At 47.5% G+C, this 70,463-nt stretch overlaps 3 protein-coding genes across 4 annotated transcripts in view; 1 reads left to right on the plus strand and 2 right to left on the minus strand.

The window, feature by feature from the left end:
• Window positions 1–19,156: 19,156 nt before the first annotated feature.
• Window positions 19,157–24,970, plus strand: CCDC68 (coiled-coil domain containing 68). The gene is made up of 11 exons (XM_035310531.1): window positions 19,157–19,273; window positions 19,863–20,003; window positions 21,305–21,448; window positions 21,909–22,034; window positions 22,308–22,436; window positions 22,861–22,943; window positions 23,294–23,399; window positions 24,104–24,187; window positions 24,374–24,450; window positions 24,707–24,834; window positions 24,868–24,970. The coding sequence occupies exons 3-10, from the start codon at window positions 21,386–21,388 to the stop codon at window positions 24,771–24,773; spliced, it is 735 nt and encodes a 244-aa protein (XP_035166422.1). The 5' UTR covers window positions 19,157–19,273; window positions 19,863–20,003; window positions 21,305–21,385; the 3' UTR covers window positions 24,774–24,834; window positions 24,868–24,970.
• A 6,332-nt stretch (window positions 24,971–31,302) lies between these two features.
• On the minus strand, window positions 31,303–47,116 carry RAB27B (RAB27B, member RAS oncogene family). Of its 2 annotated transcripts, none has more exons than XM_035310529.1 (6): window positions 47,019–47,116; window positions 38,844–39,015; window positions 36,187–36,272; window positions 34,420–34,523; window positions 33,173–33,296; window positions 31,303–31,831 (listed from the first exon to the last, which is right to left on the minus strand). In XM_035310529.1, the coding sequence occupies exons 2-6, from the start codon at window positions 38,994–38,996 to the stop codon at window positions 31,642–31,644; spliced, it is 657 nt and encodes a 218-aa protein (XP_035166420.1). In that variant the 5' UTR covers window positions 38,997–39,015; window positions 47,019–47,116; the 3' UTR covers window positions 31,303–31,641. The 2 variants fall into 2 exon arrangements, with proteins under 2 accessions (XP_035166420.1, XP_035166421.1); XM_035310530.1 differs by lacking the exon at window positions 47,019–47,116 and adding an exon at window positions 39,331–39,443.
• A 21,681-nt stretch (window positions 47,117–68,797) lies between these two features.
• The window catches only part of DYNAP (dynactin associated protein), an 11,614-nt gene continuing 9,948 nt past the window's right edge, over window positions 68,798–70,463 (minus strand). Inside the window, exons 9-10 of the mRNA XM_035310011.1 lie at window positions 69,717–69,866; window positions 68,798–69,426 (exon numbers count right to left, since the gene is read on the minus strand). Of these exons, the coding sequence (XP_035165902.1) occupies window positions 69,313–69,426; window positions 69,717–69,866 (264 nt within the window). The 3' untranslated portion in view covers window positions 68,798–69,312. The remainder of the gene's footprint in view (window positions 69,427–69,716; window positions 69,867–70,463) is intronic.

Below are 70,463 nucleotides of genomic sequence, written 5' to 3' on the forward strand. Positions count from 1 at the left end.
CAACATGCCCAGCAGGCAGGCTGGCAGCCCGGGGCACCAGGGCTCTGGGGAACCTGGGTGTGATGTCCCAGAAAAGGGCCAGCTTGCAGTGCTCGTGCGTGCCTCCATCACCCTGGTCCCATCCTCAGCCTTCGATGGGTTAGACATGGGAAAATGTGTTGGCGCCCTAACCGTGCCTGACAGCGTGGCCCAGGGTGCCTGTTTCGGTCTCCCATTGTGCAAAAATAGTGCTTCTATTTTGGGGTCGAGCCATCTGCTCACCTTGTTTCTGTTAGGCGGGGAATTAATCACAGGCCATCTTCGTTACTGGAAACAGAACCCGCCTAATGGTTTTATTATCAGAACCTGTTTCTAAAGGGTGTCCCGTCCCTGTCTGATGCAGAGAGCTAATTGCAAAAGCTGGTTTCGATTAACTTGAAAGGTATTGTGACATCCAGCTTTGAACATCTGGAATGAAAAATGGGATTTCTGTTAGAAAGGAACTGCCCGAGACAGCTAACCAGGCGGTAGGAATACATTATTTCGTTAAAAAGCTATGCCCGTGGAAACGAAACATTCACTCTCAGGGCGTGTGCTGATCCTCGCACTGAGCGCCCCTCACCTCCTTCTGTGTTTGTGTTCCAGCACTCCGAGGGAAAAGGACCGTGGGGTTTATACGGATGGATACTGCAGGGCAAAAAGAAGGGACCCTACTGCTAATTAAGGATCTGGGCTGCGGGAGGACGAGGTTTCTGGGGCAAAAGGGTGGCTGTAGGGGCTGGGGTGGCTGTGGGGTGGTGGTGGCCCTGCCTGCAGGTCAGCAGTGTCCCGGGGCTGTGCCGGGCAAAACCTACAGGGATGAGCCGACAGAGCTGTCGAAAGCAAAACCACAGAAACGACCGAAGAAAAGGCTTGTGACACCCACGAGGAAGGAAACGGGGAAGAAAAAGAACTCCCCGCCCCCCCCCCAAAATATGTTGGAAATGACAAAAATGAGAGCATCAAAGGGCACCCTTCAGGCAAGGGGAGAGCTTCCTTCCTTCTCTTTGGGGTGAGGGAGTGTGCCGCCGTTGTTTCCCCCTTGGGCAGCCGTCCCACTGCAGGGGACTGGTGCTCCTCCAGGGAGCCATCATCCTGCCCAGAGATCCCCAGGTCCTCTGGCCCACCACGGTGGCAGCAGGACAGAGAAGTGGCCCTAAAAGCAACCCAAAGGCTTCGAGCCTACCCCGAGCCCTCCCTGCATCCAGGAGCAGAGTTTGCGGGAGGAGCGCGCCCTGGGTGAGCGCCACAGGTAGTTTGCAGTCACCAGTTTGGCTTTTTTTTTTTTTTTTTTTTTTTTTCCCACTCCTGGGAGAGCTAATTACAAAGGATTTAATTAAGATCTCTCGCTCACTAATGTTCCAGCAGTTCAGCAAGTTTGGGTTCGCTCAGCAGGTTGCAGAGGTTTTATTCTCCCCCTTATCCCCCCATTAACTCAGCCCGTGCCAGCACTGTTTGCTTACCCCCCCCCTTTGCGGCACAGTGCAAAGTATCCTGGAGCAGCAGATCCCGGGACACCTTGTCAGAAGGGACCAGGAAGATTAAAAAAAAACAGGTGAGAAGGGAAAGGGGCTGGGGAAAAGCTGGAACCAGTTCCCCGGGTATCAGCACAACAGACTTCTCCGCCTGGGGCAAAGAGAACTCTGAGCACTAAGACCCTGGAAAGTGGAGGAAAAAAAAGCCATCACAAGTGACTGAGAAAAGAGAGGAAATGTATTTTTAGTCCTTTTAGAAATCTGGTTTGGTTTTGTTTTGAATTAGCTTTAAAAAAAAGATCTGCTTTGGGTTTGGTTAACGACTTAAGTTCAGCGCGGAGCTCTTGTGCAACGTGCCAGGCCTCGCGTCCCCAGCCCGGAGGTGGCAGCGCCGCTGCTGCAGGGCAGTGGGCTGCCGGGAGACATCCTGTGTCCCCCCGGGGGGCAGCTGGGGACACTGAGGTCCCCCCCGGCTGCTGGGGACCCTGAGCAACCCCAGGGCTGTCCCCCAGGTGCAATAAAAGCCAAGGCACCTGCCAGCAGTGCTGGGGAGCCTGCCCTACGAGGGGAGACCAGGCAGCAGGGGGTCTTGTCCTGCCCTCCGTCGGGTTTTGTTGCTCACATCGGCTTTTCTCCTTGTGGTTCACCGCTTTAACAGTGAGCAGGCCTATTTCTACGTCTATTAGATCAGCGGTGCCTGCTCCCACAGCTGGCTGTCAAGCGAAAACGAACGCATGAATCATGAAAAGCGGTCTCGCAGGAGACCATAGGCCAATGGTATTTTATTGTGATTTAATGAAAAACGAAAGCCCCGCCAGCACGTGGCACGGGTCTCTCTTCACGGCGATTGATTACGGGCTCTGCCCTCGGTGATGTGCTGTGCTGGGGCCGGGGTGGCTCAGCCACCTGCAGCAGTGTCCCCACGGGGACAGCGGGGTCTGGTCAGCGTCCTCGGGGACACGGGGCGAGGGACAGGTGCCCGGCAAAGGTACCAAAACCTCTTGGACACCAGGTTGGTAGGTCAGCACTTAAATATACTGCATTTGCCCCAATGCCTCACATCTGCTCTGGATTTCAGTGTTGTCTGCATGTTCCTTAGCAGAGCATCACATTTGCAAATAAAGACAAAAATATTTTGAGTCACCTCTCACCTGGGGACCATTTGTGTCTGCCCGAGGGGCAGAGGTGGGTGCCGCCAGGAGGTGAGCCCGTGCCCCGGGGACAGGGATTTATTTCCAGCTGAAACAAACCCAAAGCATCCCACAGTGTCGGTGCTGCTAGATAATCTCAAAGAAGAGCAATACGCTGTGAAAGGGTGGCGAGGGAGTTGCTAAACACAATAACCACGCAGCAGGAAAAAGAGATGTTTAGGGAGTCACCTGCAGCCTTGATTGAAAAATCCAAGTTACATTAAATTTTTTCCTATTTAATTATCTCACAGATAATATCACTTAGATTGAGTTTCATATCTGAGCAAATTAGTTGTGCCACCATTATTAAAACCTACTTAGGAAACTCAATCAGCGAAAACTACCACTTGGAGGCTTAGCACGTGCTAGGAACCGAACTGGAGAGGTGGTGCTTTGGTTTTTTCAAATGAGCTAAAGTATCTTTATGATGTAGATAAATGTGGTATGGGTGAATCCAAATTAACACCGCTTCAGAAATCGCTTTTCCATTTAGCATTGCTCCTCAAAGTTGGGAAAACTTGGAAAATATTGTGCAGTTGGTCCTGGCCAGGCTTCAGCCCGTGGGAGCTGGCTCTCAGCTGCTGACACCCTGGTGGGACAGAGGTAAATGGAAATCCATGGAGCACTTGCACAGGGTTCACGGGCTCTCTTCTGTGGGACTGACATCTGAGTGACAGAAACTGGCTCTTTTTCTGTCCCTCTGATTTTCCCCCAGGGGTTAGAACCACAGAATATCCCCAGCTGGAAGAAACCCATCAAGTCTGCCTCGTGGGTCCCCAAAGGACCACCCAAAAAATCAGACCGTGTGTTTGAGAGTGTGAAAATGCAGAAGAACGTTATGAAAAAATATAAAAATTCTTCTCCAACGTTTAACAAGTCATTTTATACATATGTATACGTGCACCCGCTCACTGCCAGCCCCGCAGCAACCCTCGGCACAGTGTCAGCTTGGTGCAAGAGAGGGCTCAGCTAGGTCTTAATTTTGGTGCAGCTGTGGGCTGAGCTACACATTCATTTTGTTCTGTATTTTTAAATCACTTTTTTTATGCTCCAACCAGATTTTCTTTATTTCTCTTTCTGTTTTTCTTTTTTTTTTTTTTTTTGTATTTTTTTCTTGTGTTTCCAAAATGCAATTAAAATTACAGCTGCACCGTCTATCATGAGCCCTTGACAAATCTTTCACCTTAAGGCTTCCTGCTTTCATTTTCATCCGTTAATGTCTCATTCACAAGGTGAATTGTAGCATCGAGCTCGATAACTCGATGTACTGTAGGCTCTTCAACCTCCTCTTAATTGCAAACTCCTCTGATGCTTCACAGCTTTATGTATCTCACACCTTCTTCGTATCTACTTCTCAGTCATCTTCAAAAATAAAGTATCCCAGATTAGAGGCTTTTTTTACTAAATCTCTTCTGCTGAAGTATTTCAGGTTTAGCTGTAGGCTCGGGATGCGGACCCCATTGTAGGAGGACCCCGTGCCATGGGAAATGAGGCGTGGGCAGGGGGAGGGAGGGGTGTGCCTCTGCTGGGCAGCCTCTGTTGGGGGTCTAACGGGGGCTTTGTAGGATGTCAGCCCTAGATAATGCCAATAACGAGTCCTCTGCTTAGACTTGTCCATGGCAAGCCCATGGGACGGGCTGTCCTCCCCAGAAAAGTGGCATGGTGGCTCCAAGAAATGGGGAGCATCCCACCTCCACATCTCATGACTAGAATTTTTAAATCCAAACAAAACTGGAACTTATTATTATTATTTTTTTTTAATTCTGAACAAAAAAATATACACATAGGCTTCTATGCTACTCCATATTTTTAGCGTTGAGATACCCACATTAACTTTTTAGCTGACACAGGAAAATGCCCTTTCAAAGTACTGAAGATTTAGATAACCCCGTCAGATTTTTATGTCATCCATTCTGTACAAAACAAGTGCTATTTACAGGAATACTTCTCCATGTAATTACACAATTATTAAAAACATAGGAGTGAAGTAGGAGCTTTTATCAAGTCATTCAAATTAGAGCTGTTTCATTCTAATCACTATCTACTTGAATACGTATCGCTTGGATGAAACTGTAAAAAGCTCTTTAAATATATTTTTCTTTAAAATTTAATTACTGGGAACTTCTTCAGAGAATAATGATTGTGGATCATAATTAGGATCTTTGTTTCTGTTTGTATTTAGACTGAAAGGTATAAAGACGAGGAGAAAAAAAGAGAGAAATTGCAGATCCAACATTTGGAAAAGGGGCTGTCAGGGGGGGAATGGAATATTAACAAGCCAGATCCAGCATTACAAAGCAGAAAGATGGTGCTATAATTTGATAGACTTATTAAGCCCTTCGTTTCTGGTGTTAAGAAAGCTGTGTTGTAGTCTTCTGTAAATGTGAGATACTAATTGCATTCTGTTTCCATACAATGCATTTATGTGCATTAACTTTGTTTAAACAACGATGATGCATTTGCAACTTCAGCACTGACAACTGGAGTTTGCCCTCCGTGTGATGGTTCTAGAGCCCAGAAACGGGGAGAAGTGATGTAAACGTTTTCCATCACGTAGAACAAAGTAAATCACCCATTTTTTTTCCAAGGATTGTGACAATGGATGGAAGCAAAGTAGGAAAGTGAAGGCAGTGCTGATGGGGGCAGGATGAGGCATGCTTACCGGGACGGTTCCAGAAGATAAAACAACAACGAGTAAAAGAAAAAAAGTATTGTTCTAAAAAACACTAATGAAAGAAGGAGACTAGAGTCTGAAAATTCTGCTGTGAAATCCATTCCCTCACACGTACACAGAGATCGTGAGAACTGCTCTCCGAAGGACACAGACTGATAGCAACCTTAAAATTGAAACCAAAATGCAAGTGATATCAATTACTGACAGTTTTGTTTGTTAAAGCTTCCTCTTTATTAATGATTTTAACTCAGCTGAGAGATGGCTTTGTTTACGAGAGAATACACTTGGAGCTGATGGGATCCTCTCCAGATGGGGAAGGAAGGATGAGGCGAGCGAAGGGCACGGGCACGGCTCTCCCTGCTTGCCCAGAGGGGTGCACGGCAGTCTTACAGCCCTAGTCCATGAGTTCAGAGCTCCTTTCATCTGCTGGAGGCCACGGCTCCATCTCTTTAGATGGGGAATGAGAGCAACAAGGATTTATTTTTGAATAGCCCCTGCTCCCTCTGAGTAGGTGCTTCGAATCATTTCCCTTAGCTGCCCAGGGAGTGGCGGCAGCGATAAACAAAGCTCACAGAGCTCATCCGATTTTGCAAATACGTTCGCTGCCTGCTTCCAAGGCCTGCTACCAGCAGGAACCCGACTGCCCGAAGCGTCGTGGCAGGACCAAGAGTGATCACCTCTCCCATTCCCTTGAAGGGCTTCACCTGCTTCCCCTGCCGCAAGTGGGGCCTGACATGGCAGCGGGGGGCGAGGGCAGAGAGCAAGGCCGCGCTTCTCCTGAAAACCCCTCAGGGGCTGGGCTGGGGGCACCTCCTGCACCCAGGGAGCTGACACACGGGGATGCAGGGTCACACACGATGCCAAAATACCGAACCAAACGCTCGGAGCCAAGCTGCAGCAGTCACACCGCCCTCAGAGCAACGTCTTCAGGCCCTGGGGGCTGAGGGCCTTGAGGGCAAGGTCCTCCTGGGCAGGTGTCCCCAGCATCTCCTTCTGTCCCTCCACACAAGACAAGCATGTGGCTGTGTCCGAGGGTCACGGCTTGCTGCCAGGTGTCCCCACACAGTCACCGTCCCTCCTCTTCCTTCGTTTTCCATTGACATCCCTTTACTGCCACGCTGACTGCCGAGGCTGAATACGGGATACCGCTATTTTTTGGTGCGATATTGCAAAACTCTGGTTCTTTTTTTGAGGTGGTACATTGAGGAAAAACACCCCAAAGCTGTTAGCTGTACATTTTTCTTCTAGAGATGAATCATAGGCAATTAACAGAAACAATTCTAATTAACTGACATAATTAAAAAACTAATAATGTTTAACATTATTGTTTTATACAATGACATTAGCTTTAACAGCCTAGCAACACATCAAGGCTTCATTTGCATAGTCACTGAGTATATTATTTATTCTTGGTTTCTTTGGTAACCAAATTGACAATAAGAAGTGCAATGTGAATTCCTAAATTGTTTTGCCATATAGCTTCATAATTTATGCCATTGGCAGTAATTGTAATGTCTGTATAATTTCCTTTTAATTATCAACTAATGAAATTTACATTCATTGGGGTAAAAAACAAATATTCACATTCGACTTCCAATCACCTGTCCAAAATTCCAATCAATTTGCCCGTGTTTGCTGTGCCTAATGTTTATTTATATTTTTGAATGTCAAAATGCGCAAGAAGTGCTGAAACCTCTTTGGCTGTTGGTGGCTGGAGGAATCGTGATTGCTCTGTCTGCCTCCGCTGGGCTCTCCTTCCTCCCAGATTTCCAGAGATGATCCTTTCCAAAAAGAAGACGGAAGACGTGGACCTTATCTCACTAAACTCTACGGATTGAAAGTGGAATTAATTCCGTAAACTTTAATTGCAGAATAATCTCTGTGTGTTCCCTTATCTCTTGATTTATTACAGACATTTATTTCTAGTTTGAAAATTTCTCATCAGTTTCCCAGGGAATTAATTTAGTTTTTCAAAAAGACAAAGAAAAAGGAAAAAAAATAAGGGAGGGTTGGGGGAAGAAAATGATTTCTAAATTCAAATTGTGAGGCTAATTACAATAATTATTTCATGAAATATAGAAACTTTATCTATATGAGCATAGTCGTTTTGCTAAGAAAACAATGCACAAATCTTAATGGAATGCAACTTCTGAACAAGACAACACTTTTTGGATTATTGCATTTTAAGCAGAAATGCTTGGGAAAGCCAAATTGTCCCCAAAATGTGCTCCTTGGGTGCAGGCAGGGCTCTCCCAGTGTGCTCAGGGTCTCAGGGTGCCCCTGGTCGGGGTGTCCCCACGGGGGGCAGCGCCGCCGCACCTCGGCGAGCGGCCTCCGCCACGACTGAGCAATGAAGTCCATATCCTCAATTACCTTTAAGTGATTCCAATACAGATTTGATGTGAATCCACATGAGACAAATTAAAACAATTAATGGACAATCTGGGCCAGTCCTTGAAGGGAAGTGCTTATTGTTTGCGTCTGGGTTTTTCTTTTCCATCAAGTATGCCTCCTGCACATAGAACCTATTAGCTCCTTTTTGATTAGAAAAAAAAAAAAAAGAAAAAGGAATCATAATAATAATAACTGCTAATATGCTGAATTTCTTGAGGGAGAAAGGCATCGCTATTTGGAGGGCTTGTTTCCCAGCAAAGTTCAGCGTGTCTCCTCGGAGAGGAGCCACCTGGGTGCCTACAGGGTGATGGAGCATCTCTGCTTGGGAAGAGGAGGTCTCACCCAGACATCCTTAGCTTTTAGCTACTGGAAAACGGCTGAGCTGGAAAATAGGGAGCTGCCCTCCCTGCCCCGCTGCCTGCTGAATTCCCCCTGTGGCTCAGCGGGGTCGGGTCTGGGCCTCGGGGATGCCAGCAGGCTCGCGGGGGGCTCATGGAGCACACAGTCCTTAAAATCAAAGGGATGGGATGCTCCTAAGAAATGAGCATCTGTGCTCAGGCTCATTTTACTCAGCAAGCGGCAATTGTGATCTGGGTTTGGGTCCACTGAACAGCATTTCTATAGCAGTTGAAAATTCATTTCATTTCATTATCTGAACTGTTCAAGCACCCCACTTTGGATCAGAGAAATCTTTCTAAACCTGCAGGAAACTCATTTACCCCTGCTGAGGCTCCAGCTTCTGTTCTTGTATTAAGGTAGCGTTGTCTTCCCTAGGAGTTCTGGCAGGCACACACACAAGATTTGTTCTGAGGAGGGAAGGAACATTTGCTGAAATCCGGGGTGGAAAGGAGCAGCATTATTACTCTTCCCTGCTTTATTTAGGTCTGTTTCAAGGCTACTTTACTAATCTCTCATCTGTTACAAATACAGTTCTTGATACATTAGAAAGGAGAGAGCTGCCTTTGAGGTGTCGCGATGTAGAACAAAGAAAAGACCGTCTACCCTCGGAGATTTTACTAATGAAGAAACTTGCAGTATCATTAAGTTGAAAAGAGGGGGAAAAAAAGGCAGTAATCAAAGTGGGATGTTTTCAGATTAGGGACTAATGCATGAGAGCAGGCACCTTCCCCTTCCCAGCACAGCAGTACTGGCTGATCCGCACTGCAAAACTCGACCCCGTTTCCTGATTACGATTCAAATACCCGAGAAGTTTATCGAAATCAATACGTTTAGTCCAGAAACGCACCAATAAAAATTAATCCGAAACCAGATTGTCTGTATTCATCATACTGAGCTTCCACAAGCACAGAATAAATGCAGGGTGTGTAACAGATCTCCACGTGCTTGTGCCCTGCGACACCTGCAGCAACTCCTCTGTGCCCCGAGAGATGCTGTGCGCTTTTATCGGCCCCGTAAGCTTTTGGCATCAAATTAATGACCTGCATTGATCTGAAGTGGCCGTTCCTGCACACATGGAACAAGTGACTGAATGCAATCAGGGCACGCTGATTCACACCCTCACGCTGCAGCCTTGCCGGTGCTGCTTTAGGCTTTTCTTGGCACATTTCTGAGGTCTCTTGCTTCACCTGAGCAATACGTGGAAGGAATCTGTTGCCTATCACAGTGTTATCCTGTCACATTTGGTTTTGAGGAAGGGCAACTCTTCTGGAGTTCCTCTTAAAAAAATAAAAATAGAAATGTAGAAAAAAAAAAAAAAAACACAGAGAAGGAATGCGAAATGAGCTTTTTATTTGTTTGTTTCTTTGGTGAGAATCTGCAAAGCAAAACTCTTTGATTTTCAGGCCATCAGATTTTCAGGCCTGCTCGACCACACAGGTGGCTTTGGTTTTTACAAATCTGGGCTGTGTCTACCCCCCGGCAGGAGAGCCCTGCGCTGGGTGACAGAGCTGGGTGACAGAGCTGGGTGGCAGCGCTAGGTGGCACTGCCTGCCCACTGCTCCACCCGCACCTCCTGCATCTCCCGCACCTCCTGCGCCTCCTGCATCACCCTCACCCCCTGCATCACCCTCATCCCCTGTGTCACCCACATCCCCTGCGTCACCCTCATCCCGTGTCACCCTCACCTTCTGCATCACCCTCATCCCCTGCATTACCCACAGCGCTTGCTCTCTGCCATGCTGCACATGTGTAACACTGGGATGTTGCACTGGAACACCACATACTATAAATTAATATAGGAAATGGTACTAATAATATAATGGTACTAATAATTAGTACCATAATAATGGTACTATACCGCTGCGTATATATAACCCTATAACTCAGATGTATATTTATCCAAAGACGTTATCTTTTGTTGAGAGGGGTCCCCCATCCCCAGGTAAGCATGCACATGCCCCTGAGTGCTGAAAAGCTGCCTGAAATTGTCCTCTTCCTGAAGAAAGACAGCAAATAGAGCAAAGCTCTCCCCTCGGCTGCTCTTCTCTTGCCTCTCAGTGCTCACCTCCTGCTTGCACAAGCACAAGCCTGGTACCAGCCGGGTGGCTGGGGAGCAGGGCAGCAGCTCCAGCAGCTTCTCAACTTGTCAGGCTTTGAAACAGCACCGGCTCATTGAGCTCCGAGTGCTTAATTAACAACCTCCAGGATTAAATTCTCAATCTTCTTCCTCTGCCTTTGCAAACAAGGAAAAAAAAATAATAAATCTCTTCGCAGTTCCCTGGGAAGCGAGGTGATGGATGGGGCAATCTCGGAGTCTCAGAGCTTCCCCCACAGGAAGTCGAAGAGAGTTAAAAGTCCTTCTAACAGGCAAAAACTTCCTAGCAAAGTAAAAACCGGGATCGTATTCAGTTAAAAGCTGATGGATTTAAAATGAATTAACTGCATTGAATTCAATGGCAGCAAATGCAGCCATGTAACTTGTAAAATTCACATCCCCATCGAAGTGAAGCTCCTAGGATGTCCTGAGCACAGGTGGGTCCTGAGCCCAGGTGGGTCCTGAGCACAGGTGGGTCCTGGTTTCTCCTGCCCTTCATGGTGGGCCCATCCTTACGTTCCTGATCAGTAGGAAAACCAAGGAGAACAAATCCTGCTGGCACATCCACCCTGGCAGGATGTGGCCCTGTGGTGCTGTGCAGGCCGAGCATTGAACACCGCTGGGGCTTCTCCCAGCCGGCCAGGAGGATTTCATCGTGTTGTGTCCGCGGCGCCGTGCCCAGGAGATAAAATCTGGGTCCGTAAAGAGCCGTGAGCAGCGCTATCACTGCACGAGCGCCGAACTGAATGGAGGTGGCACTTCTTCAAGCCGGTTAGTACAGAAACCCCAGACTTATCATTTTTTCAATACGTTTCTTTCCAAGCCTGGTTTTTCTGAGGAGTAGAATAATTCTAATTTAGCTGCTGTAACCTGGGGCTCCGTTTGCAGGCACCAGATTGTTTATCAAAACCAAGCCCCGGAGCAGCAGCTGTAGGACGGGGAGAAGGAGATTGACGGGGATAGCAGACCAGTGCTGGGGGAAGCAGGGGAACAGAAGGGACCGTAATGACTACCTCCAAACACAAGTGATCGATGCGCTGAACCCGAGCAAGGCAGCGCTGAGTGATTGGTTTGGGAGGCTTCATTATTCATGTGTGTGTTGCGAGAAGAGACGCCTTCGGAGAGAAACTCCGATTATAATGGACTTTGCAGAATTAAATCTCCAAGAGCTATTCTGTTTTGAAATTTGGTGTGTCTGTGCTCCCGCTGCATGGCAGGGGTGGCTTGTGTGAGCAATGCTGCAGACCCTGAGCTGGTGCTCGTGGCCCTAAATCTACAGCAAAGCTCCCACCCCATTAACACCAGCAGCAAAGTGCCTGCTGAGACTGGGGACGTGGCAGTGGCATCACAGCAGGTATCAGCAACCCAGCACCAGCATCCCATGTGCAGACCTGCGGACCTGCAGCACCGCACCCCATGGGACCCCAGACCCCATGGGACCCCGGGTAGTGCCGTCAACCCCGTGCCATGAGCCAGAGGCACTGCATGGAGAGACGCTGAGGTTTCCCACTTGGGGAGCCGATCCTCACACTCGTGTCTAGATGGCTTCAGAGGTGTCAAACTGACATGTTCGTACACATGTCGTTTCCACTCTCTACTGCAACCCTATCAAAATAAATGGAAGTACTATAAAAACACGCCGAAATTAGATTTTTAAACAGCTTTTCGCTGCGCTTTGCAAGGTTTCTGAGTAGCGTTCTCATTTTCCATCTGACATTTGCTGGCACAGTTTTTTCCTGGCATGAGAGCCCTGAACGTAATGCCAAGGTATGAAAGGCAAATCAGTTCAGAGCAGCAAAAAGATGGTGACAGGCGAGCCGCCACACAAGGAATAACGTCAGTGATGGTGGTTAAACACAGTAGTTCTCAAACTGTGGACTTCAGCGAACCTGCCAGGGACAAGGAGGGTGAGCAGGGGTCCAGACCTGTCGTGGTCATGTTGCTTTTGCAGTGTTTTTGGGTGAGCACTTGGTGAAACAATTGCTTGAAAAACAGTGGGAAAAGTTGGTTGCTGGAGAGATGAAGTGCCATAAGTACTCGGTGGGATCTCCCGTGTCCCTGGTCCCAAGGAAATATCGTGATCCAGGTGGGTGCTGTAGGAGTGCAGGTCTGTGAGACAAGGGCCGTGCCGTTACAGCGACGGTTTCCTCCTCCCGAAACCAAAACTGCCGCATCCACACAGCAGCGCTCCTAAACCCATCTGTACACAGCAGCTGCAGCCCCAGAAAGCTCTTGCAGGCACACTTTTCAGACACTGAATAATGCTCGGATAACTGGGATTTTCCCTGTGATGCAAGGCCAGGAAATGCCTGAAGGCTGAGCTATGAAAAGAATGAGATGTCTCATCTGACTGCTGCTCTGAGAAACGCAGGTAAGGGAATATCGATGGGTCGCTTATCTTCTTCACGTAGGCAAGAAAATGCATCTTGCATAGTCTTCCTCAGCACCAGACCATGGAAAAGAAATTATTATTTCATGTATGAAGGCAATACCATCCCCTAGCATCACAGGAACTTCCCACGGAATGAAGGGAGCCTTCACCTTTGGATGCTTAGGATGCTGGACCAGGATCCATTTTCCACCAGTAAAATGCTAAAAAAAAAGAGATCTTTCAGGACAGCGGTGCCCATGAGCATCAGCCTCGGGTCCGTACTGACATGGCAAAGGGCCGGTGCTTTAACTTTTGACCAAAAGCAATATTAATGGCTTAAGGTGCGTGCATTAACCATTCTCTCCATAATCCAGTGTTGTCTTCAACATATCGGGGTTTCTCCCCCTCACGCCCCCGTTTCACTCACCACAGGGCTGGTGTCCCAGGCTGTACATGTGGAAGCCCAAACACTGTTAAGGCCAACCTCTGGCAGTGCAAACTAGTACAAAAAGGAGTCTCTGAGGGCTATATCCAGGCGACCTAGTTCAGGAACTATGGGCTGCGTGGCACAGAGATCAGGGTGGAGGGGAGTGAGTCATGGTTTCCAGACCTCACTTCCCTCATCACCAGGCACAGAAAACGTCACTCTCACTGTCCCCATCACCGTCACCGTGCTGATCAGCAGCCCCCAGGCCCACCCCTGCCCCGAGGAGCGACAGGGACGATTTCAGGATGCAGTAGGATAATAACCCAGGACTGCCACAGCAGGGGGGGCGACTCTGGAGGGACTCTTTAGTACCAGCAGAGCGTATAAATCCTGTCAGCAACCACCCCCAATTATAACGCCAGAGAAGTGGGTTTTACAGGGAGAGAGATTTTTTAGAGGAAATGATTTATTCAGGCAAAAATAAATAAATAAATAAATAATAATAATAATAAATACACACTCTTTGGTTCACAAGCTCTTCTGTACACATGAAATGGAAGGAACACGTTTCAAGCTTTAGTTTCTATTTAATTAACTCCAATTAGCTAGACCAGGCGCAAATATTTATTTCCTTTGCACATAACAAATATTGCGAGAGGACCTATTTAGTCAGGAGTAAGCAGGCATTGCCTAGTCTTGGTTAAACGCTCTTAAAATGTCTCTATAAACTAGGGGAAGAGTGAGGGCTTCGTTTTCCTGCTAATGTTATGTTTTCAGCACAGGCGAGATAAGAAGAACCCTTTTTCTTCTTGCCCAAACTACTCATGCAACAAAACTCTTATCTTAAAAAGACATTGACAGGAACAGCTAACACACTGCATAATTAAAGCAATAAATTAATTACCAGGCTTCCCTGGTGACTATTAAACACTTGAGGCAAAAGAGCTGTCTTTTGCTCCTTGTTGCAGGGTTACTGCTGTTTGGTTTGAACGTTAGCTTCAACATCTAAGTTAGGGAACTTTCGCTGGTGCGGGCACAAAACACTTCCTATCTGTAGCCACCGCTGAAGCAGTGTCACTAACAGGTAACCTGATGGCTGTGACGTCCTGCCACACACCCTGAAGTTTTTGGGTCATCTCGGTGTGATCTCAGGCCAGCCTCGCTCACAGCACCCTCCTTGGGGTGCTCAGCACCTCTGCTGGGACACACGGACAGCGTGCTGGGACACACGGGCATTGTGTTGGGACACACAGGCATCGTGTCGGGACACACGGGCATCGTGTCGGGACACACGGTGTGTTGACATCTCGTCGAGATGGCTCGAACACACCTTGGCTGCGTGCAAGCGCAGGGTGATTCCCGGCAGGCAGCAGACAGATGACTCACGGCTTTTGCTGAGCTGCCGGGCCTGTCAGAGCCAGAACGTAATCTGACATTCTTATCTAGAAATCCCAGCATTAAAGCTTTGTTTGAATAACTTCTTACGGTGTTTGTCTGCGGAAAGTGGTTCAAAAGCCATCAATAAAAGGCTGTTTTTGCAGGGTGAGCTCGGCTTGAAGGAATTTGGGATCTTTATTAAAATTTCTAAGTCCTCATCTTTAATCTTCCTCAACTTTGGCATGAAGGCTGGCTTTGGGTAAGGTATCTGGGGAGCAGGCGGTGCAGGAGCTGCGAGCAGCCAGGGGCAAGGTGAGCTATGGGGCCGAGCATCAGTGGGGGCAGCACAGGGACCGCCGGCCACGCACTGTGACCAGAAAAACCTGAGTGGGATCGGATGGGTTTCCAGCGAGGAATGCACTTTGCCTCGCTAATCAGCGATCCTCCCACCGGGGAAATTGCTGACTGAGTGCTCACTGTGTCTGATGGCAAACCTGTGGTTACACCCACGGGGTACACGGGCAGGAGCGGCCGGAGCTGGGATGAGGAGCGGACAGCATTTCCACGGGCAGCTCAGGAGCCAGCTCCACAAAATGGCATTTCTGCAGAGCAGCACTGCGGGCACTTGTGCTCGCAGCAGTGCCTTTTACTTTTACTTTTTTTGGTTGGAAATGAAAGGAAGCATTCACCTTGCTCGGGATACCTGGTCCCACATGCGCCCCGCTGCAGCGCAGGCTCCCGCATCTCACCATGGCATCTCTTGCTGTCCACTCCTGTCCTTGCAAGCTGCTAGGATAACTTGTCCCACATTTTCTAAAACATCGTTTTAGTTCCCTGCATGCAATTTGTATAATTTGTGCTCCTTTCTGGGTCTCTCCTATTTAAAAGCTTCTGAAAATGCAGAAGTGAAGCACAGGAGCGAGCTCGGCATTGCACGCTTCGCCCCGGTCCGTACATTTGGTGTTACGCACACCTTTGTGAAGACAAATCCTCATCACAACTGTCATCAGTTTCTGTTTCACATCACATGCCTAACAGGCCACTGTTCTGTAAAATGAGATTTTTGCTGAACAAAGAGCCACTCTGTCTCCTTTTCCCTGGAGGAACGGGGGTCACCGTGACCGAAGCACCCTCGCAGGTAGCATCACACTGCAATTTTCTGGAGAGCACTTGGGACACAGGTGCAAAAGTTCAGCAAAGGCAAGGGCTTTCCCTGGACCCCAGCACTGGTGTTCTGCTAAATCTGTCCCCCTGTCCAATGTTGCCACAGCTTAGACACAAAAATGTGACATTTTTGGTACTTTCTGAATGAAAGAGCCATCGTACTTCCAGAGAATGAGTGATGCAGCTGCATTACTGGTCGTGTTTTCAGTAGAGAAATAAAAATAAGTAATTCTCTTTCAGAGATATAAATAAAGTTTCTTTCCATATTATTCAACAGGCTTTGCTCCAGACCTCAAAATTTGCAAATAAGCTTAATGCTTTACTCATCAAAGCACACAATGGAAGTTTGGTGGGAAAACCCATAGTGACATTATAATTTTCTCCACTCTCTTTTTAATGGGTTTGTGGACATAACTGTGTTTTTATGGAGGTAAAACTTAGATATTTGATTAATAACAGTAAGAGGATGAGTAACTGAATAAGCTTCAGGGGTTGGAAGACCTTCCCGTCATAGGCTCAGCTCCCTGCACATCCCATAGAAACCTGTGGCTGAATCAAAACAGGATGCAGCAGGGAGGAATGATGAATCCCAGGGCAAGTCCGAATCGCTAACCTAAATTACCATGGCTCATCAGCCTCCCCTGCCACGTGGGTGCTACACGTGTTGAGGACTGGTTAATCTCTTAGTCCAAATTGATCACTGGTTTGAGAGACCCAGCCTACCTCTTGCATTTGGGCAGGAATCCGCACTGCCTACTGAAATATTGCTGTGTCGGTGCGAGGGGCTGGTGCTGAAGGTGCACAAGGTTTTATGGAGCACTGCGGCACGCTGATAGCTGGGGTGTCAGCTCCTGCAGTGTCTCGTAAGTCACCTCAGAATGTCTCCCTATTCAAAGAGGTCTTCAGGCATCACCCGTGTCAATGCTAGCCGCTAAATCACTAAATCTTACACCCTCGGAGATTTCCTGGCGGAAAGCACAGCGGTGTTTGCAAACCATTTAATACGCAGCTTCAAAGACACACCAAGCTGCGTTTTGCCTCACCTTCCATAAGCAGTAAATGGAAATGAAATCACCAGCCTGGACTCTGCCTTCCTGGGCTGCTGAGAACAGCTGGAGCCAGCTGCAAGGCTCACTGGGGACTAAAGATTAACCACCGGTGGGTGGTTAAGAGAAGAAAAGCCCCTTCTTGTGCCCCCATTTTAGAAATTTGAGAGCTTCCAGTGCTAAGGAAGAAGCAGTCCTGGGGGATGTGCTGGCTGGTAACTGGGCTCAGGGTGGTTCTGGGGTGTTCCCAGCCTCTCCCCTCCTTGCTGGTGTGAGCAGACTTTGGAGCTGGGCGCTGCCTTGCCACTGTTTGCTCTCCAAACAGGGCTGGAAACAGCCCGACTTTGCCCCCGCGCCACTCCACGTCCGAGGGGAGGCAAGGAAGGAGCAGCACGTACCAGGCAGAAGAAAAGAGGAGTAATACTTTATTATTATTATTATTTCCGATTATAAATAATAAGACAATCCCCTTGTCCTTCCACAGAACAGACAGCTCACAGGGGCCAGCAGCCCCTGGTCCTCAGCCCAGCACAGTGTTGGGGTCCTGCGGGACAGGGCCAGGCGAGGGGGAGGCCATGGGGGGACATCATGGTGTGGGGGCACGATGGTGGCGGGTGGGTGCCCAGCAGCTGCGCCTGTCCTGGACCCACACAGCCTCAGGCTCAAAATGGTGCTGGGAAGAGAAAACTGGGTGCAAAGTGATGGATGTCGGAGTTACGGATACGGAGGGATTGCTGTGGGGTGGACCTGCTGACAGGGCTGTTCTGTCCGTAGCAGCTTATTGCGCTTTTTTTCTCCCCCCGTTTCCTTTTCACCCGCTGCCCCTGCAGCCAGGGGGGGAGCTTTACAGGGGGAGGACTGCGAAGGACAGGGGGGCAGGATGCTCCGACCCACACCGGGCCGGGATGGGATGGGCCGGGCCGGGGCGGGGACGGGCGGGGCCCGGGGCCGTGTTCGGGGCTCCCCGGGGCGGAGGCCCCCGGCTGCCGGGGCCGAGCCATGTCCGCAGGTGAGGCTGAGGGGCTGGGGGGGGGAAGAGGAAGAGGAGGAGGAGGAAGAGAGTGGGGGACCCGGCTGGGTGGGTCCTGGGGGCACCGCAGCCCGCCCCTGCGGCGGGGGGCACCCAAAGGTGCCTTTGCATGGGGAGAGACCGTGTTTGTGTGCGTTTTTAACGAGGGTTTGGCAAATACTTGTGAGAAAAGCTTCAGCAAGCAGCTCGAGGGGGAGGAATAGCGTGTAAAGCCCTGCTCGGCTGTGGGCGAGCGCCGTGGTTGTGTACCTGGCAGCTCCTGGGGCGTGCATGGGGAGCGCGGGCAGGGAGAGACCGGGTGTGGGGGTACGGGGCTCTGCTGGAGGCCGGCACGGGGCTTCTTGTCCGAGAATCCCCGGCAGTCGCAATTAAATGCGTGAATTCCGATTAGAAGGGCTCCAGCCCTCCCTTCTTTCTGTTCTTGGTCCCGTTGCCCCGCCTGGAAATACACTTCTGGCAAAGACCTGTCCCGTGTCCCCGACAGATGGGGACTGTCCTGAGCACCTCCCGTCCCAGCTGGGGCCCTTCAGGCCACCTTGCAGAGCTGTGCCCACTCCTGGCTCTGCTTCTTCAGGTCTAAAATGCATTTCCATCCCACCCATCCCCAGGGGATGGGTCCTGGAGGCTTCAGCCCGAGTCTCCCCAGGCTGGAGGGAGACTGGTGTGGGGCGCCTCTGTGCTGGGCGAGCTGGCAGGCAGGGGGAAAACAGCAGCCCCAGAGCGAGGACCAACCTTGTGTCGGCAGGGAACCGTCCTCTGGAGCTATGGAAACCTCTTCTGCATGCTTGCTTGAGGTCAAAGCCCCGAGGGTTGTGTCTGGATCTCCAGCTCCTCCTTGCCAGTCACATGAAAGTTATGGGCAGAAAGGGAGCTCTTCATTTTACGTTTACTTATTTATTTATTTATGGTGATTTGTGGCTGATTTATGATGTAGCTTTCTGTATTGTCTGCCTGGGACACAGGTTAACAGAACGTGGGGAAGGTCTGCAGCGTGGGCTGCTGCTCCAGCAGGGCAGCTACTCAGGCAGCTCCACGCGGCTCTCTGGGGGACTGCGATTCCTCCTCCACCGCAGCAATAAATATTTCGAGTTGCCTAATTATATTTTACTAGAAAACGGGTTAATTAAGAAATGTGCTAGCCTGAGTGAGCTTCCTGGTAGTGCTGCAACGCTCTGTGCGGGGATGACTCAAGGAGCAGGAGGGTTTGCCTGCAGCAAACCGTGCAGGGATGGCTGTTAGCGACTTAACCCGCAGCAGCTAAGACCTTGAACTCCAGTGATTTTAAATAAATGCATTTTTAAGTGAACTTTTGTTGTAAATTGTGTGACCTTTGTAAAACTCAACCACTTTTTGTTTTGAGCCTGTCCACCACCGTGCTGGGTGGTTTTATTAATCTTCTGTGTTAGCTTTAATTAGTTCCAGATGCTTCAAACGTGCTCATTAAAAACCAGCTTGCCTGATGGGCACCTGTAAGCTTGCTCACCCTGCTTGGGGCAGGCTGGAAACAGGTGGCTGGAGAAATTCAGGCTCATTTCAGGGTAAAGCAGCTGACACTGGATGTCAGCATTGTACAAGAGGAACGGAACCGAGGCGGCTGGGACCTTCCTCTCGGTGTGTGACACGGGAAGAACAAGCTTCATCTGCTGTCTCCCATCCGTTCCCCCTAGGTAGTTTTGCTCCCACGCCTCTCCTAAGAGTTACGATGTTGTTCAGGCTTTGTGCTGCTCCTTGCATCTGAGCAGGACAGGTTATCAGTCCCCTGGACTTGCTGTAATTGGCAGTGGGACCGCTGTGCAGGTTCTCATTGGGTTTGGTGGATAAACTTCTCGGATGAGTGTTAAATTGCAGGCGTCTGTGAGGTGTTTGCATGTTTTCTGCCCGGAGTCTCCGGCCAAGTGTCTAAAATAATGTAGGATTTTGTTTTAGGTTGCTAGTGAAGAAGCCAGTGAGATCTTCAATGAGAATGATGTATGAATGCATTTATTTTCCCATCTATAAAAATAAAAAAAAAAAGAGGAAGTGCCTACATTTTATTTTTATGTGGCTCTTATAAGTGGTTCTCAGTCTTTGCTTCTTTAAGCTTACGATGCCTGCGTGGCTCCAGCACACCCCTGCAGCTGAAATGGAATTAAATGGGGTGGAGAAATGGCCTCGCTGTCCTGGTGTAAGGAGACAAGCCTCTCTTCTCACCCTCCTACAGACCAGAGGAACACACGCATCGTGACCACCACCCTGCTGCTCACTGAAGAAGTAACGCGGGAAGACCGGGGCTCGGAGGGGAGCTACGTCCTGTACGGGTCCTCCTGTGCCGAGATCACCGAAGAAGCTGAGTATGTGAAAAAGGTATTTGTGAAGCTGTTGTTCTGTTCCTTCCTTTGCTTGGTAACACGGTGAGCAATCGTGATAGCTGCTGAAAGAGAAAATCCTGCCCATACGTGGTTGTTTACTAGAAATACTATTTTCTCCGCAGCGTTGCTTTAATTATAACACGCGCTGTCTCGGTTAAACCACTCTGAAACTCGTGAGGTTTTTCCACCCCTCATTTAGGGTTGTTGCAAGAGACACTTCTGTGCTGTCCCCACCCAAACTCGCAGCCCTTGCGAGGCACAGCTAGGGACGCTTTGCGATAAGAAAGTGTTCAGGGTGGGCACCTTGTGCTTCACGGGTGACAACAGCAGCAGAATGTGGGAGCTGATATGTTAGAAAATAAAAGCATAAAAGGATAGAGCCTTACTGCAAAAAAGGGTATGTTCTGTGGTGGGGACGTGAACTCACAAAGGGTCTGTGAAGGAGTGCTCTGCTTGCTGCCAACACCACAACAAATAGCTAGAACATGTTTTTTTCTTCTTCTTCTTCTTCTTTTTTTCCATAAGAGAGCTTGTGAGCAGTGGGTCTCAGCCCAGTAGATCCGATGTCTTAGTTCTTTGCTCCAAACAACAGAGCACAGTGGTGAGAATGTGCGAAAGCTGCTTTTCTGCATCCTAGCAGAGCCCGAAAGCACAGGAATGAGTAAGGGGAAGGATCAATGGGCTGAAACTCTGCTCATTAAGAAATAATTGATCACAACAAGTTCTTTAAAAAGCTTATTCCTTTTTCTGCTCAGGTGAGGAATGAGGTGGAGGAAAAGAAGTGAAAAGAAATTGATTTATGATTTGAACTCCTTGAAACGTACAGGCTGCCCTTTGTTTTTAGGGGTTTATTTTTAACAAATGAACTCGGCGGAAAGTAAGAAAGGCTGTATAAATGCCAGTGCGTTCTGGCAGAAATCTGACCGACTGCGGGTCATGTTTCCTGCACAAACCGGGTCTCCAAGCGGAGAGGTGGAAGCGGTGAGCATGCGTTTGTGAACACCTTGGGGGGGGAGCAGTGTAAGCAAGCTGAAAGCACTGCAAGCAGGTGGTTCTGAGCAAAGAGGTGGTAGCCCTTAGGCTACATGGCAAGGCTTTAAAACGGGAAGCCCTGGAGAGCTGCACAGCTCTGCTGGCCCTGGGGTAGAGCTGGCTGCTCTGCAAAGCTGGCTCCCAGGAAAAGGAAAGGGGTGCTTACAAGAAACCAGCCTGTTTTAGGGTCTCAGTCATCAGCATCAGTTGCTCAAGCTGTTTTTCTGATCCCTTGACTGTTCTTTCCATGTGTGTTTCCTTTAGCAGCACCCTCAGGTGCCGGGCAGTAACCCAGAGCCCAGGAGCAGTGGCTGGGGCTCAAGCTGCAGCCCCGTGGCAGCGAAGATGAGGGAAACAGAGAGGCAGCTGCTGCAGGTCAGCAGGGAGAACCAGGTGCTGCAGATCAAGGTACGTGCTGAGGCTTCCCAGGGTTTCACCTGTGCCTCGTGGCCCAGAGGACAACTGGTTTTGGGGAAGAGGCAGAGCTGCCTTGCTTCTCCCACGGGTGTGAGCTGCTCTGTTCTACCAGACAATGAAATTCGTATTAAACCTGCTTCACACGTGCAATTTTTGGGCAGTGAGATGATGTAGAGCTGGTAGCTGACAGCAGAGGCGTTTACAAGCAGTTAGAAGCGCCTCTCTCCTCTTAAACCATTGTCTTTTGTCAGGGAGGGGTGCTTCAGTGCTGAATAAACCTGCCTTTGTCTAGAAACTGAAATGCCTGTTGCATGTTGCTGACAGGTGGATAGGATTATTGTTTTTTGACAAGGGAAAATAGTGAAAATTGATCTTATAGAGTGCTTGTGTTTTGACGTGTGATTATAACACCACTGTTTTTAATATATACCTATGAAATTACCCCTTCTAGCTGGAAGCCACAAGAGAAGCGGGCGTGCAGGCTCTCAGGGCTGCGTCCCAAAAACTCTATGAGAACTACCAGACTCGGTCTGAAGAACTTCGAAAAACTCACGAGAATGAGAAGCAGCAAATACAGGTACAGATCTCCCTGTGTGGGGGCACGACGGTCCTGCTCAGATATCGAGCAGGAAGGTGTTTCTTCCATCCAGTTAACTTGTGGCTGCTCTGAGGTGTGGGGTGGGAAAGCTGGGGCGCAGATACAAGTGGATTTTTGGAATGAGTGAGTTTAGGAGCTCCTTGCCCTCAGAGGGTGATGCTTGCCTACTGCGGGTATTTTGAGCCCCCCAAATCGCAGTGGGGTCCTGTGCCCACGCACCCGCACCCCTTGAGCTGCCCTCCTCGCTCGCAGGCCTGCAGTCGGGAACAGGAACGAGAGCTCCAGCAGAAGGAGGGAAATGCCACTCGGCTCGCCAGCGACGTGGAGGAGAGGTGCACCCGCATCGCGGACATGGAGCAGCGTGTGCGGAGGATGGAGGAGGTGGGTGCCGCAAGGCTGGGCAAGTGGCTAAAAAAGTCTTTCTAAAGGATTTGTGGTCTTCTGGTAACACAACATCTGGTAACACAACAGAGTTGGATGTAGCACTTCTGTGGTACCCCCCTGGCAGCTGAGCATGGCTGCTCACAAGACCTGAAGTTTGCGCTAATTAAATAAAGGGGAGAACTGTTATTTTAAGAGTAAATTTTCTCGTAGTAAGTCAGTACACTGCCATCCCTTTGTGGATTGGTTTAGAGAGGTCAGACTTTTGTATGTACTCCTGGAGCTGATGAGGTTGATGTAGGTGGCTATTGTTGAATTCTGTTTTTGGAGATGTGCTAGAGCGGTCAGACCTAAAGCCAAATGTCTCTTGGTAATGAAACAACAGGGTGTGTAATACCATTCTTACAAAACTCTGTTTCCTTAGGAAAAGAAAGCTCTGATAGAAAAGAAAATGTCCTATGAAAAGATGCTTCTGCAAATGATGTCGAGGAATGAAGACGGCAAACGGTGATGAAACACACGTGGTGTAGTGCTTTCCTTGTTTCTGGGGGTGTCTCGGTGTAGGGTGTTACCTACCCACCCCATGGGGCTCCCAGAGCCTCTGCAGCCCCCCTTACAACTTTTTTTTTTTTTTTAATATATATATCAGATAATGCTTTATTGCTTATGAACTTGTTTGGGAAGTCAGCCCGTGGAGTTATTGATGATTTTAGTGATCAACAGGGATTCGGGGTGGTGGGTGGTCGTGCCCAGCAGTCGGGTTTATTTTGTGGGGTTTATTTTATGGGTTTATTTGCTCAGCAAAGAAGCCTCTACATGTGTATATACTCATGCTCACCCCCTGCTCCTGTCCCCAGGTGCCTGGCCGTGCAGCAGGACATCGCCACGCTGCGGGAGCAGATCGGCCACCTGCAGAGACTGATCGGGGCGCAGCACCAGAGCCTGCGCCGCGTCATCCAGGAGGTAAGGCCTAGGATGTGGGATGCAGAGAGGGCATCACCCCCAAAATGGGATTATTGTGGTGGAGGGAGTGATATCGGGCAGTAAACCGGCCCTCATCATGAACAGCCCTCATCGCTAATTTCTTCCCGATACGTAATCCATCTGCTCTTTTAGTTCAAAGCCATTACTCCTTGCCCTGTCGCTCCCTGGTGAAGTCCCTCTCCCCAAACCAGAGAGGTCTAGATCCTAAAAAGACTCCAGCAAAGTGAAAATCAATCAGCCCCCTTCCCCAAGTAACTATACAGTGCAAACTGCATTGCTGACTTTTAAAATATATTTATTCCTACTGTATATTATATATATATATTATATAGTGTATAAATATATTAATATATTTATGTTAATATATTTAATATAAATAATAAAATATATTTATTCCTACAGAATGCTTGCCTGTCTTTTCCCAACCAGTTAAGGCAAGTCCCCACACCAGTTAGCTGTCACGAGCATCTTTCTGCACATACACCAACGCGAGGTAGACCGAGGAAAATGCGACACCGTGTGTTGGGAAATTGTCTTATAAGTTGGGCAATCAATTAGCTTCAGTTTTTCTCTGGTGAAAGAAGTGCCTGCAATTCCCCTGGTGTGGCAGGCCATTTAACGCTGTGGTTTTGCTTGTTCTTCGTGTTTTGAATCTCTTACGAACTTCCTTTCCTAACTCCTAGGTGGAGGAATTGAACAAAGAACTCAAAATGCAGGACAAAAAAATAGAAGACCTGACAGAAAAGGTGATGGTGCTTGAGACTCAGGTAAGGTCAGGAAGGAGGAAGACGCATTAAGCAGCGAGATCAGCCGTGGTCCTGTGAAATCCTCATTTCTCAGGTTGGGAAACAGCAGGAGAGAGGGCAGCAAAAAGCAGGAATGGACGCTGCTGAACTGGGGGCAGTGCCTGGCTGTTGCTTATTTGCATTACATCTTATTTTTTCCCCCTGCAGAATAAAGAACTGAAAGACAGAGTGGCGTTATGGTCCGGCCAGCCCAAGACAAAAGTTTCAAAAGCCGTCCTGACAGAGTGAGTGCCTCTGCCCGCGGAGGCTCTGCAGCACGGGGCTCTGCTGGGGCTCCCGGGAGTCCTGGCTGCTTGGGGGCAGAGCTGCCCTCGGGAAACCAAGGCTTGGGGTCAGCTGCCCCACACCCAGGGCAGCAGTTATACCTCACTGGTGGTGTGAGCGTGCGTGTGGAGGGGGGTTTGTGGTGGGTTTTTAAGAAAAACAGAGGTGTGGGAAGGTTTCTGAGCGATGCCTGCTTTTCTCTGCTTCACTCCGCAGCCCCCTGCGGGACTACAGAGCATCCCCTTACCTGCTGCTGACCAGGATGAAGAAGCAGGACTGCTAAATGAGCTACTGGGCACGCATCTCCTGCCTCTGGCAGAAGGACTGCTTGTGTTGCAACGCGTACCTCTGACGTCCTCTCGGTTGTTGCAACGCACCTTCAACACTTGCTTTTTCTGAGACGTGGTGCAGAAGGGGTGCTGCGGAGCTGCTTTTGGAAGGATAAACCTGGAAACAAGGCACGAGGTGAAGAGACAGCCCAGGGGCTGCTGCACACGAGGGCTCCCCCACCTACACGGGCTGCAGCAGAGCATCAGTTCCGTACCCACGGGCAGCAGGAGCTGTTCACAGGAAGCGTGTCTGGAACCAAGCTGCAGCATTCGAGCCTCACAGCGGTGTTCAGCACCCTGGGCATGGCGCTGTGCTGTCCTCAGGCAAGGACTGAGCGGATGCCTGTCGGTGTTAAACCAGCTTTTGTTTTCCTGAACACTTCCATGGAGAGTGGTGGGGTTTGTGCCCCAGTCGGTGCAAGGATGAAGCTCCACATTTAGCCCCTTCTTCCATGGGATTGGCCTCGTTTCCTGGATGGTTTCTGGCACTTACATCCTCGTTTTGATCCAACATCTTGAAAGGGTGATGAACAGCCCCTGCTGTCTGCACTGCTGCTTACCCCTGACTGTCCTGGTGCAGGTAACATCTCGTCCGTCCTACTCCGTGCTGAGGCCAGGCTCTTCCCTCTGGTCTCATGCCAAAGCATGCTGGGGACCGGCTGTCCCTTGTCTGAGATGTCACCTCGTGGTGTGACTTGTGTCCCCATGTGAGTGACACTATTTGCACGTGCACTTTTACCTCTGCGCCGGGCTCCTGCGCACACTGGGGGAAGCATTGCAGAGTCTGGAGTTTGTCTTCTCACCTGTGTCACAGATAGCAGTATTTTGGGGGAAAAATAGTGTTGATCCTTAAATAAGACTTGAACATACCAAGGTTGTCTGTTCCTTTTCTTATCTCGCTTCAGAAGTGCTGCTCAAACGTTAGTGTAGCTTGGGGATTACCTCTGCTAGGGTGCAGATCCAGGCCTGGTGCTGCAGGGACTCCAGGCGCCGGCGAGCAGCAGTGCCTGCTGGGCTTATCCTTACACCAGCGCTGGCTTTGCAGAGCTTCACGCGGTGCCCGTGGTACGTTGCACCTCTCGTGGGAAGGTGGTGAGCTGGTGTTCGGGTCCTTCAGGAGAAACTGAGCTCAACTGCAGGTCAGGAAAAAAAATAACCGTTTTCCCCCCAAACAGCTGAGCCAGCCCATTAAAAACGTACTTTTATTCTGAAAATAACAGTGCAGAAACTGGATCACAGGAATACATTCCTCAGCTGTGTTACACAGACCCACGCACCGGGGGATCATCTGACAGCATGGTTTGAAGCCACAGGTGCTTTGGTACAAAAAAGTGACAGTAACATTGTTAAAGCAAGCGCCGTGGTCCCATCAGGGGCATCTATAATAAAAATACTAGTCGTGTTGGAGATATAGTGTCAACCACACTCATGTCACTAGGCGTCACACAGATCTGCTGAAGACGAACGTAAAACAAGCTTACCATCGCACAACAGAAGAAAACACGTGGAAAGTAACTGATACAGGATCCGTAGTGTTTTTATCTGGAAGATGAAAGATACCTCAACGAAACCAAAGAGCAATTCAACGTCTGTAAGTAGGCTGATAAAATACAACAGGCTTTTTTTCATAATATACAGTTTGTCCACCGAAGCCCTATTGCACAATGAGGATCGACGACTTTAGGGTTTGTTTTCTAAAGTTACGTTTTCACTAGGTAACTGTATGGACTAAAAGCACAAAGCAAAGAATCGTTTCCTCTGTTGCCTTTAACAAGTTTAGATAGAAATTATAACAAATTAGAAACAGATCTGCCCAGCATCTAAGAGCATAATTCTAAGCCAGATAGCATCCTCTTGGGGAAAAAAACACAAAACCAAAACACCTCATCCTATATCGGGGGTGCACTTCTGGTTTTCCTTCAGGGGGAAGGGGGGCAGGGATTGACTTGTTTAAAAGAATTACAAAAGACAGAAAAGCTGTGAAAATTTGGCTCTCTCTTTAAAGAATTCTCAAGCCAGGTCTCACAGCAGGCAGGTTAAAAAAAGAAAAAAAAAAAATACTAATTTTAACATTTTCAAGTCAGTTACAAGACATTGATTTTTTTTTCCCCTTTTCTTTGTGCAATATCAGAGCACGGTCTGAAACGCCTACAGCATTCACACGTGTAAAAATAGCAGTCACTTGAGGTTATTTTTTACACCTCCTACTTTTCTAGGGTTATAGTGACGGGAATACAAATTTTAAAATAACAGCTCTTTTTTTTTTTTTTTTCCATTTTGTTTTACGTTTAGGCAGAAAAAAAAACTAGTTACAGCCAGGAGCTGAAATAGATCTAGGAGCTAAAAACCTCTTACCTCAAAATAGGCCCAAGGAGTTGCTATGGAGCAGGTATCAAAACAAATCCCATCTTGTACAACTTTCAATAAAGTTTCTTGCAGGACCCCATCCTCTAGAATGTAAATGGATGTGTGACAACCCTTTACACAGTCAGAAAAAGGAATGCTTAGCCTTCGGAAAACAGTTTAAGGCAATGGGTTTTTATAAAATTACCAAGCCAACAAACACAGCCGCTGCTCTCAGATCCATCATGTGCCACATCTCACCCTCCCGAGGCCACACGCAGCAGCAAAGTCCCTGTCCATCCCTTCTGCTTTTAAAAAGAGCATCTTTCAAGCACCCAACATTTTTATTTTAGCTACCTTTCCTCTTGCAAACACCCAAAGAAAGCCACTGAAAGCAAAGAAGATGAGTTATTTAAGCCCCCCCCCTGCTGGTTTCCCACCACCTTTAGCAGGCTGGCAGCCTGCTGGGGGTGAGGAGGGGCAGTGGCCCTGGCTGGACAGGGAAATGTGGAGTGGGGAAACTTCATCAGCTGGGGACACTGCTGTCCTGCACAGGTGGCAGGAGCTGCAGCTGCGGTCTGGTACCCGCAGGGCACCCTGCTGCCCATGCCAGCCTGCTTTATGGGAACATGGCACATCAGAACAGGAAGAGAAACACATAAGCTAATCACAGATAAAAATATTCCATAAAATGGAAACAGAAGCTTAAATGATTGCAAAGCCTAAGCCACGTGATTTGTCACACCTTGTATCCTGCCTTTTAGCAGTGCCTGGACCCCCGCAGCATCTAACCCTACCACAAGCAACAGGTCCAACTTGTAAAGACTTCTGGAGAACGTATGCTTAAGTGCCTAAAAACTGCACTGAAGCACAGTCTGTAATACCCTCCTAGCATTAGTCAGTTGATTAATTTTCTTTTTTAAATCACCGGACAGTATTAAACAACAACAACGAAATACAAAAACCCACAACATTCACACCTGTATGGTCCTGGAGTAGGTACTTTTAAGGAGTTTTTTTCATTTTTCTACATTTCAGCAATAGTTGTTACACTCTGCCAACACCTCCTTTTCTCCAGAGAGATGCTCCAGACCCAATTCAGCCACATGCTTAAATAAGCACCGTGCTTTCCGTGCTGCTGCTGCCCTGCTCTTCCCAGCCAGCCCTAGCTACCCGACCCCTTCCACCAGCACAGAGTCAACAAAGTCTGCTAACCTGAGCCGTCCTGTAAACACCAGAGCCTGAGGCAGCTGCCAGAGACAAGGAAACCAAATTCTATTCTCCGTGAGATCCTGCAGGTTGGACCTCTAAAGGACTGGCCTTGCCCTCCTCTTTGTCGACACACTACACAGCGCACAGTGAAGTCTGCAGCAAGAGCACTTACCGGATGGCTGCTGAAAAGCTGCGAGAAGATGCTTCTAAAGGGACACAAAAAGACACTTTGAAAAAGCAATATGTCTAGACGGAAATTCAGACACAGGCCAACAGGGTCAGAGTATCTGCACCGACACTTAATTCCTAGCATCAAGCCGGACAAAGCATCGCTGGACCTCCTCTCCCTCACCAAGCCTCACGTGGGATGCCCAGCAGGCTTGCAAACAAGCTGTACTTGTGCTCAAAAGCAAACACTTCCAATTCAAATACCTGTAAGGAAATTCTGCAACAGCAGGATTCAAATTCAAGATCTGCTGGGGTGGGGTAAGGCCATGTCCAACCAGAGATATTAAGTGAAAGCAAATCAATTTCCAAGGCCAGTGTCCCAGAGCCACTTCTAGGACAGAACATGGCAAAGTGAAACACTTCACCCAACGGGAGTGCAAAAAGGATGGAAATAGCAGGGTTTGGCACCTGGGAGGGATACATTCCAGAGTTCAGAGTGCAATCAGAAGAGCCAGAACTGGTAAATAAAGTGCTGTGCCAACGTGCTGGGCTTTAATCCCTCCACAATGGGCTTCCTGCGGGACAGCACCATGCATCACACGGATGACTCAGCTGTGGCCTTTCTTTGCTGCGGTTCCCATTGTTGCCAGGACATTACATACAACCTGGGAACTTTAACGCCGCTCTCACTTTCAGTTTGAGCTGCTCCCGGCCCAAGGAGTGGCTCTGAGGCATCCGTGCAGGGCTGCAGCTGCTTAGCAGGGGAAAAAAGGGAGCAAGAGTCAAATGGAGATGGAGAGGGGACAGGACAGGGTTTTTAGTAAGTCTGTTACCTAGTTTTTTTTGCAAGGAAGGTTAACCTAATAAACAACAAAGCTGTTGGCAGGCGTTTAGAATCACTTATTATTATATTCCTTTTTCCTCACTTTAATACCTGAGAGCTACCATACAAAACCTACCTGCAGCACCCACCAGGATAAGAAACTTCCATTTCTCTCCCTTTTCCTGCAAACAAAGTTTGGATGGCCAAATCCTTTTGGAATAAGTTTCATTTGCTTCCTTTTTTTTTTTTTTTTTTAAACACATAATAACAATTAGTTTCCTGTATTAGCAAGGAACAAAACTTTTGCTGGAGTCATTTCCCTTTCATTCCTATATGGATCCCTTGAGTAATAGTGCAACGGCTGGCCCTAAGTTAACTCAGTCGAACACAGGAGTGCTTCACACACCTGGCTGTAGGTTATTTATTCACCATACTTTAGGTACAGACTGTCGCTTAAATAATCTTTACAGTCTCCAAGTGGGATTCGTGGTCTGGTAATTGCAGTGATTTGGTTACTCACCCAAAGGATCTGCTCCTATGGAGCCATCTGACACACCAAATCATCCACTAAACATCATTTTATGAGCTGGGTAGAAAAACCTGACATTTTTTCAGCAGTGAATCTGGTAAATCCTCCGTTTCTGGGAAGCGCTGAAACACTTTATGAGCTTGCTATTCACAAAGTTGGCAACTTTGACTCGATCAAAGCTGGAAACGTTTAAATAAATGAACGGCTGCGGTTCTGCCAACCCAACCGACCAAGCCTGACTTGTAAAGAGATCTGCCCCTTCCTCCCCCAAATGATTTTTAAGTAGCTTAAAGCGCAATAACCACAAATAGACCTTTAACTACCGGCTGTATAAAACCCAAACTGTTATTCTATAAAAAAAAGGATGGGATAAACTCTATGCTGTAACCTGGTTTAGAAAATGATCTCTTCGCTTATAAATATAGTATCTTTTTCTTTCCTTTTTCCTGTATTTATCTGTGCTTGTGATAAGCAGCTTGCTATTTCACTAGAAGTGGTTTTCACCCGTAGAAGAAATCCTTTGCGATCCACCTCACTGCTGCAGCACACCAGCAGAATAACCTGTCCCAGAATATCTGGCCAGCTATGCAACACATTTTTATCTGGAGCCAGTCACATATTCTGTACAGAATTTAAGAACATGAGACAATTGTTCTGTCGTCCCCTGCTGAAAACCTACGTGCACAGAGGACCTGACCGAACCCGAGCGAAAACCTCGAGGATCTCTCAGCGTGGCACGATTTACAGCTCCCTTTCAGGCAGTGCAAAACATTCACAAGTTCCCATATCCTACCTGGGATATGTCATTAATACAGCCCACCCTCAAAAAAAAACACAACAGGATAGTTTCCTCAAATGGGGAAGATTTTTTTTTGCTAATGGCAAGATTCAAAAGATGCTTCATAAAATATAATTAATACCCATTCCCATGCATTACATTCTCATTTTTATAAACTGTCCCTGCAGTGCCAGAATCCCTCTCGATACAATATTTTTTCCTGTAATGCTCCAATCCCTGCTTGGATTATTGGCAACATCAGTGATGCTGCACAATTCCCTGATAATTATTATTATTATTTTTTTTAATTAAATGCCCTTCTTCCTGCCCCCAAGCCCAAAACACACATGCACACACACCACCCCTAATCAGCTTCCCAGTGATTCAGTCGGGACAGCTTCACAGCACTGCACTCTGTGCAAGTGAGAAAGTTTTTTTTCAGAGGCCACGTACGACGTTTTGTCTCTGCCTTAGGAAACACACGGTCCCTGATGCAGATTAAGAACCGTAAATAAAAAAAGATTCAGTGGAAAAATGGCACAGACCTAGAAAACCACCCACCTCCATTTAGATTTCAATATCCAGCTGATGTAGACAATATATTCTTTCCCCCCTCGCTTTTTTTTAAAATATATTTTGAATAGAGCTACTTTCCTCTGTTCAGTATCCCGATCAGACAACAATTAAAGATGAGGGCCGAGGGAATAGGAGCGGGGAAGAGCAGGTGGGAGAATTATTCAGGACGATGACACGGTATCAGGAATAATTATTTCAGCACAAGAGCCTCACCGCAATACAGGTTTTAGGTTTTTAAACCAGTTCGTTAGAGAAAAAAAAATGCACGATCCCACTAACACGATGGAACTTTGCTTCTGTGCACGGCTCGACGGAGCAGGTTTGAATTTGGTGGGAGGTCAGCCATGTTCTGATGCGATATTTTCACCGGTTCTCACAGTTTCGAGGCGAGGTTTAGCAGGCACACTTCTTCTCCTCCGGCTTTGCTGAATCCAGCTTCCCCGAGCTTCCTCCGTTGGCTGTGTCAGAGACCTGCGTCTTGTCCACGCACTGCTCCATACGTTTCATTATCAAGTCCAGCAGCGTGTCCACGGCCTTCTCCACGTTCTGGCCGGTAGCAGCACTTGTTTCAAAGTAGGGGATGCTACGGCAAAAAGGAAAAGGTTTACTGGAGAGGCTTTTAAGGCAATGGAGACCGAACTCTTGGTAAAACTCTTGGCATAGCTACCTGACGATACTCACACAAAGCAGAAACTTTAATTTAAAATAGCTGTCCTGGCATTTGGACTTCAAATTGTAAGAATGTCAACACAAACCTTGGCTGAAAGTCCTTCAGGTCACCAGAATGTCTGCTTTAAAGAGAGACCTTGGCCTGCATCACAGAAAGTTTCAGGGACTGTATCACTGCAGGCTGTGCGGTTTCTCTAACAGGCATATTTATCAAAATATTTAGAAAAAAAATACTGTACATCTTTCAGTTGTTAAGCAATTCCTGAACCACAGTGGATGGATAAGACAAAACTGTTTCCCAATTTAGAACAGGGAGAGTTCTTTCCCATATTTAAGGTGGAGTTGTTCTTTTTCCCCCAGGTATTGAAGAAAACATCAAAAATATACTTAATTTTTGCTTCTTTTGAGAACAATTTCTATAGGCAAATTAAAAGATCAAAAATTGAGGCTTTCTTATTTTAATGCCAAGGTGAGTACAGTTTCTACACCTTCCTCATACGCTCCCTAGATGCCGAATCCTTTCACATTAGCTTTCTGTTCTTACCAATTTCCTTCCAACCCAGCACTGGCACAGTACCCCAGAGATGCCCCATTACTGCCACTTCTGTTCTGGTCTTTATGCTTCCAACTTTAGCAGGCATTAAACCCACTGAGGGCTGGCACAGAGCTAAAACACAGCCAGGCGCCAGCTCACCCAGCACCCAGCCACGTGTCTGAGCAAAGACATGCCTCCTACACCAGCCTGCATGCCACGGTTCCTGCAAAACTCTGACTCACACCTTGGGTTGTAATCGATCTACTGCAAATGCAGGCGTTTGCCTGTTCTGAAAACACACCAAACCTGTGCTCCTTTTTCAAACATGAGCACCTACCCAGCTCCGGCACCTCCCTTCTCTCTCAGAATGCTGCTTCCGACACAGAACCTCTGCCAAAACACGATTTGAAAAGCCCACGTAGGCTACGCAAGCATTTATGTCCACTAGTTTAAAGTAACCCTTATTTTTCCTGTAAAGACGACGCCTGTATCGCATCATCATGATCTAGATGTTTTATGTTTTTTTGTGTTTTGTGCTATTTCCTATTCAAGCAGGTTGATCTGGAAGTGTGACGAGCTAGGATCACTACAGAAGGCGTGTGATACTGCACTAACTACGTACCTTAGAGTATCTCTTCCTTGCAAGCGTCTCCAGCCACTCATTAGCTATACTTCCAACAATTGTAGCGCTAAATTTTGCTTCTGCCATAATGTGCTTACCCGTATTTGTCTGCCAGGTCTTTTGCTTGCCTTTCATTTACTTCCCTTTGGTCGGATAAATCAGCTTTATTACCAATTAACACGATATCTGGATTCTCACAATATGCATTGGCTTGCAGCTGACCTAGAAGGAAAAATAAACAGGAGAGTTAGGAGAATGCTGGAAGTGCCTTCAAGACTCAAACTGCTGACAAAACAATTCAAAAGGCCTGCAACACAGAAGAAAGTAGGGACTCAACTTGGTAAGCAGCAGAAGATTGGGATGACACCAACCTTTTAGTGGGAGGAATGAATCTCTGAAGAAGGAATTCAGCTAGTATATAAAATCTGATGGAGCTGTTGTCACAAATCTGTCTGGATTCTTGCATTATCCCCACTTCAGCTCACTGGCTGGAAAGCTACCAGCTGGAAAAGCAGCAGCCTCTGTCCTTCCAGAACTCTAAATACCCTCAACTAAAAACAAACTTTAAGAATTTAACCTTTTAGTCAGGTGGTTGTCCTCACAAAAACGACCTACAGGTGCCGGCTGTAATTCCATTTGCCCTGTTAAGGGTCAGAATCCATCCAGCTGTTCAGTTATTAAGGCAGACACTATCTGCTTTCAAACAAGAACTTCAAAGACCAATTTTAATCAAAACCTCAAAGCCAGGAAGGAATCTCATTCTACTTTGCTAATACAAATCACACCATTAAACTAAACACTGTTTTCCAAGCTCCTTTGTATCATCTCAAATAAGGAGGCTGGCCAAAGAAGTGTCAAATGCCGTAAATTTTCAAGAGGCGACAGATTTGTTTGGATTGTACCAAATCCAAACAAGATTATCAAGTATGTGTTCAGAAGTCTACCATGCAAAAAAAAAAAAGAGTATGCATCTTTCAAATCTGATGAAGCTTTCACCCCAAATCAAAGGGCATGTCCTGCTCAAGGCAAGTCAGTGTAGCCCAAAGTAAGTCACAACAGGGTGCCACACTCACAGGACCACAATCCATGGCCTCCTACCTCTGGCAGACCTTCAGTTGTAATGGTGCGTGCATGGATGACAACTCATCTCATGCGCATCTCAAACCTTGATCTGGAGCAGAGGTGCTTTACAGCACACAGGCTGTGAGTACCTCACATACGGCTGCTTTAGACATAAATAACCCTGAAAATTTTCCAGTTCACAAACACATAAAGCCCAGAAGCATAAAATGCACAGGAAAGCTTCAAGTCAACCAATAAATGCAAACTGTACATTTCTACTTACTCATCCAATTTCTGACATTTAAGAAGCTCTGTTGACTGGTGAGATCAAACATCAGTAAAAAGCCCATAGCATCTCTGAAAAATGCTGTGGTGAGGCTTCGAAATCTGAAGGAGGAAGAAAAAAAAGAGAACATAGCTCTATTACAAAGTGAGCTCTAAGATTCGAGGTAAGCACATTTCTGGCAAAACTGAACTGAGTGAGGAGAAAGAGATGAAGTAAATGAAAGGTTTTCCAAATCACTTGTGAAAAACTATTAAAAAAATCCCAGTCAGAAGAGTCTGCATGATTTAGAGGATGTACATTGCCTTGGAAGTAAAAAAAAAAATAATTGTGATTTTCATTTTAGCTCTGATACATCACATCAGTCAACACATATTAATCAGTGTGGCAGTAATTGACCAGAGGAAGCTTAAACATGAGAAATAAACATTGTCAGTGACTAACGTATCAGCTCAAATTCTGTCTGATTTAACCTGGGACAGAGACAGAGAGAGAAAAGCTGGCTAAAGTAAATAGGCTGAGACAGAAGCATTTGGTGCATCACAGATCACAGGGACACGGATGTATCTGGTGAGATTACACGCACTTAGTTGATGGATGTGTGCTGCCTAGTACAGTAAATATTAAAGAAAATAAGAGCAGTTGGCTGTTTACATGCTTTTGATTGTTCGATGCAATTTTCTACCGGTGAGCTCAGCGATAAGGAGAGGTAGCCTGGTTTTGCAGACCTCTAGCCACACGTGTGCTCTGTGCATTTACATTCCCCTACAGGCTTCCTGCAAAGCCATGGAGCTGGACATAAAGTACAAACCATGAAACTGCAGCTGTTCATCACCCAAAGGTCACAACTGTTCAAATCAGAAACATGCAGACAATCCAAATGATATTACATGTTCCAGAGTGCTGGCAAACCACGCAATGGCCCTCTGACGGTTTGTATAAGGCAGGGACCGATCCCATCCCAAAACAGCACTACATAATCCTGCCGAATCTAACGGTGTCAGAAACAGAAACGGGTATTTTATGACACACACACTTGCAAATTAAAACAAAAATATGTCAGATACCCTGGCACATCCATAGTGTTTCTTTTCAGCAAAAAGAAATAGCCTCGAAATGCTTAACTTTTAATACATAGATGGTGTTTGAGGGTAAGCAGGAGAGCTACAAACAAAATTTCAGCTGTTTTCTGCTTTTCACATGGCAATAACCCCTCCCACACAGTATTGGCACTGCTTATTTAGAAGCCTGAAATCTGCCTCATCACCACTCTGCTTCCTCTGCAGTAGGCGAACGCTTTCGTCCACTGCTCCTCGGTCGCTGTTAGAGGTGTGATGTGCAAATCCTTCCCTTGTCAACAGATGATATCAGCAATCATGCTGAGGGCAACCTCGCACACAAAACCCAGTGTAACCTGCCAGGGGAAGCTCAAGAAAGCAGTACGCACACTTCTCCCTCTAAAAAGAAACAAAATAGGATCAAGTTCAATAGTGCCAAGTGGAGAAGGTCTCTGGGAATAGCAAACATCTCTGCAAAGAGAAGACGGGGAACAACTGGTTAAGGAACTCTTGTGCAAAGGAGGATTTGGGCCACTCATGAAATTAGCATCCATCAACCACAGCATGCTGCTGCAAAGAAAAAAGCTTTAGTTCTGGAAAATATTTTTCTTGTCCCACATTAAGAGAATTTTTGAGAATCTTCACATGCATGGTTTACCCACAAACGTGGAAAAACTCAAGCTTCGTTTCTAACGAGCTGAACTCTTACCTTTCCTGGCCAGCGGTGTCCCAGAGCTGGAGATGCACCTTGAAGGCTTTCCCTGGAGATCCATTTGGTCCTCTGCTATTGTATACCTGATGAGAGAGTGCAATCAGTAAACACACGAATCACGCGAAACCTTCATTTGGAAGATTATTTGGTCACATTTTGTACTTCAAAATAGATACCGATTCTGTAAAACTTGGTTTAGCGCTGTGCTGAGCAAGCTTTCTGCGCTCTGTTTCATTGCTGCTCTTGCAAGATTTGCAGCTGGCTGACAGCGTTAGCCACTGTTACTAAAACTATTTTCGATTCGTTAGCTCCTGTTAGACATCAATGACTTCCTTACCAACTGCAGCCGTAACCTTGTGGCGCTTAAAGAAAGCACCGTGACCTTTTTCTGGGGCTCGATTCCTTATTGAACAAAAACAATGTGTACACTAACTGTTACAGTAAAAGACAGAAGGAAAAAGCAAATAGGAGCCATTTTTGTGCTCTGAACTTGTTCAGAGAACTCTTAGCAATTTTAAAAGCAGGGAAATGTTGCCCCTGAATTTACAACAAGAGGATATGGACTTTTTGGACAAGTCTTTATCCAGATGCTCCACTGACCCTATTCGAGGAAGAGGAATACTTCCTCACCTGCCCTCCCTGGGCTGTAAAATACAGCGTTCAGCTTTCCTGCACAACCCAGTTAATATTAATTGGGGGTTGGACTAAATGACCTCGGGAGGCCCATTACAACCTAGATTATTCTGCGGTCCTGTGGATTTATTTAAACTGTTGTAATTTCAGCATGTAGCTTCTAACCAGAACACGCTTTTCTTTCCTTTGTGGCAGGTGCCAGATCTGAAAAGCTGAGAAGAACCAGCAGATCAACCACACACCATGCTCTGTGAATTAAATAGGCTCACTGAAGCATGTTCCTGCAATACCCAGCACTATAAACAGGGAATTTCACAGGGTCGTTTTTTTAATATGACTTTTACACAACAGGAGAACATACATATTGAACCTTTTGGATCTCCTTCTTAAAAGGACATTTTATTCAGACGGACCTTCCAGATGTTTTAAAGCTCCTTATTTCACGCAAGGTGTAGTTTCTTCCATCCTTACTAACTATCTAACCCCAAAACGTATGGTGGTGGAAAATTACAGAAGAAATCTGTCTGCAACCTTTAGCAGAAAAGTTCAGCCCCCTGGAAGGAAGCCAGCACCCGTGTTCAAAACACGCTAACGAGCGTCTGACTAGGCAGGGAAAGAGCAGGCCAGCAATCTGCGTGTTCAGACATTTCCTTGCAAGAAAACTGCTTTTAATGTTTTCCTCTCGTTCTATCAGGGGAATGCAGCGGTGCGGTGGAGGAACCGGGTTCCCCTCCGACCTGTGCATCGTGCTTAACCGGTCTGAGCTGCTGGAGTGCTGATTAGGAGTAATTTAAGACATAATCCAGAGCCCTGATTCTTTTATTCTACCTAAGGCCTAATGATTAATTCTCTAGTACTGCTGATTTACAAGAGTTACCTGCTAATTGCCTGGTTCCCCACGGACCTGAATACACCCTGTGGGTCCTGACCACACTATAAACCCGTGTGCTGCTATGGCTCAAGCAGGGGACCAAGAAATGTATGATTTACCCCCAAAACCCATACAGGGCCAGAACATACTTCTGTCAGAACTTGACTTCTCAGGAAAAAGGAACAGCTGCCAGGGTCTGCCCCTCTCCAGGCTGAAAAACTCCCCACAAGCAGTGCTTTTTCTGCCCCTTTAGCATCTCTGCATTGTCAAGACTTCCAAGGACTTTTCGTGCAAAATCCTTCAAGTACTTAAATTAAAAAAATGAACAGTTAAAGAGCTCTCCATATGTGAACTCGGAAAGTATTTACATCTTTTTTTATCAAATAAATAACTAACGTCATCCTCCAGGGCGTAATATCTTATATTTAACATGGTTTTACTGTTCAGGCCAGCTGGAACGATCCCTATTAGAAAGTTGAATTTGTCCCCTATATTTAGCTTGTATCTGGTATCAGGATGTATGAGCAGATATATTAGTCATGTGAAATTAAAACAGAGCAAGCATGCTCTCATAGTCCTGAAAAGAGCCTGACTGACGCTGCAGAAGACTCTCATCTTCTATTTAGGATAAAGAAATAAATGCACTGCGGAGCAGGCTCGCACGCCTTGCATTAGGAACAACATCAGTCCTACATGGACTGTTGAAAACAGACTGGTTGCACTCATTTGCCAGCCTTGCTGCTAACGGGGAAGCAGGGAAGCAGCAAACTCTTTTGCTAGTTTGCTGGAAGCGAGTTGAAACTCCTGCATTTCTGAAAGTTTCCATCTTTTCTATTTAAATTTTTAGGTTTGGGGGCTAGGGTTATTTCTAGACATAAGCAAGCACACCTCATTCACTAGCACTATGGAAACCTGCTCTTGGAAATAAACCACTTACCAGGCCCACATCGGGATAAAGATAATGGCATTTTTCTCCTTTATCCAGTTCCTAATTACAATTTGCTTAAGCCAAGAGCTAGACCAGGAAAAGCATTGCCAGCATGTTATATCCCACAGCAAGAGAAGCAGCAAACATCTACGTCAAATTTGTTCGCAGCAATAATGAATAAAGATAAAAGGAAGCTGCTATCATTCGTACGAGACAACTTACCACTCGTTTTTCCCGAAAATCTATCCCTACTGTCGTGATAAATTTGGGATTAAATTTGTTATCGGTGTATCTGTAGAGGAACGTTGTTTTTCCAACCCCAGAGTCTCCAAGGGCCAGGAGTTTGATCAGATAATCGTAGTCTCCATCAGTCATAGTGCTAATTTTTAGGAACCTAAAAAAGAAGAAAATAAACGTTTTAAAAAGAGCATGAACTCCCCTCTTTGTTTTTTTTTGCCTCATTTAGAGTTCTGTTCACTGAAACGCTGCTGGCCTGTGTTCACGGTTGAAAATTTTGTCCTCTGGAGCTGCACAGCTTTCTGAGGCTGTTCCTTCGGCTGACTCCTCACGGCAGGCTTCGTACCAGGAACCATCCAACAGCTTTGGGAGCAGCTTTTCATTGATTAGAAGAGGTACCTGGTTCTTCTGCTGCTCCTAGATGTGGGTCAGTGTCACACAGCTTAACAAAAGGCGACTTGCAAAGACTTGCCTTGGATGACGAGACTGGCAGGGCTCAAGCTCTATACAGCATTACATGAAGTTATCAGGGCTAGGTATTTTTATCTCGATAAAAACATACTTTTTCCTCAAAGAACTAATTAAAAAGCAGAGTAAGCAATCATCCCGGGGTCAGCTGTTAATAAAGGCAGGGCTCTCACACACAGTTTATTCACTAGTGCTACCAGAGGCACGCACATCTGCCTCGCTCGGCGAGGCACGCCACAAAACCCGCCCCCTAATCAAATGCTGCAGATACTAATTGGAGTGGAGAAGAAAGAAAAACAGATGGCAAAACCCACAGCGTGGGCTCAGCTCTGCCACAGCAAAGTTGCTTTTTTGACTGCAGGTTGATTTATTTCCTGCAGGCCAGGAGGAAGCATTTCGGGTTAGGCGATGTCCTGAGGAAACCACAAACAGCTCCTGGCTTATGCTCTTTTCTGCAAACAAGACCAGCAAAGCCTGCGTTATTAGGCACTTGTAAAACAAATGCTTCAAGAAATCACAGGGTAAGACAAATTCCCAGGAAGGGAGAAATCTCCCTCCTCTTTGCCAGGCTGCCTCCCAGCCCAGGCAGAGCTCCTGGAGCTAAATGTATGCCACCGAAAGGATTCCCGTGAGATTTTCACGGCCCCAGACAGCATGTACTGAGTTCTCCCAACCTGCTGAGTCGAGCGACAAGATATATATGGGAGGGAAAACCCCATGATTGCATCGACTTTGCCAAGTTTTGCTCTGCAGAGGAAGGAAAGGGGTAAGAAATAGGCCTACAAAATATTTATCCACCTGACTGAAATGCCTTGATGAGGAGAAAACTGGAATTGTGCGAAACACAAGCTGGTTTACATCCTCTTCGCTTGTTCTCAGTGCGATCTAAGCCTCTCGCTTTTTCCAATGTTTTGTTAATCCTGAGCCCAGATGAACACATCCGTTCCATTCAGATCTTTACGCTGAGATTAATTACCACGCTACCAGAGCGGGAGACCCTGGGTCACGCTCCATTCATAAAACCTTCTCCTTCTTTCAGTGCAAGCCCTTAATTTCCATCAGGATAAAACCTACGTTCTCGAGCACTTAAATTAGCAAGCGCTGACCTGCTTCGCCTAAAATAGGGATCTCAGCCCGTTTTGACTACCCTGTATTTCAACAGCTTTAAGGAGAAAAAAGCTGGCTGCGTACCCAGCCGTTCCATTGTATGAGCCTTCTGCCTCTGACAGATACAGAGCCACCCAGAGAGGCAGGACAAGCCTGTGAGAAATCCATCTGTGGATGACAAGGGTTTAAAGAAATCAGAGGAAAAGGCTCTCACCTGCATGCTTTGCTCTGCCTTACTCTGCCTCTGTCCCGTGCTCTGCAGCGGGAGGTCGGAGCACCAACGCAGCACCATCACCAAAATTAATTCAGTATCTTAACTTGTTCCCACAATATCTCAGGTTTTCCACCAGGGTAAGACTACTTTCTGCCCAGATGTTTAAGGATGATCAAAATCAAACTATTTCTAGTCAACATGGTAACTATTCTTTGGGTGTTTCATTCAATGAATCAGAAAAAAGGAAGGCTTCGTGGAAGACGATTTCCCCCCCTGATGCTTGCCTGTTAATACGAATTGTCCTCTCCGTGTCCAGGCTCAGGGCATCCTGGCAGCCTCACCCTCTTCCTCGCTTCGCCCTCTTCATCCTCCTCACTCCTTAGGAAAGTAAGTTAATAACATGTAGGACGAAGCCTATTTATTCCCTCGGCTTTTAACCTGAAGCCACTGAGAAACTCTTCCCTACCAACTTGGCGAGCTCTTTGATGGAGACCGGCTGAGCACGCTGCCCGGGGGGAGCTCACCGACCAGACCCATCCTCTCCCATCCCATTTCCATTACTGACTTAATGCTTGCAAAATGCTGTGGAACAGCAAACTGTGTTCTCGTTCCACAGGAAATTTTACCATTACGATTTTCATTTCATTTAGAATGAAAAAGTTAAAACTATTATTGATAAAAAGCCTTTACTTCAAGGGTCTTTGCGAAAATCTGAAAAAACACTTCAAAATTTTTCACTAAGAAATTAAGAAGGCCTTTTTAAGAATAGTGCAATGTACTTTTCTTCAGTCTAATTCAACTCCGATTTTAAATGGCTCAATAAATTGAGCTCCCGAAAAGAAACACCCATGGGCTGTGATGCACAAGCCTCGTGTAGTTAAAACAACACAACTGAATTCATGGTTTTCCATAATGGCATCCCAACAAACAAACACAAAACACCACCAACAATTGATCCTGGCATCTTACCCTTCAAGTCCTCACCATCCTGAGAGCATCTCATGGGTCTGAAATTGTCCTAGAAGCTATGGCAGACGAAAGGCAGCTTGCCACTCGACTCACCCACCTCACCTTCCAATTCCAAGCCCTGCTCTCGCTCTGGCGGCGTGCTCAGAACCCAAACAGAGCTCCCAGCCATTCCTCCCCAGCCTTCCTGGCAACGTGGCCGATAGCCAGAGGATGATAAATGTGTCATTTTGCTGCTGTTCTCCCGGGCTGTGCATCGAGACAGCGCCTGATTTTAACAACGCTTCCCTGCTTTCTTGGCAGACGAGATTCCCATCTCGGCCAGAAGCAGCATCCTGTTTCTTGATTGATTATTTTCTCCCATCCCTATTTAATGTTCTCTAACTACAGGGTAAGAGATCATTTAAAATCTGGCACTTGTCAGCAGATGCTCCAGAGAGCTTTTTCTCAATAGAGAGACAAGGCTTCAAATAAATCAGCCTAACCTTAAGACGTTTTAGTTGTAGCCTACAGCAGAGGCAAATCTACCCCTCGGACACCACACTGCTGCTCTGCACCCGACGGGGAATTCGAAAGAAGCTTTGGCTCTCACTGCATGCTTGGAGGAGCACCTCGAGCACAGCAGCATGACCCTCCGGCATCTCCTACAGCGGGGACAAGAGGAGTTCGAAGCACATCTGCCAGTATCAGCACATTGCAGCCTGGTATCAGCCGAAGCTGCGAAGCGTATCCTGTTTTGCTTCCTGACAGCCTCACCCTTTCCTCTGTGGATTTTCCCAGTTCCCTTCTTGAACTTTCCTAACAGGCCAGGGATGGCACGGCTGCTCTCGGAATTGGAAGAAAGGTTATTTTATGCAAAATCTTAAAACTCCTAGATTTCAAACTTGACAGATTTTTCAATGTTGAAAGGATGTCCTAAAAAAATACACTACATGCTGAAACTTCTGATAATGCATTTTCTAATTAATGGAGAGGGTTGTTTAAAGGAGGACATCTTTACACTTATGTAAGTAGCTAATGTGAATATCATTAAGGAAAAGCTGTGCCCACAAGGAGAGAGAAGTCAGTTCCAGAAAACAAGATTTTTTCCCCTGACTCATTATTAGTTAAAAGTCCAACAAACACAAATGTTGAATAAATAGCAGTAGCTCTAGAAAGTGCAGGATGTAAAATCACGGCGCACATATTGTACCAGCAGCTGGTCAGCAGAGACTCCTTCCCTCTGCGGCAAAACACGTCGGCACCACCACTATTCATCTGGTTTTACATTAAAAACCCAAAGCTTAAGGACAGAAAGAATTGGTGACGGCCAGTGACTGGATGCAGGCGACCAGGACACTCGTCACCCACGCAGGCATGCGCAGAGACGTCCCCGATACCAACGTGTGGCAGGTGCTGATGGGCAAAGCTGATCGGGGGGAGGACAGGCTGCCTGCGAGGCTTCCTCTTCCATTCACCTCTCAATGATAAAAAACACTCATGGCAGGAGGCTGCTGCTGGAAGTCAGACCCGGTACGTACAGGGGAATGGAACCGCGTTATCCCTGGCTCTGTCTGTCCTCCTAACGAAATCATACGGGCTGTAGCACAAAGGCTTCCTAAGATCGTGCTGGGCCTGGCTGGTCTTTGACGTTCCTTCGCGATGTGCTTTGAAGAGAAACGCGAAGCTCTGCCGTGCAGACAGAAGGCCTCCTCCGGGCTTCTTAGGGAAAACTTCCTTTCCTTTTTTCCTCAAAATTCAGACTGTCATTTGGAGCCACAGATGTTGGATCAGAATATCCAAGGGAAAACTGAGCTACTGAAAGAAGTAGCTTCCCTAGCAGAAAGCACCTGAAGGGAAGTTTGCAGCACAAGGTGGGATGCAGGCAGAGAATTTAAATTAAATTTAAGAGCACGTTATCAGAAAGTAGCCTCGCAAATCCCTCCCGAGCAGGAGAAACAGATGGGACACGGCGATGGCGAGATAAAACCCCAACCAGTTATCCCAGCATCACGCTACGCTTTGTCAGCAGTCATCTGCCAAAAAAGCAGAGCCTCACAGCTGCCAAGGAAATGGCACACAATGAGCCAAACGCATTTTTTTCCCCTCAAAAAAATCAAACAACTCGCTGGAGCTACGCTGAGCTGAAATGAAAGCTGGCTCCTCTCCTCAAAACCAGGCTCACGCGCTAATCCCCACACGGGAGCTGTGAGCAACAATACAGAACAAACGGAGCGCTGGTGTGAGAGAAGAGATCTCACATCCTTTCCTCCCTTAAGGCAGAAAACCCCGAAGGATTGGAGGGAGCACCACAGGATTTGAGCGCTGACAGGTTCAGGATTTGGGACGAAGAGGCTCTTGGCAGGCCTCAACCCAGTCTATCACACCTGAATGTACAAGGATTGCACTGGGAATAGCTCCGAGTAAATGCAGGAGGAGGAGGGTGAGAGGGGTGCTGTCACAAGCACCGGGCCACCTCACACCCTACCAACAGCACCCAACTTGCCATAAATCCAAAGGGTGGCTCTGAGGAGCTCTTTGCTGGCTTGCCGTTCAAACCCTCTCAGCCTCTCCTGCTCTTCTGAAGGCAAGTGTGACCTACCATTCGTTACGTTACTTATCTGTCAGGAAAAAAAAATAATAAGTTCTATGAAAATTTATGAGCTAATACGGCTATCAGAAAGGCATGAAGTGGGTTAGACTTCCCTTTTAACTGCAGGAACACGATACCATTATCCATACCTCATCTGTCCCCGACCTTATCAAATTCTTGTTTCGGATCCAAAACTCATCGCAAATCTTTTGCAAAGCTCCTTTGACAAAAGCCAGCCCTTGCAACCCAGCGCACGACTCCTAGGCTGGTTTTTGCCTGATCTCTGTTTAAATTCAGGAACCTGATAAGCTGGTGAAGACTCCAAAGTGGTTGATTACATCTTTAACCCCAGAACCGATACCCAAATCAAACCCGAACCTGTCTTTTGGAGCATCTTCGTAGCGGAGAATTTAACGAAAAGTCCGAACCGAGACTAAGCCTAGGAGAATTTCTGCTTTATGCTGCCTGCAGATAATGAGCTGTGTGCACAGCAAAGGAAAAAAAAATGATGAAAAAGCAAGCATATAAATGCGGGAATGGGTCAGAGCTGGGAAGTCATCCTCTTTACAGAAAGTTCTGAAATGGAAGAAAGTAAAAAGCTTTTACTTTTATCCTCCTCCTTCTACTTTTATTTTTTTTTTTTAATAAAAAGCTTCTAATTTTTCATCCTCTGGAGATGGATCTCCATCCCTGGAGGCCCACAGGAGGTTACAAAAACATGACTGAGATATTCAGCCGACCCTGCCCGGCACAGGAGCAGGGACTGACTGCTCTGCTAAAACCCTGAACCCATTTCGCCATCTTACACCCAGCCCCTTGTGAAACAAAGCTGGTCAGGAACAACTTGGGGAAATCTGAAATTATAACACCCTTTTGCAACCCTCAAAGCAGTATTCCTTCTGCTGTTAGATGGGTCGAGGAGACTTTCGGCATAACGGAAAATTAATGGGTTTCATTCCATATTGCTGAAGATGGGCTCGGAAAGCTCCTGATGCTCTGAGAGCTCATTTAAACAAGCCATGCAATAATGGCAAGCCACAAGAACAGCCAACACCTCCCTTGGTACATTAAGGCAGATTTCTACTCCCTGTACCATTCTGGTTAAATAAAAACTTACTACAGCGATCCAAATGGCTGGGCTTGTCAAATAATCCCACCCCATTTATCACGGCCCTTTAAGGACCGAGAACTGTAAGGGAGGTTTCTTGAGACAGAAAGTCAGCAGTCCTAACACACTAATGGCTATTATACTTTTAAAGCTCCGCTTTTCAAAGAGCAAATCATTTCCTCTTTCTGCGGCAGACGAGCACCGAAGCAATCTGATTATTGCATGAAAGGTTTGGGAATTCAAGGCAACGGCACTGCTCAGACACAAACGCTCATCATCCCCGAAGTTTTTAACCCCTACCACGCAACTGACATTGCTTCACTGGGCCGTGTCTCAACACACAACATGCAAAACGTGCACTTTCTGCTGCAGTACTCCTGGCTGCTTGGTGAAAGAGAGAGCAAACCTGAAGCCTTCGCGGGAAGCAGCACAACATATACATGGAGCCTCCTCTGCAGCTGCTCCGAGACGACAGGAATACCTTCGCTCGCAGGAAAATCAGCTTGGAGGTCTGAGGCTGCGATGCGTGAACAGGGAGAAAAATAGCATCCTGCGGAAAAAAAAGAAGCTGTGCTGTGTCAGCCGTGGCAATTCGTAGGCACACGCTACGGGAGCGTGCTGCGGCTCCCCAGCTCGCACCTTCCAGTGGGCTGCCACGCAGTGCTGTTCCTCTCAAGGCAACAACAAGCCCCGCGCTGTGAGAGCCGTCGCTTCCCTCCGCAGCTGTGCAGACATCCCTACCACCACGTTTCCGCGGAGCTTTCCAACAAGGCTGCGTGCAGACCTGCCAACAGCGCCTTCGTGCGCGGTCCCTCGTCGCGTCCCATCTTGAGAACTTCACGCGCCGCCGAAACCCACCAGATTTGTTGAGAAGAGTTTCTCAGCATGGGAAAGCTGTTCCTCCTTCGAGTCGAGGTGGATTAAGGGACGGGTCGCGGAGGCACGCTTGCTCTCACCGGAGGGAATTAGCACGACTCCAGCGCTCGGCCTTTCCCCCCCCATATGCCTGCAAGCACGCAATCCCTTTTGCCTTCAGCACTTTCCTCCACCCCCAGCCCACAGCTTAGGCTTACTTTAAGGAATGTTTAGCCCGAGTTCAGGAGGGATGAGCTATTTCCCTGCTGCTCCACGTGCCTGGTGCTCCCGCAGGAGCTGGGGTCCCAAACCCGTGGGTTACCCCTGCAGGATGTGACAGGACCCCGGTACCCACGAGCCAGGCTGGTTTCCAAACAACAAGCGTATTCTGCACGCGTCTGTGCCCATCTTTTTATGTGCTTCATCTCCTATTCTCATCTCATCCCCGCATCACAGCCGCGGAGGCGCGGGTGCCAGCAGCCACGCAGGAGCTATTTTGGGGTAACTGGATTTTGGGCACAAGGGCTTTACGAAGCCACTTCTGGCACCCTGAGAAGCACGAAGCAAGGGGAGAAACCCCCAGGCGCTGGCACCCGCAGGTACCCTCACGGGCCCTGGGGGGCTGCCGGTGCCCTCAGCCCACTGTCAGGGACCGGGACCGGGACCACCACCCCCTCCCCATCCCCATCCCTCCATCGGCAGGGACCGGAGGTGCAGCCCCGCAGCCCGGCAAGCAGCGCTAGGCCGTGCCCGCAGCCGCCCAGGCTCCATCTCAGCTCCTCGCCGCGGGGTCGGGGACCGAGACCGAGACGGGCGAGGGGTTCCCGGTGCTGCCCAGCCGCCCCCCAACCCGCTCCCACCGGCACCGACCTGCTGCGGGGAGCGCCGCGCTGCTTCCTGCTGTCGGCGGCGGAGGGGCCGGGCGCCGAGCGCCTCCCTCTGCGGGCGGCCGGCGGCGGGGCTGCGCCGGGGCCGCGGGGATGGAGCCGGGGCGGAGGCGGCGCTGCCGGGGCTTGCCCCGGGGCGAGGGCTCAGCCCCGGCCGGCCCCGTTCGCCTGGTGCCCGGGGGGATTCTCCCTGCCTCGGTGCTAGCGGTTGTGTGGGGCTGGTTCTGCTCGGCCCCTCTCCAGCAGAGAGCTCCGGGCACCATCTCAGCCCGGCCCGTTGCCTTGCTGCTCATCGCCCCTGTGAGCCCTGGGGAGAAATCTGAAGGGTTTCACCCCACTAGCTCGTGCTTCGATCCTTGCCCCTGTTGCCCAAAGCCAAGCCGAGGCACCTGCCGGTCAGGTTGTGCTTCCAGCCCCGGTGCCACTGGGATGGAGCCGTGGGAGTTCATCAGGTGCTAACCCAGTCACTGCTAATCCAATTGCCCCGCGCTCCCAAGAAGAAACAGCACTTGGTAACTCGAGTGCTGCTCCTTCCGAAGCATTTTCACACAGCAATGATAGAAGTTGAGCTTCTGAGCTGAGCAGCACAGTTATTATCCACCCTGCTGCAGGCTTGTCGTTATGGTGCATGGCAAAGCCCAAAGGGGTTTCCTTGGGTTCGGACACCCGCCTGCCACCAGGACACTGGTCCCCAGAACTAGCATATTTTAGCTCTCAAATATCTGCCTTAAAAACAGAAACACAACAGGTGGGAGAGGCAAACAGGTGGCCCAGCTGACCACGGGGCAACTGGGCTCATCAGCTTTGCACTGCTGCTGCCAGGGATGCTCCTGGTGCCCGTCCTGCTAATTCACAGCACTGCACAGCCCATGTGCCGCCCCCATGGGCAGAGACATGCAGGAGCTCCCACAGGAGGAAAATCCCGCATTTAAACCCTGACAGGGCTGAGACAGGTCTTGTTCTGGGGAGGTAGGGGATTTCTGCAGGGTTCAACATCCTTCAGAAGCGGTAATGCTGGTCTTCGGAAGGGCACGTGCTGCAATACAGACCAAAAACTTCTTGGAAACATTTCTTGGAAACTGGTATTTGAGTTTCTTGTCCTGCTCAAATACATAGGAATGCTCCGCCATTATCTTTCTATTCTGATTTTGGTCTTTTCAGAGATAGCTGCCGAACTTCGGTGGCTGCCTGTAACCTTTCATGATCCCAGGAGGATATTCCAGCTGCAGTTCCCTGCACCCTGGACCAGTTTCCAGCACTTGCAGCCACTCATGAATCTGTTTAAATGGTTGCTACCATTTGCTGGGATTTGTTACTGGCAACGCTTCAAAATAGCGCTACCAAGAGAAAAAGAGTTTTTCTGAACAGCTTTGTGCTTTGGGCTGCACAGCTAACAAATAGCCCATCTTAATGATGGCACGCACATCCGTTTAGAGAGGACCTTCCTGCAGCTCAGCTGGGAACGCCGATCACTCAGCTTCGGATCAGCCACACCGGTGCCAGCGTTGGCTGCTCTGATGCTCACAGGCGGGTTGTGGCTGCTCGGTTTGCCACTTTCCCCGCTGGTAAATACCCAGTGCTCGCAGAGAGGGAGATGGAGGTGCAGGCAAGCGCTTCCTCGAGGCCTCGCGTCGCAGAACTTTGCACCCACGCAGTGTCCTACAGCCTGGCCTGCGATTTGAGCACACGAGCGATCAGGAGCGGCGTGCTGGCAGCTCGCTTTATGTCACTGGAAACATTTTGCTGTGACGGAAGGTTTCGGGCAGAAGCATTTCGCCGAAGCAGTTGCAGTTTCTACATAGATTCTCTCTTTATCTCCCCTAGGCTTCTAAATGGCAAACCAAAGGATTTTGGTTGCGTTTCTCTTGGGTTCCTGAAATTAAAGGCGAGCGTCTTACCCGGTAACCTCAGCTTCCTGCTTGTTCTTCTAACAATTAAAACTCAGCACGATTCACAAGAACAGGAAACGTGCCTAGATTCTGTGCTTCCTAGATAGAGAAATGTCATGTGAAACAGCAGTGGCTAAACAAGTACTTTGAGTTATTAGAATAAATAATATGAAATTAATAATGAAGCGGTGGTATTTCCTGAATAAACTTCTTTAAAAGAGGGCTGGGTCTTTGGAAATAGCAGCAGGATGTGGTATGTAGGCTCGCCGTGACAAGCATGTTTGCCTTAGCTGCTATATTGCACCACAAAGAAAGCAAATATGTTATCTCACCTGTTCTCCCTGTGCCCACAGAGGGAAGGAGCAGCAGCTGGCAGCGGCCACCCAGCCCTGCACAGCCTCGGTGCGCTCCAGGAATAAGGAAGAGGCTGCAGCCAACTCTCTCCCTCTCTCCCCCCTGCTTTTTCTTTAAATTATCCCACAAGGTTATTACTCAGTCAAATTTTTCTTCAAGGCCTGCTCTGCTTTGGGAAAAAAATATATATAATGTAATAAAATCATTTTAACTAACAGAACTGGTGCATGCCTTTAAGTAAGCTGTCTGAAACCAGTCCTTGCGGCTCAGTTGTGGTTTTTCACAAAGTCTAAGCAGCATTTTTCCTTTTACTAATGCAAGCTACATTCATGTAAACTTGACCTAATTAAGCTGCTACAAGGTTCTCATGCAAATGCCCTCGGTCTGCTTTATTCTCGCTCAGCCCCCTCGCGTGGAGCTGCAAGGACAGAGGCTCCCTAACGGGGCCGGAGGACAGCCCTGGGACACCAGAGGTGTCCTGACACCTTGTGTGTGACCTGCTGTGGGGAGCCTTAACGTACACCAGGCTGTCCAGTGGTCCCCAGAAGAGTCATCAGCATAAGTAGTGGTAATTAGTGAAAGCAATCAGGCAGGGTATGTCCAAACTGAGCAACTGCTGCAAGCATGTTTCATATTTTTTCATCCTGTCCTTGACCAAAGTACTGCCTGAGTCGTCCAGATTCTCCAAGAAGAAACTTGGTCTGTTTTAAATAGTATCAATTTTCCTCTTGCTTGCCTACATTAAAAAAAAAAAAAATGCCAGTCTAAACTGACAAGTACTACTCTAAACCATTTTTAAAATGCCTGTTTAATTACAACAGAGAAATGAGATACACGACCAAGGCGAATCTGGAGCAAAGAGTTGACTTAACAACACAATGGCAAGAAGTTAATTAGATAAGGCATACACTGCAGATTTATTTAATGACTAAGTCCTGTATATCCTGCTTCCTCCCCCGTTGCCCTGCCACCCACGTCCCCTCCCGGTTGTGCCCCATCCCTGCCATGCCTGCAGGCACACCAGCCTCCTGCTGCTGCCCGCCTGGCTCCTCCGAGCCCCTCTGAACTTGAGTATTTTACCCTAACCACGCATTTAACCCACTATATCCATTTGCTGAAAGCACTAAGTCAGCAGGATATGCTCCTATTTTCTGCCCCCCTGAATAGGTGGCCAGGGATTAATTAGTTAAGAGTGAGAGGAAAGAGCAAGGCTGGTCAGAAACCAATATCCTCCTCTGCTTGAAATGGTATTAGAAAGAAAAGCCCCAAGTATTTATTTTTTTTATTGCTACCAAGGTTTCGGATTAAGATTCATTTTTCATCTAGCAAGTTGCCCCATGTTTTTTCAGACCCAGAACATTTTGTTTTCCCAGAACATGGTTAAGGCCAGCAGGTGAACACTTTGATTTCTGCCAGCCTACAATGGCAGTAATCTGCATCACTTTTTTTAAAAAGCAGATCTCTTCTTTTTCTTTAAAATGCATGCATTGTTATTAATTCCCCACGTTACAATATTTTAAGTATTTCATATGCCTGAACATTTCGAAACACGCCGAGATTACTTGGATGTTGCAAACATTGAGTAATACTGAGCACCTAAATCATCCTGTGCATCCGCACCGATGTATCAGTGGTGAGAAAAGCCATGTAATAACAAGGCTTTGATGGACTTCATCAGGCCTTGGACTTGGATCTCACCTTCCACTTGCTGCAGAAGCAGCAATTGCTAAGTGCTGACCAGGTTGAGATGTCTCATGATCCTTTCCAGTACCTGGGATGATAACATAGGGGAAAAACACTGAGATGAACAGAACTGCCTCATTATCCTAACTTCATTTGTGCTGATTTGTAACAGCTGTATAATCATACACTATCCGTGTGGGTTTCTTTTCCCCGGCTTTCCTCCAGGCATTTTCATGTTATCTAGAGAAACTTGCAAAAAAAAAAAAAAGAACAAAATCTGACAGCAAAACATTTCATGCAGGCATAAAGTGCATCACTTTTGAGCAAGCAGATCCTTTCTTTTCAATGGCACTAGCTGCAAATTGACTTAGTATTCAGTAGCATCCCTTTATAAGCTCGGAAAATAGGTTGGTGGAGAGCAGGCTATGTTGTGCACAGCCCCCTTTGGACCACGTACAAACTTTCTTCGCACCGAAGGCTCTCCTCCCCTCATTACATGCAGCACGGAGAGGGCTGAAGAGCTCCAAATGAAATTAATCTGCACAAACCTAGCAGCCGAGCGCTGCTTAATGCGCCGAGCAAATCTAATTTGCCGGGCGCTGCAAAATAGCACGGAGTCCTGAGAAAGAGGAGTGAGTGCTTTATCCCTGCTGAAAATCAGCCTAACTGGATTTCCATAAAATCAGCACCCCTTGGGAAAAGCTCCTGGCTGTGCCCTGCCGAGCACACACACGGCTGCAGAGCCCTGCAGGTGCACCCAGAGCCTCTTTCCCTACCCAGCATGAGCCCTCCTGTGCCATAACTCCTGGCTGGGGATAAAGGTGCTGCTTCTTGCAGAAACGTCATGCTGGTGGCTCAGCATCCCCCAGGAGGGAAGAGCATGCCCAGGTCAGGGATACGTGGTGAAGGGAGGCGTGAAAATGAAGCGCGAGCCATGCAGAAGCGGCGCTGCTCATTATTTCCCCTCCAGCAACAGGCATCGTTAAGGGGAGGACGTAACAAATCCTGGTGATTCCACTTTCCTCCACTGTTGGCCTCGATTTTGTGTATAAAAAAAAAAAACTGATTCCCCCCCCCCCCTCCCCCCCCCAGCCTGTGAATATTGCGAGTGCTCCCGCTGCATCGCTGCACAGAGCACGTGGAGGCTCGTACCCCCACGAGCAGCACAGCGAGAGCAGCAGGCACTGCTAACTACTCTGCTGCTGCCTCATGAAATCCATTTTATAACATCTCAGAAGCTGTCCCAACCTTTTATTAGTTATTTCTCATTGCTCTATTCTTTTTGTTTTCTACCTGCAGGTTTCATGTCCCAGCGTTCTCGCTGCCGGTGCCTGGAGCACAAACAGTATTCAAGGCTCTACACGGGGCGATCCTGTTCTCTCCAGATAGCGAATCTCTCTTATTTCCCATGGAAACAATGCTTCGAGTTGCTCCTATCCAGATGCCATCACAGGCTCACTCTGCAGCCCCAGGAACAGCCCCGTGCCCCCAGGCTGGGTAGAGGAATAATACCTGTCCGTGCCCTCTGCATGGGCTCTGGCACAAAAGCACATTTCTTCCAAGCAGAAACCTAACACAGGGGAAAAAAAACAACACACATTTTCTTCCTTGATCTGTGGGTGCAATTATAAGTAGACATCTTCCTCCATGTGCTTACCCAGTAGGAGATGGAGAGAAGAGAACCTGGGAATGAACGTGCACACCGATATCTGGGTCCCACTGCTACCCCAAATTTCCCTACTGAAAAATAAGGCTCGTGGCACAGCTCAAGCCTCCTCTCTGCAAGAACTCGTAGCTGCAGACACACAATTTTCTTCTTCTCTGATGTCGTCACAGCTTGGCACATGCTGTTTTGTTTTGTTTTTTTAAACCAGTAGACACTTCTTGTTGTTGCTCCTCTGCTTAGGGGATTTAATTCTCAGCATCATGGTATATGCATGCTTCAAATCCCTGAGATCAAGGATATATTTAATAGACTCCACCTGCTTGCTGTATCAGTTCATTGTGGAGGACCTCAGCTCCATGTGCATTTATATATAACCACCATTTTTTATTTATATGTATTTTTTTCCACGTTCTCACCACAGTCAGCAGAGCACCAGTCAGGAGCTCAAGGAACTGCATGTTAGGGCCACTTTGACTCTTTGCATCCTTACCTCTCCAGTCTTTCCTTCAATATGCCTTCTGTTTAATTTAAAGACACTCTCTGAGTTAATCTCAGGGCTTCACATCTCATTTGACACCATTTTATTGGGATTAACAGCCCCGAACCTACTGCTCCCAGCAGCTCAGCCACGCTGATCTGCTGGATGGTTGGGCTTGCTCGCTTCTTTTAAAGACCACCAGTGAGGAACTCCTCTGTAATTTCCTGGGTATTCTTTGGGATTTGGGAAAATTTTATGACCTGTGAGCAGAGGGAAACCCTCAGCCTTAGGGTCATTGGATATCTCTACGTCCTACATCCTCAGTGCAGCTCTGCACTGGTTTTCTGTCTGTAACTGCTGACCTCCTGGGAGGCCATGGACTATTTCTAGGGGACCACAAAGGATAACTCAGAAAAAACAGTCTAGTGGAAGGAATTAGGATGTAATGAAGCGATTTGCTCCCCAAGGAAACGCTGGGCTGAACAGACTGGATTCACCCAGTCAAGGGAGCCGTGTATCTCCTCCCGTCCTCGTCACCTGAGCCTCAAAGCAGACTGACAGCAAACGCAGCAAGCTGAAAGAGGGTCATTAAAAATGCCAAATTATTCTTAAGAGTTACTCATATTGCTTACAAAGTCGTTCAATACTACCTTATCGCACAATGTAATTCTTATAGTAAATATGGTAAAATAAGAAAAAAATGATTTCATAACTGAAAAGAGGAAGATACTTCACTGATGACATTAAAATGATGGAGGAGTTCTGGAAAGAAAATAGTTTGCAAATTCAGTGAATGTTTCAGGGAACTAACGCACGGTGCCGGGATGTGACTTGGGCTTCTTAACCACAAATCAGCCTAAATAATAGCCTACACATTACCGTCATACAGTTACACGCTACTAATATTAAAATCATCTTGTCTAAGCAGGGGCTATTATCTTTTACACACTGTAGGGCATGCATTAAATTAAGAAATCAATAATCGCTCTAATGGCAGCGAATGCTCTTAGCCACATTGTGAAATGCTATCTGGAGTACACCGCAAAGAATAGACCGAGGATGCAAAAAGGGATGGGCATTTGTATCTCAGAGAATATGGGGGCTAATTAAAGGCTGTATAATAGGGCACGTATATAATAGCGCTGCCTAAAGGAGAAAGCGATCGTCTCAAACCAAGTTTTCCAGTTGCACCACCCGTACCTATTGCTATTCATCTGCTTCCAGATGCTGGAGATGAAAGCCGTGTTTGTTTCGGTGTTAAGCAGGTTGCCTAGTTTGCTGAACTGTCTGGATTATTTTTTAATTTTGTATTTGTGAGAATGAGCGATTGAACTGCAATGAATCAGAACAGGTTTCACGCTGTCCCTGCCTTACTGATACTTTCCCATGGACCTGCTCCTCGTTCCCATGAAAAGCCAGGGATGTGCTTTGGGTATTGTATCAGTGGTTCCTCCCCATAACCTAAACTTGGCAGTTTGTGCACAATTATTGGCGTTTTCCAGCACAATCGTCTCATGTCAGACCTATAAAGCAGCAATGAAGTCCTGCAGGGGAAGCACCTTTAGGAGGGAACAGCAGTGAGCATCTTCAAGTCGAGGTGGCAATGGCAGGACCGACAGTGCTGCACACAAGGAATTGCAATGGGAGGAAGATTTTCTCAATTTTTGACATACCTTGGATATAAAGACACCCCCCCAGGTGTCCCCCTATAAACACGAGGGAGAGGGCAGGCGGCAGAAGCCCTGGGTACAACTTGGGATTACAGGCAGTACCTCCCTGCAGTATATAGGATGTTTTTCAAGGTGTACAGAGCTCTCGCTGCCTGTTTTTATGCACGCACACCCAAATAACACCACAGCCTCAGCAAGAAGAGCAGCTTGAAGGCACATTGGTGCTGACCCCAAAGCAGGTAACTTTTATGAGACACCGATTTGCAGCCTGGTTTTAAACAGAGGAGCATTTCATTAGCACAGGAGAAATTAAGAGCAGTTCAGCATGCAACAAAAAGCCGTATGCAACAGTCTGAGAAGCAGAAAACTTGGTGATTTATCTCCAAACCAAACGAGCATTCGTTATCCAGAAATATAAGTATCTGTTTGCAGTGTAAATAACTCCTCCCTCCCACTCAAGTGACAACCGGGTGCCCACAGAGCAGGATGGATGGTCCCAAACAGGTCCCTTTATTGCTTCCCCCGAGTTTCTGTCTGGGAAGCACTGGGGAGGAAGTTCTTAGGCAGAAGGCGCTTGGAAACAGAGCCCGATCAGAGCAATCCCGTAAGATAAATGAGCATTTATCTACCATTTAGCTTTCTGACACGCAGTATGTGTCTGCCGATGTTACTCCAGACAATCATTTTACCGATCTGACCACCTCCTATAAATTTGCCAGGATGAGAAACGTTTGTTTGCCGTCTGTCATCCCGGCAGCCCTCGCTAACGGGGACGAGAACAGCCACTCACTTCTCCCAGGGGAACCCAAACCAGGGCCAGGGTACCCATGGCAGGGCTCCTCCTGCTCTCCTTCAGTGGAAAATGGGTGGAAAAAAAACATGTGGGTACAGGCAAGGGATGGTGGAGCCATGTCTGAGGGTTTCCGTTCATCAATAATGCCACGGGGATGGTCCTTCACCTGGGTCGGGGCAATCCCCTATATATCAGCAATCCCCTATACATCAGGGCAGGCTGAGCTGGATGGGGTTTGGGCAGCCTGGTCTGGTGGGAAGCATCCCTGCCTACATCAGAGGGGACAGACCTGATGATCTTCAGGCCTGTTCCAACCCCAACCATTTAGGAACCTGTGATCCTGTGGGAACAGGGCATTCTCAGGATGGGAACAGAGCCCAGGAGAGCTCTATAACCAGCTCTGAGCACTTCTGAAAGGCCTCTGCTTCAGCACGAGGTGTAACAGGGAGGTGACTGACGGGCTCTTCAGCGGTGGTCTGCTCATGGGTCAAATGGAATTTGTAAAATAACCGCTATTAATGGAGCCGCGCTAAGAAGCTGCACGTAAAACCCCAGGCTTTGGGGAAAATGTTGCCTTAGCAACAAATCACCAGCCTGCTTGCGCCCAGGAGGAGGCCGCTGCTGTGTTTACACGCAGGTTACCTTCGCTGGGCCACAAACACCGAGCCTAACCTCCCCTGAAATGCATACCCACAGATTTTGACCACCACGTGCAGCTTGGCACGACCACAGCCCCCTGCAGGAGGGCTCCTGAGAGGCTCTCCAGATGGTGACCAGACCCAGACCAGGCTGGGGAAAGGGCACAGAGCCCCAGGTATATATCTGGGAACCAGAGCTGCATTTCCCAGGCACAACACTTTGAAACTTGGTTAAATCTCCTTTTATATACCGCGCTGTGATGGAGTTTCTTTGAACGCTTAAAGCTCAGACCCTCGCTCATCTGATCTGTGATGGCACCGCAGTTTAGCTACACTAGAGTATGAAATACGCTCTGGGAACCAGCTTCACAAGCAAAATGCAGCCTCGAACACCTCCAGCGAGGACTGCCGATGAAACCTGGGCTGCAGCCTTGTAGGCATGCATGCAGCAGCAGCAGGGCTTCGTTTCACACTCATCCTGCGTGGGCTGTCCACATCACAGCACCGATTCCAGGGGAGACCGAGCTCTCAGCAGCGCCGTTTCGTGCTGGTATGGAAAACAACATGAGTCACCCTGTAAATCACAACTACTTACACATTAACTCAGCCATGGATAACGAGGTGCCCTGGCTAAAGCACCCCTGCAGCAGTGGGGCCCGATGCTCAGCGGTGCCCTCGCCAGCCCCGCAGGCATTGCTGTGTGCCCTCACTGTGCCATCCACTTGGGGAATAACTGAGGTGCGTGAAAAGTGCTGAAGCCCAGTGGTTGTGATATAATAAAAGGCTCTGTAATGATAAATTTAGTGAAGATAGTCAAAGAAATAAAGATTTCAGAATGCCCCCCTCCCATTTCTTAATTTTAATTTAAAAAAAAAAACCCTCTTATTAACTTTCCAAATTAGTTCTTCATAGCTCTTTGTTTCCCTCAATTTTGATTATGGAGCCCAAAACATTAATGAAGCTCCAGGAAAGATGCTGAGAACCCTCGAAGCCCCCTCAGCTGGCATCCAGAGGGTGGCATCACCCGTGGAAGCAGAAGAAAGGGAAGGAGCCCCATGGGTTATTCCAGCAGAGCCAGAGCCATGCTTCCTGCTGCTCAGCACCATGCTGAGCCCACCTGGTGCTTTCCGTGGGCACCCACGCCGGGGCACCATCCAGACCCCAATCCACCAGCACCGACTGACCCACGGTCTGTAACAGAGCCACACTGGGAACATGGGATTTATGGCACAAAAACCTGCTTTTAATGTTTTTGCTGCTTGAAAAGCAACCTGACGGAGATGCAGCTGTGGTGCTGATCCGTCACGGACAGCTTTGCGGTCAGCAGATTCACCTACACAGAATTTGGTGGCTTGAGCTCCAAATAAACCGAGTCATCCTCCTCAACTGATTTTAATTCCTCCAAATTAATGAGCCTTATCCATTTTTATCCTTTATAGTGGAGTTTTGTCCCCAGACAAGCGGTTTCCTAAGTAACATTTACATTCATGAAAATAACTCACAGATGGACATCAAATGAAATGCATTAAACGCCCAAAAAACACCCGACAGCCTCATGGTGCTTGCTGATGGTGGAGATTCACCTGCTTATTAAGTGATTTCTTATCAAATTATTGGAACCACAGCAGCATCACAGAATGGTTTGGGTTGGAAGGGACCCTAAAGCCCACCCAGCTCCAACCCCATCCCATCATATCGGGTTCCCAAACCCCATCCAGTCTCTGCCCCGTCACAGCAAGCCAGGGCTTCTTCTATTGCCCCCTGCTGGGTACCTCTGTGCTCGTAGGGCTGAGCCTGGTTCAATATCTAGAAGCATTTTTATGAAAAAAAGCCCAGTTCCTCACGCTCGGGTGACTTCAGGATCTGGGACTTCAAGTAACTTCTGAGATCCGTGCCCAAATCCGGATTTGGGATCACATTTGATGGGGAGAGATGTGCAAACAGACGCAAAGGGCACATTCCTCCAAAGGTCCCTGCCACTTCCTGCCGTGCCCTATTTACCCAAACACCCACTCCTCTGTGTCTCATAAACCAGAATGTTTTCTACATAAGAAAACCCCATTTAAAATTACCTTCCACACAGCAGAACAGAAGCACGGGTTAAACACCGCACGACAGTGAATCGATTTTTTCCCCCCTCATATCTTTCTCAGATGAGAAACTTCATATTTATCCGAGCTAGTAAAATAATATTAAAGCATTCCTTCAGGAAGCAAAACAAACATAGCAGAGATGTAGCTAAAGTTCGTTTTTTTCTGCTGCCTTCTGCTATTTTTCCAAGCTCTAAGCAATAATTTATTATGACTATATAAAATATTAAAGCCAGCTCATGCAGCATCGCCCTGTTCCTAAGGTCTCATGTCTGCCATCCCCTAACTCCCACCCCACTGCGAGTCCCCCCAGGGCTGCTCCCCTGGCACAGAATGGCTTTGGGTGCATCAGGAGAGGTTTCTTTCCACACATGAAAAATTAATCCCAAGGGGAATTTCTCTCCAACTTTTTTATTATTATTGTTATTTAGTAAAATGCCTTAAAGACACAATTCTGGGTGCTGTAGTTTCCCACTTGGTGGCTCCTCCCCACTTTCCCGACTCACATTACAGGTGCCAGAAACTCACATCCCAAAACCAGCAATGTATTTTTGGCATTGCTGATAAACAGAGGCAGCTTCTGGAAGGCGTGCAAGCAAGCAGGCACGGTGACAGACAAGGCGTGGATAAACAAGACCTACATTTAGCTCAGTCCCTGGGCAATGCCATGGAGCCCAGAAATTTCATCCACGAGCGTGGTGTGAGCATGGATGCCTTACAGGCATCTCCCCAGCACAGCTGGGACCGCGTAGGGCCCAGCCCTGCTGCACGGGGTTGCTGCCAGAGCAAAGCTCAGCAGGGACCAGACGCGGGTGGGATGTGCAGCTCCCAGATAGCCCCCTGCACTCGGCCACCAGCCCACTGTCACAGCTTGCCACTCACCTGCGGCTCGCCAGCAGCTTTGGAGCCCTCCTGGCATCCATCCTGAGCACCGCCTTCCTCTTCAGCGCCAAGATCCCCCGCTAGCCCTTCACATCATGACAAAATAGCCCTGATTTATAGCTAAATGTTTTTACCCGGTAAATCAGAGGGCTACGTTGCAGCGTGCCCTCCCAAACAGCCCTCCTTTCCCCGCGCTGAGGCTGACAGCATCACCCAGCCAAAGGATCCCTTTAATTAGCCGATGCACAACGAAGAGGATGGCATGTGACGTCTCTTAGGGACTTTCTGACATTTCTTGAGGATTAGCAGCACCTTAATTATTTAAAGCCTGCCATTTACTCCATGCCATACATGCCCGAGTCAATTAAAACGCACCGAAATGCCAGCAAGGGCATTTCAAACTGCTCCTGCGCATCAGGTCCCGAAGGACGATCACAGAACAGCTTCCTGAGACAAGTGAGGGCACATACCCAGGGCTATGCCAGGCCACAGGGGGGGCCCCAGGACCCATATTTAAAGAAAAGGACCCCAATTTCCAGCCCGGGCAGCAGGATGCAGCCCATATTGCAGCAGCAACCACCGCCTCTGGCTGGGCTCGGGCAGGTTTTGGTGGCCAGGAGCAGAGCGATCCACAAAACCATCGGGTTTGGGGCAGAGGAGCAGAGCTACAGCTCACTGCCTCCCCATCGATCTGTATTTAAAACATTGAAAACTTCAGAAGCTTTTTATGAGTAAAGCTGCCCAAGGGTTGTATGCAGGTATCACTCACCCCATGGACTGAATAATAAAAGCAATCAAGAGCCTCTGTGGCTTTCTAGCCATCAACATGTGGGATAAAAGATAAGGCATGATGCTACGGTGTTTGCAACTGCAAGAAGAGAGATGTTACTCTGGAAAATGTTAACATTTTCTGGCCTTTTCCCTCTGGTGTGAGGAAACCTGTTTGTATTATTTCAAAACCAGGGCAGAAGGGTGCTGAAGGATCCCTCAGAAAATGGGGGCTGTGTGCTGGCTGTGGGGTCCCAGGTCCCACCGAGGCCCCGGGTGGGAAGCCCAGCCCCATCTGCAGCCCTTTTCCCTGCAAGGAACCCACAGCCTGAATACAACCGTGCTCATGTTCTGCTCTGCCAAGACGTGAAGCGCCTTTCCCGTGCTAGGGCAAACACAGATTGCTCCTTGAAGTTGCTCTTATCTCACTGTGATTGGCTTTTTTTCAGGAAAAAAAAAAAAAATAATAATGCAGGACCTGATCCAAAGCTCGAAAGCAGCGTTTACTGCCTGCTTGATGAGAGGAGCCCTGGGGTCCTGCTTCCCTCTCCTTTCTGCCACTGTGTGTGAAGGATTTGTGGCAGAAAGAGGGCTCCAGGCAATATTTCAGTCCCAGAGGGTGTGCCCTGTCGGTGCTGGAAGGGCCACAAGGGCTCAGCAGAGCCCTTTGCCTGCAGCTTCCTCCACAGCCATCGCCACCTCCCCAAAACCAGCTGAACCTGGCACAGAGCTCGATCAGCTCCAGACCTGGCACAGCCAGACCTGCGTCTCCCAAACACCCAAAGATACAAATCTTCCACAAAAATCAGAATCTGGGCCTGGGAAGTGACGAGGAAAACAAACAATAGGCGCACAGTTTTTCACTAATTATTCGAGAGAAGCCTTCATCCTGGTGGTTTTGGCCACTGTCACTCAGGCCCTGCAGCAGGGCTGCAGCACCAGACTATGAGGACCCGGAGGCTCGTCGTGGGTGGCAGCTGCAATTAACGTCCAGCTAATTACCAGCATAAAAGAGGAGCTTTTTAAGCCAGGAAACGCTGCTACATCCAGTTTCAAACCCTGCACGGATGTGATAAAAGAGAGGTTCTGGATGTATAAATGCTGTGTGCTATTTTGGGTGGCGCAGCTTCAAACGCTGCTCTCCTCCAGCCACATCAAAGGCACCGTGAGCTTCTTGCAGGTGAAACCACATCCACTGCCCGTTGTCAGGTGGCTGATGCTTGTCACGAGTTCCCCCACACAACACGGGCAATGGATGCTGTGAAGGGCTGGACAAAAAAAAAAATCTGGTTTCTAATACATCTTTGCTGTATACCTAGGGGATACGCGGCAGCACGTGGCGTCTGCTGCTCGTTTTCTCAATCTGCCTCTCCAGGGAGCTGTGCCGGGTCAGCTTTATGCCTGCTGAGAGCATGAAGGTGGGGAGAGGAGGGAGAAAGGGAAATTCAGCCACTTCAACAGCGATTGTCAGTGGAATTACTTTCTTTTGTACACCGTTATGTGAGCTCAGCTGGGAAGGAGAAAGGAGAGCAGTTGAGAATAACTCACAGCACTTGTGACTGACAGACAAATTAATCTAAAAATGGCCTTTACAAAGCAGTTTCATCTTCAGGGGGGACCTCATTCACCACACTTAACAGGGAACAAGCTGCCCAGGCTGTGTGCTGGATGTGGCCAAAGCAGCATCCATCCAAACTCTCCCTGTGGCTGCACCGGAGCTCACAGCCCGGAATAATGCTGGAGCTCTCACAGAGCACAAGGCTTGCTTTTAAAGGGCTATCTCTGAGCAGCACCATTTGGAAAACACCTACAAAATCATGAAAGTGAGCTTCATCGGATATTTATGAAGCAGAAGATTTACGTGCCCTGCCAGCCCCCTGCTCCCCGGTGCCAGTGAGAGCAGCCAACACACCTGCTGCATGCAGGGCTCTGCACGGGGGCATGACAAAGCTGGTTTAGGCAAAAAACATGCACCCCTCACAGAGAAAGCCCAGTCCCCAGTGCCCTCCTCCGCACTGCGATCCTCTCATCATTCATAAAACTAAGCCATTATCCTCAAAACAAGAATCCCCTATTTGAAATCCTCTCTGGTGTCATCTCTCCCAGAGGTTTGTGCAGAGCTAGGAGTACAAAAACAATAACTTCAGTAAATAAATATGAAACCTAAAAGTATTAAATATTTTTTTTTAAAGCCCAATCTCTGAATTCAATTCATCAGTAAGGAAAGGCCAAACTCGTGGGACTAAGGGGCTGAAGAGGATTTTGCATTATTACATCCCCACAACACCAGGGAAATCAATCTGATTTCACTCTACCCTCTCTGCACAAAGTACCGTCTCCTGAATTTTTATTACCAAGTAGCACACTGTAATCTGAATTTTACCTAGCCATTAAATTAAGTCACAGGGATCCTTACTCACCCTGTTTAATCAGGGGTTAAAGCATATCAGAAAAGCCATCAATTCTCCCATCTGTGTATCCCAATCCCACTGACATTCTGCTCAGAAGTAGGAATTATACACTTGTTTCAGAACACATACAAACAAAAAAAGTGTAAATACTGATGGTGTCCAGGAGAATGTGCCAATTGGTTTTTCTATGCAGAAGGTGCCATTACTTAGACACTGCCCAAATGAAATCATGACATGTGTTGCTGATTAGTGAACAACATCACCACAGTTTCCTCCTTTATCACAAGCTTTAGTCTTAAAAAACTGAACTGCTGGCATTTCAAACCAATCACTTAATAAAATTAGATTTCCTCCAAGCTCACAACTGCAGATTTCAGGCGAATATCAAAGGGAAATTGCAGCCAGCTATAAAAAATGCCAGCCAGGTGCAGCAGGAGATGAGCACATCTCCAAGGCTCAGCAGGGACTGCACAGGGAAGGCTTTGCTCCTGCCTCATCCCCATGGAACGAGGAACATGGTTTTGTTTCATTGTGCTTGATTTCTATGTATATACATTTCCCCTAGTATCATTACATTTCTCTCAAAGGAATTGCTGTGTTTTTAGAAAAAAAACAGCACAAAGGTTCATCCTGGAGTCTTCTCTTCTTCAGTATGCTAGAATTTCAAAGAATAAGCACAGAAAGGCGATCGTGTCCTGTGAAAGCTCACTGGTGCCCTTGAGAAAAGGCAATCCTGCCAGCAGGGCTGAAACCTGCCCCAGAGGCAGCTCCATCTCCTTGCTGCAGGACCCTCACACCATCACCGCGAGCCACTGGGACTTGACACATAGCCCATGCTCTGAAAAAGGGGTTTTATTTTATTATTTTATTTATTTTATTTTTTAATACCTGAAATCAATACAAAAGTAGCTGCAATTGCTTCTCTCTCCAAAAGGGAGGAAGCATCAGATCTCATTATTTTATCTCATTTTACTTCTGTGGAGAAATTTACTATTTCAACATTTTCTTTGGTCTAGAGTGATTAAAACCCCCAAACTTTTAACTTGCCTACTGCAGAGATGGGCTAATTTTAACATCCATCCTTAATAGCGGCATTTCTGTGATGTATGCTCACATGGCCATCCGCAGGCAGGTTTTTCCTCATATTTGGGTGTGTTGCCACCCCTGGGGCTCCTGCCCTTGACTCACCCTTCCTGGAAGGGTGGAAGGGCCTGCATGGAAATAGCTCGGGGCAGCCCCAGCAGTGCACACCCTGCCAGCACCCCAGGGCCACGTCTACCGCCTGCTTCCCCAGGAAAGCAGCGGGTGACACCAAGGAAGACTTCACCTAGAACAAGGTCAGGGTGCTTTTTATGATGGGCCTTGGTCAGGATTTCAGCCAAGAAAAAAAGCAATGCAGACAGTGATGCTGCATCCCTTCTGCACATAAAGCCCCCCCAGTGAAGCATCCCACCAAACCAAGGCCAGGAATGACAGAGAACATTGACTGTCCTGAAACTCATGAAATGCTTCCTTCAGTTACCGAGTCCTCGAAATATCTACTGATTTTCTGACAGCATGTAAAACTTCTTCGCAGTTTTCTCTCAGCATTTTTCAGGCAAACAGTCACTGATTACAGGCTTTAATGACTGCAGGGTCTCATTAAGGCAGATCCATAAGGACCAAGCTTCACCGCAAGGTTTATTTGGCAGTAGCACTTGAACACCCTCTTCAGAAAATACAAAAAGCAGCATGGTTCTGAACCAGTAAAAACAGCTAGATTTATTATATACAGTCCAGATGTTTCACATACCTCCTTGAAAACACACCACAGGGAGGAGCCTGCAGGACTGAGATTTACAGAGCAGGTTAAGTTATTAAACCATCACGTATCGAGACCTCTCGAGATCCCACCAGGCTGCCGAGGCATTTTAGCTGGTGAGATCTCAACAGAAACATTGCAGGTGTTTGGATGTGTGTTCATCTGGGCTCACAGAAACAGCACAGGTCACTTGTCATAAAGGCAATATCATTAAGAGAAGACTGTTTAGGTGCTAAACATTGGAAAACAAGCACAGAAGTGGGGCTACAGCTCCACTGTGTGAATACACACAAACTCTGAAACTTGCTCAGAGGATTATTAAAAAAAACATGGCACACTTCACAAGCTGCACGAAGCAGAGGGTGGTTTACGACTGCTGGAGGTTTATGACCGCTGGCTGCAGCAGCACCATTGCACCCGTGGCTGTAAAACCCAGCCAGCCCCGGCAGGACAGCTCAGGAGGAAGATGGAGGGAGAGGGGATTTCCCCAGAGGGGCAGCCCAGATGCCAAACCCTCCAGACTTCACATCACTCAGGTGCCCACAGATAGCCAGGAGCCCTGTCCCTGCGCTGGCTCAGCAGATGTCCCAGCCATGCCAGGGACTGCTGTCACCTCCAGGAGCACTGCACCCTCCACCAGGGAGGTCTAAAGCCAGTCAGAAACCTCAAGAAGAAAGCAGTTTGAGGAAGGGCGTTATGTCTGGGGAAACTGGAAGGGAACCCAGCTGCCCTGGGCTGTGTTCTCTGCACGGGGCAGAGCAGACAGCCCTGAAATAAGGATGTGAATCAGGCTTCTGCTGTGACCCCAGCACCACAAGCCCCTGAGTCAGGGAATTGGTGTCATCACCTCCCAGCAGAATTTAAGCTTGCGTCTCAAGGGCAGAAGTGGCTGTGCAGTGTAGTCCTGCTGCCCTCACCCTGCCCTGGACTCCAGCTCTCAAGGGAGCATCCTCAGGTTGCCCATGCCCCCATATATCACATCGGTTGTCCCCAGTGTGAGGCTCTCCCTGTCAAGTCCGAACCACACCACCTCTTCTCTGCATGCAAAGGGCTTCTCTGGACCTTGCCCCTAGGATTACTTAGAGCTTACAGCAGGTTACCACATGATGATTTGTCTTAACTGAGCCACAGGATGACTTAGTCTGAATGAATTTCACTCACACACCGCCAGCCACTCATGTGTCACACCCATTGTATTAGTGCTTCTGATTATAATCACTCAAACATGACAAGACCTATATAGTCTCTATATAAGAAATATTTGTCATAATTCACATTTCTCATGGGGTTAGGGTAACACAGCCTTTATTCTTTAAGTACTGCTGTTCCAATCAATGCTTTACCTGTTATTTTCAGAGGGCTTATCACACCTGAACAGCACCTCTAGTTTCAAGTGAATCACTGCAGGAATGTTCTGAGAAAACCAGAGCTGCTGAGTTCCCATTCTCCCAGTAACTAAATCAGATATCTCCCTGGGTTTTGGTCCAGCAGGACAAGGTGCATTACACAGCTGTACTGGAAATCCCAGAGCAACCCATGTGCTCAGCAAGCCTGTGTTTTCCTCTGCAGTAAGCACACCTCCAGCACCCGTGTCCTCAGCACAGGGTGCCCTCACAGTTCCCATTCATCGTTCCTTATGTGCAGGACATGTCCCGATGGGTAACTGGCAAAGCAGCACCACAAACAAAAAGCAGGCACTGAAACTAAAGGACTGAGCAGAACGCTGTGTCTGCTTGTGTATCTTTTTGTTGATTAAAGCAAAGCCCTCAGGCAAACAGGAGTTAGAGCTAACAGAAACCAGAACCAACAGCGAGAAGCTCCTGTATCACAGCCTTGGGAACTTTTCATTTCCTATTGCTTTCATCCTTTTTAGTCTTCAGAGCTGAACTAAGAAGCCTGGTCCTAATCTCTTCTGACAAAGCTCATCACAGATGGTTAGCTGCATTTCAAGCCCAGCTCTACATGTCGTTTCAAGAATCTCTCACTGACATGACTGGAAAATTTTTTTGAACATCTAGACAATTGTCCTTTGAGTAAATAGGAAAAAGATTTGGAAGAGATGAAGTGAGTTCTGAGGTAAATCTTGTATTTAGGAACCAGAACTCGTTACATTTTGGTTAAATCATCTCAGGCCTGTAGTATCTGGGGAGGGAATCTAGACAATTTGCTAGTCAAAGAGAAAGCAAAGGAGGAGAGTATATTCTGTCACTCACTGAATACATCACTCTATCCAAGCATTATCTGTGGAGCTGTGATATTAACAGCCTGGAACGATAACAAGAATTATAGAGCTGACAGCCGGCCAGCACTCCACAATGCACAGCAACAGCTGCGTATTGAGTCAGACAGAGCTACCTTAAAACCTCAAACATACACCTCAATAGCATCTCATTGCGCTCCTCTCTCTTCACACCTAGCACTCCATCTTGCGCTTATCTCAGATATTGTACAGGCAGCAGTTTCAGACCGTAAGGGCAGGATGAAACTAGCAGGCACCTCGATCTTTATGAGGTCTGTAGAGGAGAAGTTAATCAATGTTAATGAACACTCACTGGTTTAGGCAGCATAACACAACACCGGGATCTGAGGCTTCTGCGCTGACCATTTCTTTGGATTCTGATTCCAACAGGAAAGACAAGAAGTGTAATTTAACATTGTATTGACTCCACCATAGTCAGATAAAAATGGTTTGATGTCAACCTAAAGATTGACTGACTGATACCTAAAGGAGCTATGGAGACAGCGATTGGATTATGAGTATTTGTAAAAATTGAGAGATTTAAATTCAGTCCATCAGTAGGACAACTAGTGAAGTTAGTCCACCTTCATACATGCTTACAACAACAACAAAAAAAACACTTCATTCTGATGGAGGACTGGTCTACAGTTAGTAGATCAAAACTTAATCAAAATCGAAAATAAGACTGAAAATGTGCTAATTATTCAGCAAAACAAACAAAAGTGTAGCATTCCTCAACGCTAGCCTGCCTGCGAAGCACAAGGGCACTGCTACAGCAGCTGACTGGGCAGTAATCACTACTGGAAAATACATTTCACAGGCTGTTAACCTGATGGATTTGGACATGCAAAGCAATGATCGTTTCATTACGGCATGATAAATGACAGCCATGCATTTCCCTTCACGGTCCTTCCAAGAGATTCTCCAGAGAGCATTCACTGCACTACGGAGTGTGGCGTTTCAAGCAGACTGGCACAAAGTAAGGGAGATTGAGTCCAAATACAAAAAGACTAGGAGAGAACCAAATTTCCCCCAGGGCTCCAGACACATACCTATAGAAGCATTGATATCTGAGCTTGCATTTCTTAATGAAGCAGTTAGGGCCAAATAAGTTGATGAAGCACACAAAATAAGCACTTCCATCAATATAGACATAGGGCACACACCCTAACCTCAGTCTCTGGAGGATTTCTAGGAGTTAAGGACTTACAAAGATATTCTTACAAAATAAGAATTTAAAAAAAATGTCTTTCAACACTTAAATATTTGTTCTGTATTGTTCTGTATTATGACCTTCTACATTGGGAGTAATAACAAGCAAAGGGCCTGAATCTATCAAAACAGTATTTTAAGGAGCAACTTGTAGTCACATGCAACGTGGAATAACACCAACAGGCAAGCCGAACCACTCCAACAGCAGGTCAAACCCAGCCCAAGCAACATGTAGCTGAAGAGACAGACAGAAACCAGGCACTGAAATAATTAGCGAGTGCCTGTAAGCAGCATCCAAACACCACACCTTGGGACTGCAGGGCTTGTGCGGGCAGAGGACAACAGGCACTGCAGCCACTGTGACAAGAGACCTCAGCTTTCAGCCTGTTACTCTAAGAACAGCAAAAGAACACAAGAGCAGCAGGGCAGGAGCTGTTCCTTAGCAAGTTACACTTCCCCCTCTGCCAAGAAGGTTTTCCCTACCTGGTAAGGACATCAGAACTTCCCAAGAAGCAGCTCAACTAAGGAGCAAACAGCCAGCATCTAAACCTTCCTCTTTTCAGCTGAATTGCTTTAAGCCAGAGCCCTGTGCAGATTGATTTGTGGCACCTGAATGACATTTTCATAATGAGCAGAGCCTGTTGCTCTCCTAATACCTGAAAGCAGTTAATGCTCTAATAACAAGCCAGGTCCTTGTCTCCTTGGGTGCAATGTAACTCAGAGAGTTTGGGGCCTCATCTTGGGGAAAGTGTGGCAATGTCTGCAATAATAAGTTAGTAAACCACCTTGCTCCTGATTTGATTTAAGCCCCAAGAACTAAGCCAGTATTTCCTGAGACAGTGATCATCTCTCTTAAAAAGTCCCTACCCTAAACTCCAAGAAATTGAGAGATAGCTCTGTCTCCCTGCTGCAGCCATCTCATTGGCTATAATTACCTAAATACTTACAGACAGAGAGCAAACCTGAGGGTTACAACACAATGACATAGCTGCCAATCTGAAAAATCACCCTTTGCTTCTTTTTGGCCTGCTTTTTGTGGGGCTCACCTATCCCCAGCCTTGGTGCAGGAAGCATGGGTGTCTAGCACAGAGCTTGGCTGCTACGGAGCCCGTGTTTCTGCTAAGATCCTGTCCTCAGATATCCCAAGAATCAATCCTCAGAAAGCAGACTGGTGGCAAAGTGGGGAAAATAAACTAGTTGTTGTAAATGCTAACACAGAGCTCAACAGAGGGGGCTGCAGTGACAGCGAATACGAGGTGAACGCATGATGAGCTCGTTCCTGCAGCCACGTCTAGAGGCAGGGCTTACAGCAGTGCCTGGTGTCAGGGCAGACAGAGCTGGGTACATGTGCTTTGTGCAGATGCCGGTAGATAAAGTGCTGTCAGCGTGACAGAAAATCAATGCAAACTTTGGTAATGTGAGGAAAGAGATAAAGCGGGATAATGGGTTATATACAGAACAGGAGGCAATTGCAGAGGTAGAAGTTAATTTAATAGACACTCAAAATACATTGCACTATAAATAATACATGATAAAAAAAATACAAACAGGAAAAAAAATAAAATTAGTAACCACAAATTCTGTTTTCTGAACATCTCTTCTGGATAAACAGTGAGAAAGGCATCAGAAGGTACTGCCAGAAACACAGCCATTGTCCAAAGTATCCTTGGAGCCATTAACCGCTGAGACCACTTGTTGGCAGTCTATTTTTTAGACTTTGGGAACTTCTTAAACTCATCCTGTTCCTTGAAAAAAAGCTGAGCCAGGATATGGTCTGCTGTGGCATGGAAGTAGTCGTTCATACGAAGAGTTTCCAGCTATAAGAAAAAAACACAGTATTTTAAAGAGAATAATCATAGCTACCTGGCTATTTTAACAACATTAATTATATGAAATATTAAAGTGCATCTCAAATGGAAGTGAAAATGGATGACTATAAAAGTATACAGCTAACAATGAGCCTTACCCTGAGCTGTTAATATCAGTGGATGCCTAGGTTAGAAAAATAGAGCCTTGCTCTGGCTCCTCAGATGCAGAGCTGCCTAAAGCATTAACTATGTGCAGTTGGACTTTTCTGACTCCTCCTGCCCTTATGAAGGTCTCTCACCTGGTCGCCTGTGCTGTAGGCTAGAATCAGAAGCAAATCTTCATCACATATGCTCTTAAGGTAATGTTGGGTTCCAACGGGGAAAAATATAACATCTCCGATGCCAATGTTGAAACTGCTGGTGGCTCCAGAGGAGGTGATAACTCCAGCCTATTGCAAGGAAAGCAGCAATGTTCAACAGCTGTATTCAGTGCACTGTTAGTGGATAAGCACACAGTGATGTCCCAGCACTGTGCTGAAGTCAGCTAGTGTATGGCAGTGCTTTCTCTGAGACTCCAGAAAGGCAGAATAGTCCAAGGCAGATTCCCGAGTACAAACTCTTTGCATTATGGGGCCTTGTCATTCTGTCTCAGTTGCATTTGCACTTCAGATTTAAATTGAGTGAAAAACAAATAATAAAATCCTGTACTCTAGTAACTTTTCTCTTTTTATCTGTTCCTCAGAGGAGCTAAATCAAGAGTATTGTTTTGTTTAGTTTTGTTTTGCTTTACTATTACCTTCTTCCCCCGCTATTCAGTTTGAATTATTTTCAAGGGCGTGTATGATTTCTCTGAACAACTTAACAAGAAGGACAAAATTCTGCTCTTTGTTCAACTCCACTTTGACTAGACAGGCTTCCACAAATGTGAGAGCAAAATTTATATTGAAAAAGAATGTGTGGATACTGAAAGTTTTGTAACAATACTAATTGGAGTATTATTAATAATCAGGGATGGGAATCCGTTATAAGATCCGTACTTGTCATAC

This window comes from Oxyura jamaicensis, chromosome Z (genome assembly GCF_011077185.1).
Source record: "Oxyura jamaicensis isolate SHBP4307 breed ruddy duck chromosome Z, BPBGC_Ojam_1.0, whole genome shotgun sequence".
NCBI classification, from domain to species: Eukaryota; Metazoa; Chordata; class Aves; order Anseriformes; family Anatidae; genus Oxyura; species Oxyura jamaicensis.

Coding starts and splice junctions, on each gene's coding strand:
- CCDC68 (XM_035310531.1), top strand. CDS start 21,386: ATGAGGGAAACAGAGAGGCAGCTGCTGCAGGTCAGCAGGGAGAACCAG. Junction 22,035..22,307: donor ATGAGAAGCAGCAAATACAG/GTACAGATCTCC, acceptor CCTCGCTCGCAG/GCCTGCAGTCGGGAACAGGA. Junction 24,188..24,373: donor TGATGGTGCTTGAGACTCAG/GTAAGGTCAGGA, acceptor TTCCCCCTGCAG/AATAAAGAACTGAAAGACAG.
- RAB27B (XM_035310529.1), bottom strand. CDS start 38,996: ATGACTGATGGAGACTACGATTATCTGATCAAACTCCTGGCCCTTGGA. Junction 36,273..38,843: donor ATTTTCGGGAAAAACGAGTG/GTAAGTTGTCTC, acceptor CTCTCTCATCAG/GTATACAATAGCAGAGGACC. Junction 31,832..33,172: donor GACCTGGCAGACAAATACGG/GTAAGCACATTA, acceptor TTTTTGCCGTAG/CATCCCCTACTTTGAAACAA.